The 61,695-nt window shown below is 35.9% G+C and overlaps 2 protein-coding genes and 3 pseudogenes across 2 annotated transcripts; 1 reads left to right on the top strand and 4 right to left on the bottom strand.

Moving 5' to 3' along the window:
• Positions 1-2,190: 2,190 nt before the first annotated feature.
• On the bottom strand, positions 2,191-5,195 carry LOC116131017 (annotated as a pseudogene).
• Positions 5,196-7,028: 1,833 nt separating this feature from the next.
• Positions 7,029-29,925, top strand: LOC116130964 (annotated as a pseudogene).
• On the bottom strand, positions 20,315-22,037 carry LOC116130935 (glucan endo-1,3-beta-glucosidase-like). The gene is made up of 2 exons (XM_031416618.1): positions 21,880-22,037; positions 20,315-21,322 (listed from the first exon to the last, which is right to left on the bottom strand). The coding sequence occupies exons 1-2, from the start codon at positions 21,971-21,973 to the stop codon at positions 20,376-20,378; spliced, it is 1,041 nt and encodes a 346-aa protein (XP_031272478.1). The 5' UTR covers positions 21,974-22,037; the 3' UTR covers positions 20,315-20,375.
• An 18,280-nt stretch (positions 29,926-48,205) lies between the features above and the next one.
• Positions 48,206-50,286, bottom strand: LOC116130981 (glucan endo-1,3-beta-glucosidase-like). Its single transcript, XM_031416647.1, has 2 exons — positions 49,950-50,286; positions 48,206-49,406 (listed from the first exon to the last, which is right to left on the bottom strand). The coding sequence occupies exons 1-2, from the start codon at positions 50,038-50,040 to the stop codon at positions 48,457-48,459; spliced, it is 1,041 nt and encodes a 346-aa protein (XP_031272507.1). The 5' UTR covers positions 50,041-50,286; the 3' UTR covers positions 48,206-48,456.
• A 1,935-nt stretch (positions 50,287-52,221) lies between these two features.
• LOC116131000 lies at positions 52,222-59,353 on the bottom strand (annotated as a pseudogene).
• Positions 59,354-61,695: the final 2,342 nt, after the last annotated feature.

Here is a 61,695-nt window from a genome sequence, read left to right on the forward strand (position 1 = left end):
GGTTTCCTCTAACCTAGCTAGTCTCCCTAGGGTGCACCAATCTTATTTAGTGGAATAAATAAATAATAATGGATCACTCTAGATGTGCATAGACCCCTTGAAAGCAGAATAAGATGACGAGGAAAGAATCTAATTCCCGTGGCTTCATATGGATAAATAGAAGTGGTGCCAAAAATTTAGAAGAATAATTAGTTGACAAGTGATGCCACAAGATAATAAGTTGGTGAGTGCAAAAGAGATATATTACTCTATGAGTAACCATAAAAGTAGATAAGAATGGTTAGCCCGAATATATGCCGGANTCTAAACCTCAAGCCCACAATAAAGGTATCAAATCTAGGGCCCAACATACTATTTCCTTAGGTATATCGAATATCCTGACTATCCTTCTGGCATATATTCGAGCTAACCATTCTTATCTACTTTTATGGTGACTCATAGAGTAATATATACATATACATATATGTATATGTATATATACATATATGTATATATGTATATATACATATATGTATATATGTATATATACATATACATATATGTATATGTATATATTACTCTATGAGTCACCATAAAAGTAGATAAGAATGGTTAGCTCGAATATATGCCAGAAGGATAGTCAGGATATTCGATATACCTAAGGAAATAGTATGTTGGGCCCTAGATTTGATACCTTTATTGTGGGCTTGAGGTTTAGAAGAAGCAGATATAACATTTGCTTCTATTTTGATTTAGATGAGGAGTTGCCTATATACCTCCTGCTGTATGTTGATGATATGTTGCTAATTAGCAGGTGATAAAGACACCAGAAAATCTACAACTGCCTACTATTTCACACTTGGAGGAAACTGCATAAGCTGGAAATCACAGTTGCAGCCTATTGTAGCACTCTCATCGACTGAAGTTGAGTACATGGCTATAGCAGATGTGTTTAAGGAGGCTGTTTGGTTGTAGGGAATGATGTCAGAGGCAAACTTTTTCAATGGGAAGGTCAAAATTTACTCAGACAGCCAGTGTACAATTCACGTGAGTAAAAATCCAGTCTATCACAAAAGGACCAAGCATCTAGATGTTCGTTTCCATTTTGTGAGAGATTTGGTTGCTTAAGGAGTTGTTGAATTGAAGAAAGTTGCCACTGAAGAAAATCCAATAGATATGGGCACAAAGATAATTGCTCCAGCAAAGTTCAGGCACTGCTTGAAGTTGCTATCAGTGGAGTGATCAGAAGTGCCAAAAAGCTATGAGGGATATGGCTTAGAGTAAGTTGTAGTACAGGAGTTCCAAGTTTTCAAGGTGGAGATTGTTGAAGTGAAGATTGAAACAGTGTCACTTCGGGGATTAATGGAACGCTGTCGTTTTGAGCTAATTTGTGTTGGATCCTGGTCGTTCATCCACAGCTGAAGTCCTTCAATTTGGTCAATGGTATATAAGCGCTTGAATAGTCAGATTTTGGTGCTCTGTGATTATTGTCTGTATTGAATAGAAATTGCTCTCTGTTAGGGTTTATTCGTGTGTGAGAAATCTTTGTAACTTGGGTTGTTTGAGTGATTAGGAATGTCATTCTGGGAGGTTACTCTTGCTCTCATTCTTAGGGTTTCCTGGTGAGATTCTCTAGGGTTAAGTGCTGAGAAGATTTCTTGTAAAGTGTGATCTTCGGTTGTAATTGATCTTGTTGGATCTTGATCTCAATAAGTAGTGCAGCAGGCTCTCCCATTTTCGGAGCTCAATGTGGATGTAGCTTCCAATTTGGATTAAGTGAACCATGATAATTATGGTGTTGTGATTGTTCTTGATTTGTTGTGTGTTTGAGTTTGATTGTTTGATTAATTCAATTGAGGTATAACACCTTTGTTATAGTACCTCCCATCAATATACTGACTAGTCTCTGATACAACAATGCTTTTTCAAAAACATATAGCATATATATACTTGTGTCATTTTTTTTTCATTCAAATTGATTAGACCAAGATTACTATTTTATGTTGGGTGAAGATCGGGGACTTGCTTGATAGATAATGTTGTACAACCCCTGCTTGTCAGCACATCTAAATAGATATTGTCTATTTTGTACCTAACTTATATGGATTTGCTTTTAAGCTTCACACAATTATTTTTCACCTTATTTAAAGAGACACAAAACTTATAAATTGACTCATCTCTTATTTTGCTAAAGATGTAGAATGCGGCAATTATTAATTAATAGCTTTATTTATCATATGAAATAATGAAAAGCCTTGAGTACATTATAAAATGGGAGCACAAGACACCCTTATTTAAACTTAAAGCCCATCAGAAACCTGTAGCAACTCTTTCAGGCAAAAGTTAATTGATACTTCTGCGCTTTACTTGGCGAGAAGATACCAAAATGCTGCTCAGTCCTAGCTGGTTTTAGGTTCTCATCAAACAGGGCAAACAAATATGTTTCAATAGCCTTTCCAGTCTTCCTGGGTGTCCCTGTGTTTCCATTCACATGACCAATCAAATTCCTATAGTAAGTTCCTACATTTTCCATAGTGGCTCCAGGATTTCCTTCTGATGGCCACCCACTTTCTGATATAACAATCTCCAAATTGGGGGCACCAGCCTTTTCCAAAGCGGCATACTGAGCATCTGTTAGCGCATCGAACAGATTCTTGTATTGATATTGATTATCTCTTACTACAACTTCTGGAGCCGTAAACAACGCGTAAGGCAGGCTGATTTGCGCGGTGTTTATTGATGTAGGCAAAATAAGGGTACACATTGACAAAGAGTGGAGCTCTATTTTGTGCCAGGAATTGAATTATGGGGGTGATGTAGGAGCTCGCTTCAGGACTGAAAGTTCCCGCGGACGGAGGCGAGGGATTGACTACCAAGGTAGTGTCGATTGAGGTTGAAACCTTGATCAGGCCTTGTAAATTCGTTGCAGCTATCACGCTGTAAACGTTTTTCATTGCGGGTAAAACAAACTTAGCTTCTGCATCAGCAGGGTGGATTTCATTTCCGTTTGCAATGTATCAGAATTTGACATCAGCAGAGTATGCCAGGACACTTTGTTGGACCCAATCTCCCGCTTTTGTAGAATCTGTGAGGTCCTGGAGTTTGTCTTTCGGGACGTCAAGGATGAGTTGAATGTTGGATCCCTTCAGGGCTTGGAGGGTTGCTTGATCCGTGTTAGGAAGTAATGAAATCTGACCGTTGATTGTAGATGATGTGTCAGGGAGTTAGTTTTATTTCTGTTACAGTGCACGTGCAAAATATATGCAGTGCGCATGTATATATAAAATGCTTTACGCATGTATCATGCGTAATCATCATCAATAATATAGATCTGAATTTTCTCTCTCTTTTGCTCTGTTTTTCCTGCGTTTTCTGTTAGTGTTCTGAGTTGGTATCAGAGTTGATACGATGGTAATGGTCTAGAGACACTGCCTTGTGTGTAATGAGGAGGAGGAGGAGTAGGAGCAAAAGTGTATTGTCCTTATGTTAAAGATGCAGATGATCTTATAAAACCAGGTGGATTAAAGTTGCCTCTGACATAAGAATTGTTGGAGTTGTCGACTACTTCAGCATTAATGGGTAACAGAGACGCACTCGGGGGTCCCACAAGTGGGTATGTATTCTCTTTATTTGGTGCTGCTGTTTGTTGGATGAGTAAGAGGCAAAGTATTGTGGCTTTGTCATCGACTGAGGCAGAGTACATGGCATTGACACATGCTGGCAAGGAAGCTATGTGGCTTCGAAGATCGAGTTTAGAGCTTGGTTTCAAGCTTGATGCTGTGAAGATTGGATGTGACAATCAAGGGGCTATTTACTTAGCCAAGAATCCTGCCTTTCATTTGTGATCAAAACATATTGACATACATATTACCATTTCATCAGGCAAAAGGTGGAGGAAAAATTGGTGTTGTTAGAGAAGGTTGATACATTTGTTAATGCTACAGATTTTCTTACCAAGGCTGTGAGCTTTGCAAAGTTTACATGGTGTGTTGATGAGGTAGGCCTTCGTTGTGTGAAGTTTTCGCCAAGTGGGAGAATGTTGGAGTTGTCGACTACTTCAGCATTAATGGGTAACGGAGACGCACTCGGGGGTCCTCGGGGGTCCCCGAGCCCGTAGGCGGTTTTGGGCTTTTCCATGTATAACCGCTGTAGGATTTCTTTTAAGTTATTAATTCCTTTTTGGGTTGGGCTTAGGAATAAGAATCCTTGTAAAACTAGGTTTAATCTCTTAAACCTAGTATATAAACATACTTTTCTCTTGTTATGGGTGTGAGAGTAATTCATTTATTGTAACATTCATTGTAAACGAGAGAGATGAGACATATTGCAATAATATTGACTCAGCTGGACGTAGCCCACATTGGGTGAACCAGGGTAAATCGCGAGTATTATTTTTCTTTGTTGACTGTTTGTTTTGTTTTACTATTATATTTTGTTCCTGTTGTTTTCTCTATTTCGTTCAAGAATTATGTCCAGTAAAATTTACATCAAACCGATGGATCGTAAATTCGCATCTGCCCAATGTTATGTGCTTTGTAGAGGCTCACAACGTCAGCTTGTGATGGCAAATTGTTACCATTTCTTCCATAGCATACGCCTATGGCACCTGCAAAAAAATTAGAAGTACTTTTGAGATTGTAGTGCTTTATGTGTAAATTCTCGAAGTGCTTTTGAACATGATGAAAACAATTGAGAGCCTTAACCTGTTAGTAGAAACTATTAACTAAATAAACAGAAATAATTACAGATCCTTGGCACAGATTCTAAAGACATCATATTGCTTTTATCTTTTGAAATCTCATAGTATTAACTAATTAATTAAATAACCAAGAATAATACTACACGTATAAATTTAGTATACAAACTCTTAATGTATAAACATGTAACACAAAACAATCTGTTCACTGAATATATATATCAAAGGTATAGTAATGTAATTTTTAAGACATCAAATACAATTAGTCAAAATCTTTTGAAAAGTCTCAGTATTAACTATTGAGAGTCTTTCTTGACGTGTATCTTTAAACACAAGTTAAAATAATCTCCAACAATTAAATTGAATAAAATGCTAATTTGTTAGAGAGAGAGAGAGAGAGAGAGAGAGAGAGAGAGAGAGAGAGACCTGATGCTCCTATATGGGACATCAAAAACCCAATGAGCAACAACATTGTAACCCTGAAAGATTTTTCACTTGCAGAATAAGAGGAGAAAGCCATGGATAAGAAAAATAAAATAAAAACCGAAGTTAATTCTTCTCTGGGCACAATCGTTTAGTTAAGCATCCACCTCTACATATAGCTGCTGGCAACAAGTCCTTCCCTTAGAAGAGATCCAATATTTCAAACCTCAGTCTTGACTAATCAGTTCCAGATATTTTGTCAATTACTCCATGGAATTTTATAGCACCAAGACTTTTCAAATTATATATTAAGTTGAATAAAGACAAGTCAAATTCAGTGAATCACATAATCTGTTATAATTGGTGGCAAAGTTATTTACAATTTTCCTTTGCATTTCTAGACTCTGAAGAAAAGTCTTTGGGCTGCCTGGTGGCTAACCTTCAAAATTAAGCATGAGCCAAACCTGAAAAACATGGACCAGAAGTTACAGGTTAAGGGTCCAGTTAAGGGCCAGGATTCATTGAGTTTTCCACAAGTTAGAGTTGACTGACCTGACTAATCTGGTTTCTCGTAAGTGTTCGACATTGCCACAAGGTCAAGTCCATATCTGGTCGGAAAAATTTTCATGTGTCACTTTCCTTGTTTCACTCATTTATTGGATGTATATTCTAACTCAGGGAAAATTCTTCTATCAGTTTTCTTCGATGAAGTTTTTGCAACTAAGAGTTCACATTAAGGAAATTATGTTAAGGAAATTATGCTAAGGTGTTATATATATATATTGTAATAGCACATGCTAATAGATCGACAAAATATTACATGTTTTGGATCCCACCTTAATTGATTTTCTTTAATTAAGCAAACGTCTTTCATATAAAACACGTGACTTAGTTATAAGGACCCAAGGTTTATAAATAGATCAAAGTTTTCATTTTCTAACGATGTGATGTGACAAAGATTCTCTTATATGCCTAAAAAATCAAGGCTGATGGGAGCTTACGTCAATAGGCGCCAATCAGAGTTCAGAAAGGCTTTGTGCCATCCAAGAGCTGCCACATCGTCCAAAGACAAAAAGACTATGGCTGTCATCAACTTGATAGATTCAGGTTTTGTCTATGAGTGGATGGGAGCTGCCCACTTGTCTAAGCCCTAGGCAGCTTGAGGACATCTCCTACGTTATTAGCCAATGGAAGGCAAGGAAAGACTTGCGTGATACCTGTCCACTTGCAGATTTGTAATCATTTTCTTGAATTCCTCTACTATAAATAGAGGGCTCCTCCTCTCATTTTCGGGATTCTGATAAGAAACCCACATTCTGATTGCAACCTTTATTCTCAGAGCATAGATAACCTATGATAAAGAGACTAACTTGATATTCTTTTTGAATAATCAGTCATTGTATCTCTGCTAGCTGTTCGCTATACGTGACCTCCTGTAATCTCTCATATATAAAGGAACAGTGGACGTAGGATTCGCTTTAAGCATCCGAACCACTTTAAAAATCATCTTCCATTTATTTATCGCATTTGTCATTCACGTGTAATTTCTAAGTCAGCTTAGCCCTTTGCATGTGCGAGTCGTTGGTGTCAAAATCCAGCATCAACAGTTTGGTGCTAGAAGGAGGGCCTGATTTAGTATCCGCTCTTCATCAAGAATCTTTGATCAATCAGTTTTACTCATGAATAAATGGCTCGTGGTTTTGAAACAGAGCGAACTAGCCTTAATAATGAGGAGATCCCCTAGGTATAAGATGATACTTCTTCCGAAATACCTCCCATTTCGCAAAGTACCGCGACAGACATTCCCTCGTGTTCACAGCTCGACCTCGCTGTGATGAGTTACCTAGAGAGATTCAATAATACTCTCCAAACGGTTAGCTGAAGGCTGTATCATTTGGATTAGGTTGTATCGCCCGATGTCGACAAGGCGATGCCGTTGCCAAAGACGCTTATAGGTCACGTTAAAGTGCAAACACAGGCGAAAGCCTATGCCATATGCATTATAAAGTGTAAAGACAAAGGAAAGCATGTGGCAGATAATAGGCCAAAGAGCTCAAAGGTACTAGCAAATACCATTCGTGAAGCGGGTAGAACACCTGTGGCTTTGGAACTTGGTGATATGTTGCATCATGAACTGTCCCATGCCACATCGCATGGGCACCTCTACAAGAGTGCAAGGTAGGGAGATTCCCATTATCGTCGACTTGATGGTTTCGACCATTATTGCGAGGGAAATACACACCATACACGGGTCGGTTCTAATCACCATGGAGGTCAGGATAGCTCCCCTGGCCATTCAGTGCCTACACATGACTCCAACCAACGTGTGTCAAGGCATGCCAGAGGCTCTGGCCTAGGGGAGGAAGAGTCCAACCTGCGGTCTTTCCTAAACTGCAATCGTGAGGGTCGAACCCACGTTGCGGAAAATGATCCCAAGTAGCTCTGCTTCCTCAGATTGAGGAGTTACAGCGAGCTCAGGAGTAGCTTAGAGCTCAACAAAATGAGCGCGAGCAAGTCACTGAGGCATCTCACTTTTCTCCATCAGTGTTGGCTACTCCTCTCTCGTCAAGATTTAGAATGCTCGATATGCGAGCATTCGATGGGAATTCTGATATGCAGGATCATCTTTATAAGTTTAACAACTTCATTGAGCTTCACCAAGTTTCTGGCTTGACTAAATGTCATTGTTTAGCAGTAACTCTAATTGCCCATGTCAAGCGTTGGTTTAGATCGTTTTCGCCAAGATCTATTAACTTATGACAGCAGATGAGTTCATTATTTTCGAGACACTTCCAGCTAATAGGAAGTTCTCAATGCCGTTGAGCTATTTGAAAACATACAACAGGAGAGGAATGAATCCCTCCAGTCCTATATTGACAGGTTCCCCAAGGAGCCGCATAAGGTGGCCAATACACCCGAAGAGTCAGTTAGGACTCTCATTATTGCGGGAGTTTGTCCACAAACCGACCTGTGAAAAAAAGGTACAATTTGAGGACGATATTTTCCTCACTCGCTTCTACATTCTTATCGAGAAGTACCTCTGAATTGAGGATTCTATGGCTACTTTAAATCGTCACGACCCCAATCTATCGACTAGTGCTTCTAACCAGGGGAAAGAAGGCCGGGGGAAGAGTAGTAGAAGAGCTGATCGCAGATGGGCCAATGACGATCAACGAAAGGGAAAGAAACAACAGTTTGAGCCCAAAAAATCTTATGCCAAGGTTCCTCATTGCGATCGTGACAAGAATCAATATACTCCATTGAATGCATCGGTATAAGCTATTCTGGATAAATCAAAAGAAGCTAATCTGCTCGGAGAGTCAGAGCCCATGAATAATCCCCTTTTAGCAAGGAACAACAAGAAATATTACCGTTATCATTAGGATAATGGGCACCATACCGATGAATGTTGGGCTCTTAAGCAGGCAATGGAAGACCTCATTAAAAAAGAATACTTTAAGGTGTATATTGATGGTCCAACTCATGTTCGGGAAAAGGATCATAGGGACAAGGGAAAGAAGCGTCGTGGTCACAAAGGTCTCCATCTTGTTGGGATCATATTTTGAGGACCATATCTCGAGGTGCTTAGGAAAAGTATGCTCGAGAAGCTTGTCATGACATCGTGAGTGTGATGAACATGACGTCGCGACCTACTAAGGTGTGCAGAGAAGAAGAGATTACATTCTCAGAGAAAGACGCGGTACGATTGCATCACCCCCATAAGGATGCACTCGTTATTGCGCCTGAAATAGGTCGGTGTGAAGTCCATAGGATATTGTGGACAATGGTAATGCTGTAATTGATATCAATTCAATCAATCTACCAAACCTAAAGTAAATTAAACGAATTAAATATCATATTCTATTAAAACAGAATAGCATAAATCAAATCCACAGAAAGGTAAGAAATAACATTGCTCTATCCATTAGACCATCGACATATGTTAGGAATTGAAATCCCCTTGAACTAAATTGAAAGAGTTTAGCCAAACATCGTAAATTCAGAATAACAAGTGTATTTGAATAATTCCCCTTGTGTGTGTGTTCCTTCTCTCATAAAAACCTAATGTTATATTCATAGCCCTAAAAACATGTGTATAGCCTCCATAAAAGGTTTACAACTCAAATTCCTAAATTGTAGATATTGAGTCCTACTCAAAATAGGATGACTAGTTTTCAGCTGGAATTTGTGAGCTGATTTCGGGTTAGAAAAAAACTGAATTCGGGCCTGGGCTCTTCATGAAAGTTGTAGCCCTACTTATAAGTTTCCAATGCATCTTCAAGCATCTCAATTGAACTTCTATAACTCAAGTTATAGCCCAATTACTTATCGGTGCCCAAGCTATAATAGGATTGGATCTTCTGACTTCGATGTAAACTTTGAATACCCAGATCTACTAGGATTAAAACACGTAAGCCCAATTTAGAAAGCTCAGGATGTCTAGTTAAATATCAAGAAGACCTCTTTCTTATTCTGGAACTCTAAGATTGTCAAAGTCTCCACTGAACCTTCAGAGGTCGAATCTGCCAATGTTTGAAAACTACACATTATGCTCCACTTTCATTCGCATGCCTCCATTCCTTTCCTAATTTAGAAAATACATTAATCAGCTCAATTAATCACAAAATATATCACAAAGATTAATGTAAAGGAATTGAAAATATCAGTTATTGAACACTTATCAGTGACTCTAAAACTAAGTGATGGAAAACTTATAAAACCCTAAACCCAGGTCAGGTATATCCCTGATCTGAAGAGGAACCTCGTATCTTTAGGGACCTTGGATGAGGATGGATGTTCCTATAGGGCTAGTAATGGTTGCTTGAATGTGTATAGAAATCAAAATCTTATTCTTAAAGGGGAAAAAAGAAATGGTCTTCATATCCTATGTGGAGATTTTTATCTTGAATGTTTCAATACTATATTGCTTTCAACTAATCTATTTATGACTGAAAAATGGCACCTGAGGATGGGACACATGAGTCAAAGAGGTATGAACATACTTAATAGCCAGGGGATGTTTGGTAGGGATACTGTCTCTAACTTAGAATTCTGTGAAAACTGTGTGTTAGGGAAATAGCATAGGCTAAGTTTCTCAAAGGGAACTTACCTAGCCACAAACTGCCTAGAATACCTACATTCTGGTCTTTGGGGACCTGAAAGAATATGATGAGAATCCAAGCCCATTGTGTTCTTTAAACATGCAAGATTGTATATTGAAGATTCAAGAAGCCCAAGCCTTACAAGGAGGACAACATTCGACCCAAGCACTCAAGGAAGCTCACAAACTTGTCCAAGATGCGTTAAGGGTCCAAGACATGGCACAAGCCCTTTTTTGTAGCCCAAGCCATGGAGATTGTAATACCCACATTTAGAAATATGTAAGGATTATTTTATAGTCATAGTAAATATATTTAACTAGTTTTATAGAGAAATTCCATAAAAGTTTCAATAGGGGCAAAATGGTCATTTCACATAGAATCATGTGTTCAAGTGATAAGTGAGTATGATAAATATAATGTATTAAGTGTGCTAGCCATGAGAATAGAGTGGCAGAATGACTATGGAAAATACACGTGATGTAAGGCCAAGATAAATACGTGTTTGTAAAGTAATAGGAAGAAATTAAAGAATAAGGGTAAAATTGTTAGGAAACGACCCGGTTGCGCAGCGGAAAACAAAAATAATTACAACCATGGATCGTTCCTTAGAACCCAAAATCAGGGCATAGAAAATTACAGTTTATATTTTATAAGAATCTGCAGAAAAATAAATCCAAAGGTTTAGATTCATACCCACGTTTGGAGGCTCCACCAATGCTGTCTCTGAATGTGTTTGCTACCGATCCGAGTATAGGATCGAACCAAGAAGTCCACACGAAGACAACCACCAAGAACCAAGGAGGGATTTGCTAGATTCTCCTTGGCCTGAAGAAATCAAGAAGAACAAAAGAAAAGTTTGATTTTCAATCAAACAGTGAAAGTGGCGTGGGAGAGTGTATAAGGGGCTGCTGTGTTTTCTTTTTCTATTTCAAAAGGCAAAATCAATTTATTTATAAAACACACAAACACTATTCTTTTTATAGGCAAACCAAGTTGCCCTATTCCCACATGGAATGGGCTTGGGCTCCAACCCAAACACCCCATGTTGCCAAACACTCCCAAATTGGATATTTTATTTATTTCATCATTATTTCAATTAAAAATCAATTAATATATATTTAATATATATATTAACATTTAACAATAATGATAATTTATTTGAATATGTGCGAACACACATTCAACCGTAATTTCACTTATTAAATTTTTTAACAAATTAAATAAAAGGCTACGACCTCAGCAAATTTAATTGTACTGTGAAATTACCAAAATACCCCTTCGCCCAAAAGACGAAAACGCCCTTCTTTCTTCTTGGCTCTTAAATTATCTTCTATGTATGTGACCCATAGACTCCTCATCATACCGGTAGTGTATAGTATCGCGATTAAAGCCAATTAATCGTCTCACTAATACACAGACCAAGATTGGCCCCTAGCAAGGCATCATGGCCACCCGATAGATTCTGATTCAGCAAAGTAGCTACCTGTCAACGATATGGTTACCGTACAATTCGATCCTTTCATCATACGTTATCTCGACGAGACGAAGGCATAGAAATAGTGTCAACCTTCGGTTACTCTTGATATTATATATTCAGTTTCTGGACCAATGACCCGTATTATAATCTGGATAGAGCAACAACTCAATCCCACTGTGGCCACAGTTTCAGTGTCATTGCCATATATTGAATTGCGTTGTGAGATAACTTCTCCCATACCCGGGAGTGATGAATCCATACACTTTTTGATATAGCCAATCACCACCGAACTGACAGCTCTAAATAGAACTGCGTTAGGCTAGTGTCAAACTGTACCAATTGGTGCACAAGGCGCTTCGGTGATCTCAAGTATAAGGATCACATGCACCACCATTCGTTAGAGGATTTGTTCCATAGATACTGGGGTTACCATCCATATGGAATCCTCTGGTGGGTCAGTCCAGTGAACTTGCTACGGTATATCCGCCTACAACAAGCACCCATGTGTTGCACCAGGTTGTCACCAAACAACCTTGACAAGTGAGATCAGTCACTACCTTTAGATAGGGTCGTTCAACACTATGATAGCCTTACCGTATTATCTGTGCCCTTACTTCAGAATAATACTGGGGCTACTGACATTTCTAGAATGGCCACCTTATGTGCTCATAGGGTTCTCACTATCAAGATTTGAAACACTTGATACCCTCGTCACAGTTCTACCATTCTAAGGACATATATCAATACATATTGCAATAATAATGATTTACGCGATATAGAATAAAATGCCTTTTATTATTGATTAATGAACATTATTACAAAGAGTCAATTCTACAATAATTGATTGGCTCTAGGGCATCTACTCTAACAATCTCCCACTTGCACTATAGCCAATCATTCATGTATTTAATACCAAATGATTTCAAGTGCCTTTCATGCTTCTGCTGCGACAGAGGCTTTGTCAGTGGATCTGCGAGATTGTCGTCAGTATGCACTTTACTAATCTGCACGTCTTTCCTCTCAACTATCTCTCTGATGAGATGGAATCGTCTGAGTATGTGTCTGGACTTCTGATGAGACCGTGGTTCCCTAGCTTGAGCAATTGCTCCATTGTTGTCACAATAGATGTCTATAGGATCAACAATCGTAGGAACCACACCAAGTTCAGTGACGAACTTCTTAATCCAGACTGCCTCCTTGGCCGCATCTGACAATGCAATATACTCAGCCTCCATTGTAGAGTCCGCTACAGTGCTTTGCTTGGAGCTCTTCCAGCTCACTGCACCGCCATTGAGACAAAATACAAACCCTGATTGCGATCGATAATCGTCTTTGTCCGTTTGGAAACTAGCATCACTGTATCCTCTTACAGTGAGCTCATCTTCCCCTCCATAAACCAAGAACATATCCTTAGTCCTCTTCAAGTACTTAAGAATATTCTTGACAGCCATCCAGTGACGCTCACCTGGATCCGATTGATATCTACTACAAGTGCTCAAAGCACATGAGACATCAATCCGAGTACATAGCATGGCATACATGATGGATCCAATTGCTGATGCATATGGGATCCTCTTCATCCTATCTCTCTCATCTTGTGTTTTAGGACACAATTCCTTAGAGAGATAAACACCATGTGACATCGGAAGAAATCCTTTCTTGGATTCTTCCATACTGAATCGTTTCAGTACTTTGTCAATATATGCACTCTGACTTAGGCCAAGCAACCTACGCGATCTATCACGATAGATCTTTATACCAAGGATGTAGGCTGCTTCCCCTAAGTCTTTCATGGAGAAGCACTTGGATAACCAAGTCTTTACCGACTGCAAGTTCGGTATATCATTCCCGATCAGAAGTATGTCATCGACATACAACACTAGGAATGCTACTGCGCTCCCACTCACTTTCTTGTAAACACAGGGCTCATCTTCGTTTTTGATAAAACCGAATTCTTTTACGGCCTCATCAAAACGAATGTTCCAGCTCCTTGAAGCTTGCTTGANTATTACAATATGCCATAATAAATTGTCAAGCTTGTATGCTTGAAATTAGAAAGATCATTCAAAGAATGGCTTGGCCAAATGAGGATATTGTTGTTTCTTGTTTTGAGATTAGTTATAAACAATATGTAATAAGTGATTTTATTGTAAAAAGAATAGAAAAGCTTTCCCAAGTATAGATATCAAAAGAAACATCAAAGAAATAGAAGTTTGGTTTATGTATTAAATACATGACCATTTTAGAAATTGATTGGTATGAGTATAGTTTTCATGCCTTATTATATATTACAAGCTATAGAATTGTGCTAGAAGATCTTGAGAATATGTTGTATTGGCCAAAAGTTTAGTTAAGAATGTTAGAAAGAAATTAGAATTTAGCCAAAGTATATATGTTGTGCTGTATGTTAGATTGTATTTACAATGATTAATATGGCAATATAGATTAATGTATGGAATGTAGCCAAAAGAAAAGAAGAAAGAAGGGCATGTATAACAAAGTTGATGATCATGTTAAGAGAATGCAAATTTATGACATTAAAATTTGTATTTAGAAAGTTGTACAAGACATGTTTGTAACATTAGAAAATATTAGAGAGAAGTTTAATGACATGGTTATGTGATATCTATATAAGTTTGAGAAAATCTAGTAGCATAATTGGGCAAGTTAGTAGACTTAATACCTAAGTTTTTGTATAGATTTTTATAGAAGAAATTAGATTGCCCAAAATGTAGAATTCATTCCCTAGTTGAATTGTGCCGTTTTAATATCTTACTAATAGAATTATAGAAGAGTAGAATTTGTGAGAGATAATGTAATTGTGTATGTGTACATTTTACATAGCATGATAGAATTGAAGAATTATAGAATTATGTAGAAATTATAGAATCGCATAAGCACACTCAATGCATAGAATTCAGAAATAAAGAATAAAATAGAAAATATTTAAGTTAAGTGTGTTACTAGAATAGAACTTTGGGCTTTCCAGAAAAATATAGAAATAAAAGCCTTGGAATTAATAGAATGCATGCTAGAGTCAGACACGTATTTTGGGATTATGCATAGACAACATATAAATACATGACATAGCATAGCATGTATTTCAGAAATTTTAAAATTATTGGAAAATGTCTAGCTAGTTATTTTTCAGATTTACAAAGCATGTTTTTAGAGGGCTGTTGCGATGGGGAACCTGTGAGCATTCGCTGCATTAGTTAATGGCGATAGAGACGCATAAGTTTCCCACATGCACGCCACCATCAATGAGCAACCTTAGAATAGAAAACATAATTGTACAGTCTACTAGAAGTGCATGTGGATGAGAACTGTACCTAGAAAGAATTTCAGAATATGCTCAAACGGCCAGGTTTCCAAATCCATGCCTCAGCCTAGTCCGATCGGCAAACCAGAACAGAATACAGAAAGAGAAAAAGAAAGAAAAATAGAATAACAAATAGAAAACAGAAAGAATTTCAGAGAGAAACGAAAAGAATTTCAAAAAGAATTAGAAAAGAATTTTCAGAAAGAATACAAACATGATCATTTGCATATGCATCAGACATTTTATGTGCATTGCATTTTATGCATTTATGCATAGATTAAAGAGTTTATTTTATTATTGTATGTCTGACTAGCCAAGAAAAGAAAATAGAAGCCCATGAAAATAGAGAAGAAAAGAAAATAGAAGCCTACAAGAATAGAAAAGAAATTAGAGATATACGAGAAAGGAACATAAATTAGATATATGCTAGAAAAGAATAGAAATTAGAAACATGACAAATAGCAACAAAACTTAGCGATTTGTTGAGTAGAGAAAGAAACAGAAAGATATAATCTAGCAGAGAAGAGAAATAAAATGATACAGAATAGCACAACACTAGAAAGTTTTAGAAAGATTTGAGAAAAATAGAAGACTGCTAAGTAGTACGCTTGAGAATAAAGAGAGAAAGCAAGCAGAAATTTAGAAGCAGTATAGCGAAAACGAGGACAGCGGAGTAAGAGCATAGTTAGATTTGATTTACTTATTGAGCATTTATAGCTCACCCCGTTGCTTTCTTTATTTTGCAGGTATTAGATTGTAGCGATTGAGAGACGTCAAGCTGGCGAGAGGGTTGCACACACTGTCTCAGTGAAGGAATTAATGTGGATTTATGTATGTATTTTTGGTAGTAATAATATTTAGAGAACATCTTCATTAGAAAATGATTCTTATTATTTTTATATATGTGAGAAATAGTCATTGTGTAATAATATTTTATAATTGGATTAAGGATAAATATTTTAGATGAACACCCTTTTTAAGCTAGCAATTCTCTGGATTCTCTCTATAAGATACTTAGTGAATACTTGCCTAGTGAGAGATTACAGAGATCAAGTAGGGAGAAGCTTAATTGGTCCAAGCCCAATGTGTGGATGCTATTTGATTCAATTTGGTGAAGGAAAATCAAGTAAATTGCAATTAGGAACATAAATCCATAATTTAAGGAGTGGTTGTCCTTTGCATTAAATGGTTATGGTTTGCCTTTTATAATTGAATGGTGGAGAATTAACCCTTAATATAGTTTGTGTAAGATTTTGAAACATTTGTTAGGACAATTCTCATGTTTTGTAAAGCCTATTTAAAGGCCACTCTTTCATAATATGAATTAGACAATGAATATTGCATGAATAGTGTTTTCTACGGAGATTTGTTTTTTCTCTTTGAATTCCTTTACCTAAGTTTCGGCCAAGCTTGGTGGTGGATTGATTTTTCAGGCTGGTGGAGCTCTTTTAGGCTTGAATGATCCTTGGCCATCTATCTTGTAAGTTATTTTCCCATTTGGTTACCATTCATCTCAATTTCGGGTTTGGCTTGTTTTGTTTGTGTTCCAATTTGTGTTGTGTATTTCCATTGGAATGAGTTAGTGTTGATTGAGAATAGATAAAAGGTGTTGTTCTAAAGTTGTCATAAGGGTTGTGTGTGCTTGTGGAGTGTTGGCCGGATTTGTGTTAGGGTGTTGCAAATGAATCATAGCTTAGGTTGATTTGAAATTGGTTGGAATAAGGTGATATATGAATTGAGGTTGCATGAATTAATATTAGAATTAGGTCCCATGGTGGAAACAGTTACTTCTTATCAATAGTTGATGACTACAGTAGGAAAGTTTGGATTTATCTCCTAAAAACCAAAGACCAAGCCTTAGCCAAGTTTAGAGAGTGGAAACTGTTAGTGAAAAACCAGTTAGATAGAAGGTGAAGGCCTTAAGAACAGATAATGGGCTAGAGTTTTACAATACTGAGTTTGACACATTCTGTAGAGAATAAGGAATCCTGAGGCATGTGACTATTGCTAGGACCCCTCAGCAGAATGGCGTGGCTGAGAGAATGAATGGAACCTTATTGGAAAAGGTTAGATGCCTATTGTTCACCTCAGGGCTACTAAACACTTTTTGGGGGGAAGCATTAGCCACAATAGCCTACTTAGTAAATAGAAGTCCATCAACTGCCATAAATGGTAAATGTCCTGAAGAAGTTTGGTTTGGGAGGAAGCCTTATTTAAGCCACCTAAGAATATTTGGGTGTGCTGCCTAGGTCCACTAAATGCATATTCCTAAGATACCAAGAAGGCACAAAAGGATACATGCTGTGGGATAGGGAAACTCCAGGGGTAAAAATCATAGTAAGCCAAGATGTGGTGTTTAATAAAGGGGTATTACCCTGAAAAGTTACTGCCATTGATCAAAGACCCCTTAGTAACCTTGAAACATCTCTTAATCCTATTGATTGTACACAAATTAAGGTGGAGCCTATGACATAACAACCAAATTCTCCCCAGCTAGACTTAGAACCACCACCAGAAGCTAAAACAGAACAATTTGGCCCTGACCAACCAAAAGAAGAAGTTGTAGAAGAAACTATAAAACCCCCACATGTTGACCTACAGCAGTACCAACTTGCAAGGATAGAACCAGGAGAGAGGTAAGGCCAACAACCTGATATTCATATGCAGATTTGATGTTTACTGCTTTGCTTACAAGTACAGAAGTTCAAAGGTCAGAACCTGACACATATGAAGCGGCCATGAAGTCTTAAGAAAGAGACAAGTGGAAAGCAGCAATGAGAGAGAAGATGCACTCCTTAGAGGTAAACAAAACCTGATCTTTGGTGCCTAAACCAAAAGACCACAAACTGATACTTATTCAAACTCAAAGATGACATTTCAGCCTTTGATTCCCCTAGGTATAAAGCTAGGCTAGTAGCCAAAGGCTATACCCAAAGAGAGGGAATAAACTTCAATGAAGTCTTTTCCATGGTAGTGAAATATAAAACTATCAGACTAATGCTTTCCATTGCTACACACCAAAACTTAGAATTAGAACAGTTAGATGTAGCCATTGCATTCTTACATGGCAATTTAGATGAGGAAATTTATATGTGCCAGCCTATAGGTTTTATAGATTATAGGCTACCAAATCATGTATGCCTATTACACAAATCCTTCTATGGCCTTAAATAGGTCCTTAGGCAATCGTACAAGAGATTTGATACCTTTATTGTGGGCTTGGGGTTTAGAAGAAGCATATATGACAACTGCTTCTATTTTGATTTAGATGAGGACCTGCCTATATACCTCTTGTTGTATGTTGATGATATGTTGCTAGTCAGTAGATCCAAGTCTAAAATACAAGAATTAAAGAAGAAATTAAGTTCTTAATTTGATATGAAGGACTTAGGAAATGCCAAGAAAATTTTAGGCATGGTTATAACTAAAGATAGGAGAAACTATGGGTTAAAAATTGATCAGAAATCGTATCTGAAAAAATTGATAATGAAGTTTGGAATGACTAAGTCAAAACCTGTCTTTATGCCCTTAGCAAACCATTTTATGCTTAATAAAACCTAGTGTCCTAAAACTGAAACTAAAATGATAAAGATGGATATTGTCCCATAAGCAAATGTAATTAGTTCTATACTGTATGTAGTGATAAGCAACAAGCCTGACCTATCATTTGCCATCTCAATGCTTTGCAAATTCATGTCCAACCATGGCAGTGAACATTGGATTGCCTTGAAATGGGTTCTTAGATACATTAACAGTTCTTTAAGTGTCGGATTAAAATACTGTAAAAGAGTTGCTACACTTGATCTTGTTGGTTTCGTAGATTCTAATTTTGCAGGTGATAAAGACACCATAAAATCTACAATTGCCTACTATTTCACCTTTGGAGGAAATTGCATAAGCTAGAAATCATAGTTGTAACCTGTTATAGCACTCTCATCGACTGAAGCTGAGTACATGGCTATAGCAGACGTGTTTAAGGAGGCTGTTTGGTTGTAGGGAATGATGTCAGAGGCAAACTTTTTTGATGGGAAGGTCACAATTTACTCAGACAGCCAGAGTGCAATTCACCTGAGTAAAAATCCAGTCTATTATGAAAGGACCAAGCATCTGGATGTTCGTTTCTATTTTGTGAGAGATTTGGTTGCTCAAGGAGTAGTTGAATTGAAGAAAGTTGCCACTAAAGAAAATACAGCAAATATGGGCACAAAGATAATCACTCCAGCAAAGTTTAGGCACTGCTTGAAGTTGCTATTAATGGAGTGATCAGAAGTGGCAAAGAGCTATCAGGGATATGGCTTAGAGTAAGCTACACTATAGGATTTTCAAGTCTTCAAGGTGGAGATTGTTGAAGTGAAGACTGAAATAGTGTCACTTTGGGGATTAATGGAACGCTGCCATTTTGAGCTAATTTGTGTTGGATCCTAGCCATTGATACAGCGACTGGAGTCCTTCAATTTGGTCAATGGTATATAAGCGCTTGAACAGTCAGATTTTGGTGCTCTACGATTATTGTCTCTATTGAATAGAAATTGCTCTCTGTTAGGGTTTATTCGTGTGTGAGAAATCTTTGTAACTTGGGTTGTTTGAGTGATTAGGATAGTTATTCTAGGAGGGTATTCTTGCTCTCATTCTTAGGGTTTCTTGGTGAGATTCTTTAGGGTTAAATTGTTGAGAAGATTTCTTGTAAATTGTAGGGAGTGTGATCTTCGATTGTAATTGATCTTGTTGGATCTTGATCTCTATAAGTAGTACAGTGGGCTCTCTCATTTCCAGAGCTCAACGTGGATGTAGCTTATCCAATTTGGATAAGTGAACCACGATAATTTTGGTGTTGTGATTTTTCTTGATTTGTTGTGTGTTTATGTTTGATTGTTTGATTAATTCGATTGAGGCATAACACCTTTGTTATAGTACCCCCCATCAATATACATACTAGTCTCTGATACAGCGATGCTTTGTCAAAAGCATATAGTATATATATATATATACTTGTGTCAATTTTTTTTTTTTTCATTCAAATTGATTAGACCAAGATTTCTATTTTATGTTGGGTGAGGATCGGGGACTTGCTTAATAGAAAATGTTGTACAGCCCTGGCTTGTCGGCACATCTAAATAGATATTATCTATTTTGTACCTAACTTATATGGATTTGCTTCTAAGCTTCACGCAATTATTTTTCACCTTATTTAAAGAGACACAAAACTTATAAATTGACTCATCTCTTATTTGGCTAAAGATGTAGAATGTGACAATTATTAATTAATAGCTTTATTTATCATATGAAATAATGAAAAGCCTTGAGTACATTATAAAATGGGAGCACAAGACACCCTTATTTAAACTTAAAGCCCATCAGAAACCTGTAGCAACTCTTTCAGGCAAAAGTTAGTTGATGCTTCTGCGCTTTACTTGGCGAGAAGACACCAAAATGCTGCTCAGTCCCTGCAGTTTTCTGGTGCTCATCAAACAGGGCAAACAAATATGTTTCAATAGCCTTTCCAGGCTTCCTGGGAGTCCCTGTGTTTCCATTCACATGACCAATCAAATTCCTGTAGTAAGTTCCTGCATTTTCCATAGTGGCTGCAGGATTTCCTTCTGATGGCCACCCACTTTCTGATATAACAATCTCCAAATTGGGGGCACCAGCCTTTTCCAAAGCGGCATAGTGAGCATCTGTTATCGCATCGAACAGATTCTTGTATTGATATTGATTATCTGTTACTACAACTCCTGGAGCCGTAAACAACGCGTAAGGCAGGCTGATTTGCGCGGTGTTACCGATGTAGGCAAAATAAGGGTACACTTTGACAAGGAGTGGAGCTCCATTTTGTGCCAGGAATTGAATTATGGGGGTGATGTAGGAGCTCGCTTCAGTACTGAAAGTTCCCGCGGACGGAGGCGAGGAATTGACTACCAAAGTAGTGTCGATTGAGGTTGAAACCTTGATCTGGCCTTGTAAATTTGCTGCAGCTATTGCATTGTGAACGTTCTGCATTGCAGGAAGAACATATTTAGCTTCTGCATCAGCAGGGTGGATTTCGTTTCCGACTGCAATGTATCGGAATTTGACATCAGCAGAGTAGGCCAGGACGTTTGTCTGGACCCAATCTCCAGCTTTTGCAGAATCTGTGAGGTCCTGGAGTTTGTCTTTCGGGACGTCGAGGATGAGTTGAATGTTGGATCCCTTCAGGGCCTGGAGGGTTGCTTGATCCGGATCGTAAATTCGCATTTGCCCAATGTTATTTGCTTTGTAGAGGCTCACAACGTCAGCTTGTGATGGCAAATTGTTACCATTTCTTCCATAGCATACCCCTATGGCGCCTGCAAAAAAAAAATTAGAAGTACTTTTGAAATTGTAGTGCTTTATATGTAAAATCTCGAAGTGCTTTTGAACATGAAGAAAACAATTGAGAGCCTTAACCTGTTAGTAAAAACTATTAGACTAAATAAACAGAAATAATACTACATATGTAGATTTCGAGTACAGATCCTTATGCACAAATTCTAAAGACATCATATTGCTTTTATCTTTTGAAATCCCATAGTATTAACTAATTAATTAAATAATCAAGAATAATACTACACGTATAAATTTAGTATACAAACTCTTAATGTATAATGACGTAACGCAAAACAACCTGTTAAATAAATATGTTAGAAGGGGAAATTTTTTGTGTCAAACTTTAATAAAAGGTATAGTAATGTAGTTTTTAAGACATCAAATACAATTAGTCAAATCTTTTGAAAAGTCTCAGTAACATGCATCCTTGAAGCACACGTTAAAATAATCTCCAACGATTAAATTAGATAAAGTGCTATAGTATAATTTGTGTGTGTGAGAGAGAGCGAGAGAGAGAGAGAGAGAGAGAGAGAGAGACCTGATGCTCCTATATAGGACATCAACAACCCAAGGAGCAACAACATTGTAACCCTGAAAGGTTTTTCACTTGCGGAATAAGAGAAGAAAGCCATGGATCAGAAAAATAAAATAAAAACCAAAGTTAATTCTTCTCTGGGGCACAATCTTTTAGCTAAGCATCCACCTCTATATATAGAGATGGAGGCAGCAAGTATTTTAAACCTCAGTCTTGACTAATCAGTTCCAGATCTTTTGTCAATTACTCCATGGAATTTTATGACACCAAGACTTTTCAAATGATATATTAAGATGAATAAAGACTAGTCAACTTCAGTGAATCACATAATCTGCCATAATTGGTGGCAAAGTTCTTTACAATTCTCCTTTTGCATTTCTAGACCCTGAAGAAAAGTCTTTGGCCGCCTGGTGGCTAACCTTCAAAATTAAGCATGAGCCAAACCTGAAAAACATGGACCAGAAGTTACAGGTTAAGGGTCCAGTTAAGGGACAGGATTCATTAAGTTTTCCACAAGTTCGAGTTGACTGACCTGGCAAAGTTACAGGTTAAGGGTCCAGTTAAGGGCCAATCAGGTTTCTCAGAAGTATCCGAGATTGCCACAAGGTCAAGCCCATATCTAGTTTGAAAAATTTTCATTTGTCACTTTCCTTGTTTCACCCATTTATTGGATGTATATTCTTACTTGGAAAATTCTTCTATCAGTTTTCTTTGATGAAGATTTTTGCAACTAAGAGTTCACATTAAGTAAATTATGTTAAGGAAATTATGCAAGGTGTTGTATATATATATATATATATATATAACACATGCTACTCGATCGAGAATATACGAAAATATTATCTGATTTGGATCCCATCTTAATTGATTTTCTTTATTTAAACAAACATCTTTCATTTAAAACACGACTTAATTATGAGGAGTCACGGTTTGTAAACTGATCAAAGTTTTCGCTCTCTAACGATGTGTGATGTGACAGGGATTCTCCTCTCAGGAGTCACAGTTCCGTGAAAACTTTTGGCACCCTTTGGTGATGCAAAATGCTGTTATTTTTAGCTAATCTTCTTTGCCTGTTCATCAAGGGAAAAAACAATACTGGACAACATATATTTTGGCTTATTGCTGCCAAGAAACTCATAAAATAAGGCATCAGCTTGACTAATCTTAACTTGCTTCCACTCAACAATACTTATGTGGCGAAATGAGCCTCGTAGAATAGTAGTCCTTGATGTTGATAGATAATCACAGTCCAAGGAGAATAATTGGTATTGAAAATTTTATTTATTTAACTCTTTTTTACAGATATTTTTGACATTGTATACAAGATTTTCTTGGAAGTAATTGACTAATAGGCTCATAAGAGCAATAAATCAAACAAGAAAACTGTTGAGACTTGATTTTGACACCAACAACTCTACATATTTAAAGTGTTAAGAAAGCATACGTGATATGATTATGAGAGTTGATTATGATGCAATGGTAATATATGTTTGAAGAAACATAAATAAAAGATTGACAAAAGAGATTTTTATAGTGGCTCGGATGGTTGAAGCAAATCTTACGTCAATTGCTATTTTATTATTTTCCGACTATTTTTCTGGTATCGCCTATAAGGTGTACAAAGATGGAATAATGCTTTTTTTTTTTTTTTTTTTTTTTTTTTATAGAGAAAAATAATGGTTGAAGCTCGAATGTATGTCCAGCTCTCATATGCTAAGCCTCCTCTTTTATGAAGAGAGTTGTCCATTTATACCTTTAAGCTCAATGTAATGAGTGTTTTTGTTAGTTATTTTGACTCTCATTCATTCTAATCCTTTATTTTGATAAAATTGGGACAGGTGTTATGTAATATCTTTTTGAGACGGTTTGAGTTTTGACACTTAATATCATTTTGTCTTTGGTGGCTTGCTAAACTTTGATTGATGAGACTGATAGCTCAATTGATGGTTTTGATGTTAGTATTTTATGCATAACAAATACGTTATCAATATTGCATTTCGAGGATGGTTTTGATGTCAGTGTTTTGACAATTAAATGATTATCCATTAAGATTGGCACAAGGTCAAAGTTCATATTCCAGTTGGAAAATTTTTATGTTTGACTTTCCTTGTTTCACTCATTTATTGGATGCATATTCAGACCGGAGGAAATGATTCTTATAAACTAAAACTTCAAATTTTAGTTTTACCATGTTAACTATCCGTAGAAGCAAGCTCGGATTAGAAACTGCAGCTCGCGCTCAACCTTATAATTTTTGGGGAACGAAAAACAGTGACTTTGATCATGCAGATGCCCATAAAAGGGTTTAAACCCTAAACCATGTTGGAGCAAACCACAGGCCTCACCATCCAACCCAGCCCTCCAGGGTTCCATAATATAGTGTTGTAACGGGTATTTAAATAATATAGTGTTGAATAGCTGCCTGATTCCAAGGTTTAAGTTATTGGGTAAATTAATAAAGAGATCGATATTAATACTTAAAATTTACACGAAATTCACTGCTAGTCCTGCAAAATCAAAATAAATCAATATACCATTTACCAGCATAAGAATATGTCTGTAATCTAAATGAGAAGCAAAACTAAAATATTCAAAATAATCAATACATCAACAAAATAATAGTCTGTTCAACTGCCAAAAAAAAAAAAAAAAAACAACATAAATCAGTAATAATTTCCATCACTCAAACCTTGGTATCTGTACGAGGCAAATAATTTTTTTTTATTTGCCAATAGACAGACATCCATTATTATATTTTTAAAAATTTATGGATGGGGGTCCATTCGAGATAGACGCCCATCCATAGGAAATAGACTCCCGTCCATATATTATGGACAAGAGTCCATTGTTATTTTTGTACGAGATTGGTAGACGGTTGTCCATTTGTGATGAATATGGACGGTCGTCCATAATTGTTGGATGACTATTTATTCACGGAAAACGTGTTTTGTCTCCAATGTGGTTGCGTCTGATTAGATGTCACGCCCTTCGGTACAAAAATTCGGTGTAAAAAATCGGTGTTTATAACATTATTGTATAAATATTTAGGGTATAAACCCAAATAAAACTGTGTTGAGATGGGCCGGATCCTCTGGCTCAGGACTAAGCCTCAACCCTTTGAGGTTGAAGGGTCCATTAGAGGCCCCTATTTTTTCTTTTCCTTTTATCATTATTACATTTTAAAAGTGAAACAAACCATATTAATATGAAATTTCCTTAAGAACCTCTTGCAAGAAAACCATAAAAAAATAAAAGAAAATTTTAGCAAGAGCAAAATAAATTAAGAAAAGCTTAAAGGAAGGACAGAAACAAAACCTTTTTGAAAAACTTATTCCATTAATTGAAAGAGAAAATCTTAAAAAGAACTTAAAAAATTTAGCTTAAAGTTGGATTTTAACATAACTTTACGTGGAATGATTTCAAACACATTCGACGATTTCAAACACATTCGACAATTGTTAGGTATACTATATACGAACTGTTTAAGTTTAGTTGAACACGGGATATCTCATGTCAAACAAATAAAGGCTACATTCAAAAATGAATTTTTAACTAAATTATAACAAAAAGAAAAAAAAATATTTAACATAAAAATACGTCTATTTACACTAATTTCCTTTAATTTACAGCTATTTTTCAATGGCACAAAATCAGCCACGTCACCAGAGACTTCATTGGGCCACGTCATCACCACTATAAACCGTTAATTAGATAAGAAAATTTTGCAAGGCATAGAAGAACACTGAGCTCACAGCCATGGCGCCAGCTCCTCTTAATTTGAATTCTACCTCAGTAATGGCCTGTGCCAGCGTCAAAGAGACCTTAATCGACAGACCTCAACTCCAGGAGAAGACGCGTTTTGGTTTTGGGAGGCATGGCCGCGTTGGAGGTTCCACTGCCGTTGCTCTCTCCAAGCTCTCGCCTCAACTCCAGATCGTTTTTGGCTGTCGTAACAGGTGAAATTAAGACCACCCTTTTCTTTTCTGTGTTTGGTTTCCCAGAAAATGGAAGAAAGATTGGAAATTGATGAAGTTTAGAGCTTGTAGGACGTGTTCCGTGTTCGTGTTGCTGTTTTGTTTAGGTTTAAATGTATTTTGTGAGTGTCAAAATTTAAATTTTTTATTTTATTTTTAAAAGAATTGAATTGAGAAAGAGAAACATGTTGTTAATTGAGATGGCAGCTGAAGGATTTTGTGTTATGGCAGGGAAAAAGGTGCTGCAATGGTGGATAAATTGGGGAAGAATTCTGAGCTTGCTGAAGTTAACATTGATAATGTGGATTCATTGGAAACTGCTTTAAGAGGTGCAAAGTCCTTCTCTTTCGCTCAGGCCGACGTTTCCATTTTTTAAAAATCAGACTTCAAAATTTTTCTGAAATGAGTTTGTTAAAATACAAAAATTTGTGAATTCCTATCAGTTCCTTATGCAAATGAGTTCAATAACAATTTATATATTAAAGATCTCTTTCAGAAGGAAGTTGAGGTTTGGATACTAAAAATGTGTTGACAGTCACAGAATTGCAATGTTCTGGAAGCTGCTATAGAGACCAAGGTGAGGAAAGGTAATTATTATGTGAAATTTTCTTTTCTTTTATGTTTTCTCTCTCTCATCTATGTGATAATAATTAGCATGTTTACCGACTCTACAATTTAACCAAGATGTTGTCTCATGAAGTGTTTGTTCTATCTCCCAACAGACGGCATATTTGGACGTTTGTGATGATACCAGCTATGCATTGCGTGCGAAATCCTTGAAGGATAGAGCAATAGCTGCAAATGTTCCAGCAATAACTACTGGCAGAATCTATCCCGGAGTGAGCAATGGTGCTACTATGAATATTTTTGTTCTGCACTGTGCACATCTGGCTATATAAATCTAAGGAAAAATTAGAATAGAAGTAACCAAAATGGAAGGGAAAAAGATTCATTATTGTAATATGTAAACTCCACAGAATCATTGCCATAAAGTAAATATTATCTATGTTGGTAATCTTACCTGGCTTTTTGAGATTCTTACTCACATATATAAGTGCTACACCTTTCATGGCAGTGATGGCTGCACAGCTAGTTTGTGCTGTGAGAGATGAAAGCAAGGGAGAGCCAGAGAGGCTAAGGTGATTATACCTGCCAATTGTTTATCCACTCTCCAGTATCACTCCCCTTGCTGAATTAGTTTCAACTAATGATTGACATTTTATAGTTTATTCTGATTTTTTGCATTTCTTTTTTATAATTTTGTGAACCCCATCAACAAAAATGTTGAGAATATTCGTAATTATCTTTCTTTTTTTCATTTTTAGTTAAATGAACCTGCTTTAAGACCTTTTAGTCAAATCTATTTCAAACTCCAGGTCTAGTAACCATAAAACCTATAAGTTTACACTTCTGAATCTTATTTAAACTCCAACAACTAAGGATTGCAATCAACTTATGAATTTCCTCTTAGGAATATTTTAATATTTGTCGGGAAAGGTTGTTTGGGGATGGAGTGGAGGAATTCAATAAAGGAGTGAGGTTTGAGCAATAATCATCATGTCATATGAATATAAGATAACTAAGTGAGCAGTAAACGCCCTATGGAGTAGAAAAACTGAAGGATTTATATACAAGGAGTTGGCTCGTTGCCCATTAGTTCAAGCTTTTGGGTTCAAGCTAGTTTCATAATCATGCATACAAGCTTTGGGAGCCAAAACCAAAGGAGTATCCATGCATTTCCCTCACAAAACTTATAGATAGCTTGCTTTCCTCCCGTCTTTGTCCTTGTATATATGATGTATGTGCAAATATGCTCTTCTCAGATTCAGCTATTATACAGCAGGCACCGGTGGTGCTGGTCCTACAATGTTAGCTACTAGTTTTTAACTTCTTGGAGAGGAAGTTGTTGCATATAGTAAAGGTCAGTTTCAAGGGCATGTTGTGAATTATCTATGCTCACTTGTTCTACTTATATGATATCTAACCATGATGGTGCAATATCCAAGCAGGAGAAAAGGTCAAACTGAAGCCGTATAGTGGAATGATCAATGTTGATTTCGGAAAATGAATTGGAAGAAAAGATGTCTTTCTATTGTAAGTTCAAAGGAAAGAAGTTGATTTCAAAACTAGTGGGAAAGATTTCTCTAATGATTTGAGAAACTTTACAGTTTTCATAAATTTATGTGAGGCTTTTAACCAATTTCAAAACCAGCGCGACTTTTTTTTATATTAGCAAAATTCAGGGTAAGTCAAGCAATATTCCTCACAGTATGGATAATTTTTTTTTTTTTTTAAATACCATGATAAATTCTCATGGCTAAATTAGCATAGAGAACTGATAAATATATAACAGTTACTACTCTCATGTGAAGAATAGATTGATATAAGAGACCTAAATGTATTGATTCACCAATTATGTTCCTTAAAGTATATAAAATGTCAGAGAGTTGATAGATTGCTTATTGTATTGAGCTGGATTAAAATAAAATTGGTGGTTTTCCATCCCTGAGTCAACCTTTACTATAAGAATTCATGCAATTGCTAGTGCGTAGCTTTTGATGAATGTCATTTACATTTAGCCATTTGTTTTGGTGTAGCCACTTGATTGAAAAATTGTGGATCGTGAAATTGCTTTATTTCCTGCAACAGTTAAATTCAACTGAATCATTTATTTTCAGGAATTTACCAGAGGTGTGAAGTGCTCATGAAATCCTAGGAGTACCAACTGTCAGTGCTCGATTGGGAACCGCACCATTCTTCTGGAATTTGGGAATGGTTGCCATGACAAAGCTTCTTTCTCCTGTATGCAGTTACTTTACCCAGAGCTTGAATTGGCAGATTATTAGATTTTTCAAGTGGCTTGTTATTGAGTTATATGTTATTATAATGCCCATATATTATGGAAGCTGCTGGGGAAGCATAACTAGTGGTCATATCATATGTAATGTTCTGAGCATCATTTAATGATTTGGTGATTGATTAATTCCTAAAAAAATTTAAATTACAACTGACACATGCACTTTTAATAGATAAAAATCTTCTGTAACTTATTCCATGTAACTGTTCCTATCAGGAACTTGGTAGCAAAATCTAAGAAACAAATGCTGCATCGATTATTGATTTGATCAAGCATCTGTTTAAATGAGTAGCTGTTTGTTTAGCTCCTCTGGATAAGAACTTTAGTTTTGGTTCAATATTTCTGGAGTATCTGAGAGACCGAAACAAAGTCCAACAGTTGGTTCAGTTGTTTGACCTGTAGTCCGAGTATTCGATGGGATCGCTGGAGAACATGTATCCATGAGGGTGAGATTACAATATTAACTGGTGAGATTACAATATTAACTTACTTTTATTATTATTATTATTCTCTAATTTTCTTGAAATGAAAATACGATATCCACTCAGGGTTCAGTGTAATACAAGTCCCTTTGCTAATTCTTCTTTTTACTGGCAGATTGACTTGGAATGCTCAGATGGACGCGATATACTTGGTATATTTAGTCACAGGAGGCTTTTTGGGTAAGCTGTTTCGTCTTCATTTCTACAATTCATATTCAGTAGAGCTCTTCCCTCAAAATCAATAAATTATATTGTGTGCTATACTAGTTCATAAGTTACGGATAGATTCTGGAAGACATTATAGGATGTTTTAAGCAAGATGTTTACATTTGTTTCAGACCCGTGGGAACTGCTACAGCTGCTTTTACCCTTGCGCTTCTTGAGGGAGTCACACAGCCAGGGGTTTGGTTTCCAGAAGAGGTATGCACAATGGCATGAAAACTTTACCGTCAGAAATGTTAATTTTAAATTTTATGATAATTTATAAAAAAAAAATTTCTTCAGCCTGAAGGTATTGCAATCGAGGCAAGGGAAGTTCTGCTTGAGCGTGCTGCGCAAGGAACAATAAACTTCGTAATGAACAAGTAATGCTTCTTCTCCTGTTGTTGAACTCTTTGTTCATCTATTTACCTATTTTCTTGTTGGTTTTAATTGTCACTTGTTTTCTTCTCCCAATAGGCCACCATGGATTGTGGAAACAGAACTGAAAGAGCTCAGATTAGGAATATACCTATAATAATGCGGAAAAACAAACTCAAATTATAGATCAATATTCTTCTTCAGCATCTTCACCATACTGTGAAGGTAGAACTTCCAGGCATAAATTGTCACATCTAGTTATTCATGTTTCTTGATGATTCGGTGTCTTTTGATTCAGCTAATATCTGAAGTTCTACATCTCAGGTATTGGAAATTATTGATTGTCGAAAGCAATACCTATGTTGCGGGAAGATCAGTCTCACAGATAATTAGTTTAGAAGAAAAAGCAAGTGAAATATTGTAACTATTGACCAACTACCCTCTTGGAGTAATCTACATTTTTCTTATAATGCTTTGAGCAAAGATGTTTCAAAAATCATAAATTATCATCTTGAGTTTACATCAATTTCACGGTCGCATTTTGGACCATTTCAGGATCTAACTAGCAGAATTTTCTGGCACTCTAGCAGGAAATTCTGCAGAACTTGTATAACTGCAACCTTGCCCAGAAAATTTCCTTCAGGCACAAATTGATTTTGGCAAGTCAACCTTCGCTTCGACTTTCAAGCAGCAGCTCGTCCAATTCTACATAAGAATTTAATAATAATAATTTTTGGTTGCTTTTCTATTTTCAAGATTCATTTGTCAAAACCCAAAGACACATTTAAATTGTTTTATTTTATTTATCAGATAATTTTATAATCTATTTTAATTTGATTATAAAATTATTTAAAGAAAATATTTTATCCACTATATATATTAATACATCTTTCTGTTATTTTCAAATAAGTCTATTTTTCTTTCATATATTGTTTTCGGAAAATGATGTTGCACACATTCACAAATCTCAAAAATACAATTTTTTTTTTTTTAAAAAAAAAAAATTTTTTGAGTGCATTTTGAAAACAAAATACCAAAAAATTACCGAACCCTTCTTATTTCTACGAAATAATTTTTTAAAGTCAAAACTTCACACACAAAATATATATATATATATATTCAATGCACTTGAAAAAAATTCAAGAAAAAATCTTTTGCGTATCCTTGCATGTAAGCATGTAAGAGATGGAGTACAAATTAACATAACCTAACTGAAACCAAAGTACAAATAGAGCACAATTTTCAAATAAAAAAAAACCCACCTTTAAGTAATCTGGTCAGATGATAGAGACTTTTAGGTGTATTACTCAAGAGGTTTTGAATTCAATTCCCCTCAATTGCTAATAGGAGTGACTACTGGAGGATTTTATCCGATCTTTAACTTCAAAGTCTCAAGAGATTATATGAAAACTTCAAGACCCCAAGAAATTTGTCGAGATACGTGCAAATTGGCCCAAACACTTCTGTTTAAAAAAAAAAAAAAAAAAGGTATAAATAGAAATAAATAAAATTAACAGAGGAAGCTAGCACAACTCAAGTGATGATTATGAAGATGAAGGTTCTTGGAAATTAAAAGTTTTGAATGGAATTAAGTTTGCAGATTTGCAGTAGGATCATGATTGCCACACTATCTCTTCAAATATTAATTCTTGCCAGCCCCAGCCAGCTATGTTTTTGATACAACCCATAAAAGCTACTGACATTTCTTGATTTAAACAAGTTATGATTATTCTTTGAATATATTTCATTCATTTTCTGATCTTATATTTAATAAACATGATCAAACATTGCATTTCATTTTCTTTCAAAGTAAACATGATCATAGATTATGTATTAGATGTGTGTTTCTTTTCTTATGCATTTCTTGGTCACGAACTTGAAACTCAAGTGCATGCTTAAATAAACATGTGTTCACTGAAATGAGATTCCTCAAGTTAACGTGTGTTCTTAGAATTTATACGTGTTATTGTGTTTTATTTTAAATGAATCTGACTTGATTTGGTAACTATAGTTTACCGTTTAAAGTTGAATAAAAATAATTTACATTCTTTGACAATTTACAAGAATTATTCTTTTAACACGTGTGCTTGATTAGGATACGCATTAGTGTGTTACATATTCCTCAAATCTGAAATGATTTGATGAGAAATGATTTAATTTATATGTATCTTTAGAACGCACACTAACTACAAGAACAAGATCTTACCATCTAAATATGAATAAAAATAATTTATAATCTTTGACAGGTTATCTATAAGAACTATTTTTAACATACATGTTTAGAATACGCGTTAACGTGTTACATGTTAACTAGATCTAAGCTTGTTTGATGAGAAATATTAACCCTACATTACATATATAGAGGTATGTAAAAGTCGCATTTCCTTATAAAAACTCAAAACCTAAGTGCATATTTACATAAACACATTCATTGAAACGAAGCTTATTAACATGTGCTTTTAGAATATATTTGCGTAAACCATTGTTTTCAACACATAAGTGGCAAGAACTAGGGATGAAGCCAAGAAACTTATTCTAGAGGGTCGAAATGTAACATTTAATGAATAAGGGGGTCAGAGTTAGGAAGTTACATTTATGGGTGATATAGTTTAAGCTCAAAACCTGAGGAGGCCCAAAGGATAATTGAATTTATGAGGACTAAATTAACAGTTTACTATGTAAAGTTATGAAATATTTTGTAGCCCTCACTGGGCATGGGGCCATGGCCACCCAAAGGAAAACTATCTACCTAGTAATAATACTATACCAACAACCATTTCTCATAAATTTTCTCTCACAACCCTGACGTGACAGTTCATAATTGGTCAATTCACAATAGGTCCTACTAATTAATTGCGAGCTGATCAATTGCAACCTGCCACATCTAGGTTGTGAGAGAAAGTTTGTGAGAAAAGATTGTTGGTGTTGTATTACTCATCTACTTAGTATAGGCCTTTTTGGAGTCCTTGTAATAACAATATTAATCAAGTTCTTATACAATAAGAACTTGCATTATCAACCTTGGTTATAGTACCTCGATCAGTTCGCCAACTAGTCTCCAATACAATGATCGATCTCCAGATTGGACACACTAGCTTTATCAAGAGCAGGGACGGAGACACCAAGGGGTCAGTGGGGGCTCATAGAAAACGTTGTTAATATCCTTCTAATTGTATTCTTAAGAATAAAAACCTTTTAGTTTATTTCATGAAGAAGTCTCAATTCATATAACCACCACTTCTCTTTTTCTCTCATACCTTCACAATATTTTAAACTTTTTTATTTTCATTTGTACTTGTGATTGCATATAGACTATAGAGTACATAAGCAAAATAACCAATAGAGTTAGTAGATGTTAAGAGTTAAAAGTTGGATGACAATTAATTTATATTATTTTCAACATGTAAGAGGCAAGAACCAGGGGTGGAGTCAAGCAACTTATTCTGGGGATTCAAAGAATGAGGAGGTTAGAGAATTAGCAAGTTAGATTAATGGATATAAATTTTGAAATATTTATAACCCTGGAAAAATCTGTCGGTAGCTACTATTCCTTAAAATAAATAATAATAAACTCAAATTTAATTTAATTTAACATGGCAAACAAATAACAAGTATATATCTAGCGTGGCTAGGCCTCTTTGGAGTCCTTGTAATAACGATAGTAATCAAGTCCTTATACAATAAGAACTTGCCTTATTAACCTTTTGTTGAAGTGAAGACTGAAACAGTGTCACTTTGGGGATTAAGGAACATTGCCATTTTGAGCTAATTTGTGTTGGATCCTAGTCGTTGATCCAACGCTAAAGTCCTTCAATTTGGTCAACGCTATATGAGTGCTTGAATAGTCAGATTTTGGTGCTCTGTGATTATTATCTCTATTGAATATAAATTGCTCTCTATTAGGGTTTATTTGTGTGTGAGAAATCTTTGTAACTTGGGTTGTTTGAGTGATTACGATAGTCATTCTAGGAGGGTATTGTTGCTTTCATTCTTAGGGTTTCCTGGTGAGATTCCCTATGGTTAAGTTGCTGAGAAGATTTCTTGTAAACTGTAGAGAGTGTGATCTTCGGTTGTAATTGATCTTGTTGGATCTTGATCTCAATAAATAGTGCAGCGGGCTTACCCATTTCCGGAGCTTAACGTGGATATAGCTTATCCAATTTGGATAAGTGAACCACAGTAATTTTGGTGTTGTGATTGTTCTTAATTTGTTGTGTGTTTGTGTTTGATTAATTTGATTGACGTATAATAGTGGTATCAGAGCCTAAAGGCGTTAGGATTGATTGATTCGTTGAATCATAGATTGATCTAGGGTTTTCTGGAAATTCTAGGGTTTGTCAAAATTTGGGACTTTTCAAATTGAGTCATTCCTTAGTGATCTAGAGTTCCCGGATTAAACATTCAAGGTGTTAAATCATCGATTTGAGAGGTTCCTTGAAGATTTGGGGTTTTTTTTGTAAACTCATAGGAATCTTTTCATTGCTACTATCTAGGGTTTCAATTACGGCTTCTTGAAACAAAGACAATTCCTAAACACAACACAAATGCTTACACGATGACCACCATGCGATTGGAAATCACATAATACAACGGAAAGATAGATTTCGACAATTGGAAGAAGAAGATGAAAGTGCTTCTCTCCGACAACAAGGTGGGGATTACACTAGAAAAGGATGCGATGAAGTGGCTAGAGGAGAAATTGAAGAAGAAGGATTAGATTAATGAGGTGGCATAGAATCTCATCGTGATGAACCTGTCAGACAATGTTCTACAGAAGGTAGATGGGCTAGAAACTCCTCTAGCCCTATGAGGTAAACTCAAAACCTTGTATGCATTACAATTAGCATCAAACTTGCATTCTTGAATGGTGCCTTATTTTCTTACAAAATGGATAGTGCTAGGTCTATTGAGGATAACTTAGATGAATTTTTAAGGATGACCTTGATCCTTAAAGGAGCTTACCAAGAAGTAGGGGACATTAATTTACCAGTGATCTTACTGAATTCTTTAACTGATGAATACCTAGTAGTAAAGAATGCCTTAGCATGGACTTAATAATAGCAAGACTTAAAGCTAGGGAACTAGAACTGAAAGTCTAAAAGAGGTCAGGTAACAGTCTGTTTGTAAGAAGTAGGCCTGAATCCAGCCAAACAGGAAAGAGTAACCAGTATCATCAGGGGTCTAGGAACAAGAAGAAGGGGAAGGGTAATAACAAACCTAAAACAGAGACAGGAAATTGTTTTTCTATAATAAAATAGGGCACATAAAGAAAACTGTTTTGAATGGATAAGGAAACAAAAACAGGGAAACACTAACAGCAACCTAGCCTCTATTAAGAAACAATTGGATGAGCCTGAAGTCCTTATAGTGTCAACATCTGACAGTGCTAAGGAATGGATCCTCGACTCAGGCAGCTCTTTCCATATGAGCCCAAATAAGAACTGGTTTAAGGAACTAGAAACACATGAAAATGAGGCTGTCTTTATGGAAAACAATCAGGCTTGTAGTGTTAAGGGAATAGGTAGTGTGATTGACAGTGTGTCGTCAACACTACAAAATTAATAAACCTTACTTCTAATTATTAATCAATAGATAGCGCGAGTAAGGGTCGATCCCATAGGGAAGTGGTTGAATCTAAATTCCAATTGTTTAAAAATAAATCCTAGATAACCAAATTGACCTAAATAACAAAAATATAAACCGAGGGTTTGTAAAATCAAGGAAACTAATTAATTACCAAAACAAAATTATGAATGAAAATCAATATAAAAACAACTTCAGTTCTCGATTCAATCTCATCCTCACAATCAATGTATATTCTCAATTGCAACGCAATCCTACCCTTTCATGGAAGTATCAACCCTAGGTAGTAACAAGCTCTACTACCTGAAATTCCCCTTAATTCTGACTAATGAAACATGCTATTCAATGGTCTTTAACCATTAGACAATGTAGAAGAAGCTCTCTAGATTTAATGTAATGGTTGCTTTAAGTTCCAATGAAATAGGTTAATCTAAGCAACAATCTCACAAGCTCGGATTATCTAACTTAATTTTTTTTTTTGTTTTGTTCAAGTAATAAAATAGAAAGTTTGTCCACAATCTTTTATTACTAATTGTTACTGTGTGATTAGGAATAGATCAATTACGTAATACAATTCTAATTCTAGCAATCGATATCAATTCAATCAATCTACCAAACCTGAAGTAAATTAAACGAATCAAATATCACATTCTATTAAAATAGAATAACATAAATCAAATCCATAGAAAGGTAAGAAATAACATTACTTTATCAATTAGACCATTGACATGTGTTAGGAATTGAAATCCCCTTGAACTAAATTGAAAGAGTTTAGCCAAACATTGTAAATTCATAATAACAAGTGTTTTTGAATAAATCCCCTTGTGTGTGTATTCTCTCTCCCATAAAAACCTAATGTTATATTTATAGCCCCTTCAAATAACCCTAAAAACGTGTGTACAGCCTCCCAGAAGGTTTACAACTCAAATTCCTAAATTGTAGACATTGAGTTCTACTTAAAACAGGATGGCTAATTTTTTGCTAGAATTTGTGAGCTGATTTTGGGTCAGAAAACAACTGAATTCGGGCCTTATCTCTTCATCAAAATTGTAGCCTTGGTTATAAGCTTTCTAAAGAATCTTTAGACTTCTCAATTGGACTTCTATAACTCAAGTTATAGCCCAATTACTGACTAAAGCCTAAGCTATAATGAGATTGGATCTTCTGACTTCAATGTAAACTTTGAATACCCAAATGTACTAGGATTAAAACACGTAAAACCAATTTGGAAAGCTTAGGATGTCTACTTCAAATATCAAGAAGACTCTTTCTTATTCTGGAACTCTAAGATTGTCATAATCTCCATTGAACCTTCAGAGGTCGAATTTGCCAATGTTTGAAAACTGCACATTATGCTCCACTTTCATTCGCATGCCTCCATTCCTTTCCTAATTCAGAAAATACATTAATCAGCGTAATCAATCACAAAATATATCACAAAGATTAATGTAAAGGAATTGAAAATATCAATTATTGAACACTTATTAGTGACTCTAAAACTAAGTGATGGAAAACTTATAAAACTGACCAAGGTCAGGTATATACTTGATCTAAAAAGGAACCTTATATAGGGACCCTGGATGAGGCTGGATGTTCCTATAGGGCTAATAATGGTTGCTTGAATGTGTATAGAAATCAAAATCTTGTTCTTAAAGGGGAAAAAGAAATGGTGTTTATATCTTATGTGGAAATTTTTATCCTGAATGTTTCAATATTGTATTGCTTTCAACTAATCTATCTGTGACTGAAAAATGGCACCTAAGGATGGGACATATGAGTCAAAAAGGTATGAACATACTTAATAGCCAGGGGATGTTTGGTAGGGATACTGTCTCTAACTTAGAATTCTGTGAAAACTGGGTGTTAGGGAAACGACACATGTTGAGTTTCTCAAAGGGAACTTACCTTGTCACAAACTGCCTAGAATACCTACATTGTGGTCTTTGGGGACCTGAAAGAATCAGGTCCCATGGTGGAAACAGTTACTTCTTGTCAATAGTTGATGACTACAGAAGGAAAGTTTGGATTTATCTCCTAAAAACCAAAGACCAAGCCTTAGCCAAGTTTAGAGAGTGGAAACTGTTAGTGAAAAACTAGTTAGATAGGAAGGGTGAAGACCTTAAGAACATATAATGGGCTAGAGTTTTGCAATACTGAGTTTGACACATTCTATAGAGAAGAAGGTATCCTAAGGCATATGACTGTTGCTAGGACCCTTCAGTAGAATGGGTTGGCTAAGAGAATGAATTGGACCTTATTGGAAAAGGTTAGGTGCCTACTGTTCACCTTAAGGCTACTAAACACTTTTTTGGGAGAAGCATTAGTCACAACAACCTATTAGTAAATAGAAGTCCATCAACTGCCATAAATGGTAAATGTCCTGAACAAGTTTGGTTTGGGAGGAAGCCTGACTTAAGCCACCTAAGAATATTTGGGTGTGCTACCTATGCACACATTGTGGGTGGGTGGGTGGGTGGGTGGGAGGGAGAGGGAACTAGGGCCTAGGTTCCCCAAATGCATATTCCTAGGATACCAAGAAGGCACAAAAGGATATAGGCTGTAGGATAGGGAAACTCTAGGGGTAAAAATCATAGTAAGCCAAGATGTGGTGTATAATAAAGGGGTATTCCCTTGTAAAGTTACTGCCATTGATCAAAGACCCCTTAGTAACCCTGAAACATCTCATAATCTTACTAATTGTACACAAATTAAGGTGGAGCCTATGACACAGCAACCAAATTCTGCCCAACCAAACTTAGAGCCACCACCAAAAGCTGAAGCAGAAAAAATTGGCCTTGACCAATAAAAAGAAGAAGTTGTAGAAGAAACAATAGAACCCCCAACCTGTTGACCTACAACAGTACCAACTTGCAAGGGACAGAACCAGGAGAGAGGTAAGGCCACCAGCCCGATATTCATATGCAGATATGATATTTACTACTTTGCTTACATGTACTATAATACCCACATTAAGAAATATGGTAGGGATTATTTTATAATCATAGTGAATATATTTAACTAGTTTTATAGAGGAATTCCATAAAAGTTTCAATAGGGGCAAAATGGTCATTTCACACATAATCACTTGTTCAAGTGAAAAGTGAGTATGATAAATATAATGTATTAAGTGTGCTAGCCATGAGAATAGAGTGGTAGAAATATTATGGAAAATACATGTGGTGTGATGCCGAGATAAATACGTGTTTGTAAAGTAATAGAAAGAAATTAAAGAATAAAGGTAAAATGGTCTTTGCACTCACAACTAGATGAAAGAGTGGGGAGTGAAAATGACCAAGAGCATGTGTTAAATCCATTGAAAGTGAGGGTATATCGGTAAATGCATGTATGACATAATTGGAATGACCATAAAAGTGCAAGGGCAAAATGGGATATATATGTATTTATATTAGTTATAAGGCTTCAATTGACAAACCCTAGCCATTCTCATCGCTTGGGCACGCCACCTTCTTCCCCCATTTCTCGTCCATTTCTTCAAAGTCTTCCAAGAGAATTACATGAGGATTCATGCTAAGTGAATATATGTTCGTTTTGTGGTTTTCTAAGGTAAGAATTTTAGCAAAAGTTTGTGATTTGTGTTTTATAAGTATGAGTTCTCATGAATTTATGTGTTTTTAGCATGAATCAATGGAGAAAGTGAGCAAAGGAAGCAAAGAAAAGGATTCTTGCAAGAAAAAGGTAAGTAAACCTAATCTAGGCTTTAATTTGAGTAGTTAATGTGTAAGTTGATTCTTGAGTGTTTGTGTATGGTGTATGATAAGAAGTATTGGCTGTTTAGATGCTTGTTTGATGGAGAATAATGTGTAGAAATTCAGCCAAGATGAGTAGTTATGTAGATGTGATGTTTTGGTTGAACTTTGGATGAAATTTTAATGAGTTGATGTTGGAATTTGGAATTGTTGAATCCGGCCAGATTTAAAGTTAAGTTTGGTGAGTTTTTGCTCCAATTTTGGTGGATTTGAAGAGACGCGGAAGTGTGGCCAACCAAGTATTTGCATGTGCATGTGAATTGTTTGATGAAAATTCAAAGAGAAATGCATGCATGAGTTTGTTAAATCTTGTTGAAGAAATTGTTTGGGAAAGGAAAGAATTGGAGTTGAAAAGTTATCTTAGACTTAACCAAGTGTATGTTTTAGTATTCAAGAGTGCATTTTGTTATGCCAAAATTTAGAATAACACTTGGTTATGTTAGTTCAATGAAATGAATGGCCTTTAGTGCAGGGTTCAAGTTGCTTGAACTTTTAGCATTAGTTAGAATGGCATATTGCATTTAGTCATTGAATTATGAGTTTTGAAACTTATGACTTTAGAAAAATTATGGCAAGAATTGCTTATTAAATTGTTGCAATAGTGTAGTATTGATGATAGTAAAAGATAGGTGATTATATTATAAATTGTCAAGCTTGTATGCTTGAAATTAGAAAGATCATTCAAATAAGTTTTTTCTTGTTTTGAGATTAGTTACAAATAACATGTAACAACTGATTTTATTGTATAAAGAATAGAAAAGCTTTCACAAGTATAAATATCAAAGAAACATCAAAGAAATAGAAGTTTAGTTTATATATTAAATACATGACCATTTTAGAAATTGATTGGTATGAGCATAGTTTTCATGCCTTATTATATATTACAAGCTATGGAATTGTGCTAGAAGATCTTGAGAATATGTTGTATTGGCCAAAAGTTTAGTTAAGAATGTTAGAAAGAAATTAGAATTTAGCCAAAGTATATATGTTGTGCCATATATTAGATTGAATTTACAATGATTAATATGATGATATAGATTAATGTATAGAATGTAACCAAAAGAAAAGAAGAAAGAAGGGCATGTATAAAACGTTGATGGTCATGTTAAGAGAATGAAAATTTATGGCATTAAGATTTGTATTTAGAAAGTTATACAATGCATGTTTGTTACATTAGAAAAATATTAGAGAGTTGTTTAATGACATGGTTATGTGATTTATAAGTTTGAGAAAATCTAGTAGTATAATTGGGCAATTTAGTAGACTTAATACCTAAGCTATGGCATAGTTTTTATATAAGAAATTAGATTGCCCAAAATGTAGAATTCATTCCCTAGTTGAATTGTGTTGTTTTAATATCTCACTAATAGAATTATAAAAGAGTAGAATTTGTGAGAGATAATGTACTTATGTATGTGTACATTTTACATAACATGATAGAATTAAATAATTACAAAATTATGCAGAAATTATAGAATCGCGTACGTACACACGATGCATAGAATTCAGAAATAAAGAATAAAATAGAAAATGTTTAATTTAAGCGTGTTACTAGAATAGAACTTTAGGCTTTCCAAAAAAGTATAGAAATAAAAGCCTTAGAATTAATAGAATACATGCCAGAGTCAGACATGTATTTTGGGATCATGCATACATAGCATATAAATGCATGACATAGCATAACATATATTTCAGAAAATTTAAAATTATTGGAAAATGTCTAGCTAGTTATTTTGCAGATTTACAGAGCATGTTTTCAGAGAGCTGTTGCGATGGGGAACCTGTGAGCATTCGATGTGTTAGCTAGTGGCGACATAGATGCAGAAGTTTCCCATATGCACGTTGCCATCAGTGAGTAGCCTCAGAATAGAAAACAGAATTGTACAGTATGCCAGAAGTGCATGTGGATGAGGACTGTACCTGGAAAGAATTTCAGAATACACTCACATGGCTAGGGTTCCAAATCCATGCCTCAGTCTAGTCCGATTGGCAAACCAGAACATAATACAGAAAGAATTTTAGAAAGAAAGAAAAATAGAATAAGAAATAGAATACAAAAAGAACTTCAGAAAGAAAGAAAATAGAAAAGAAATAGAATACATAAAGAATTTCAGAAAGAAAGAAAAATAGAATAAGAAATAGAAAACAGAAAGAATTTCAGAAAGAAAGGAAAAGGATTAGAATAGAATTTTCAGAAAGAATACAAACATGATCATTTGCATATGCATCAAACATTTTATGTGCATTGCATCTTATGCATTTATGCATAGATTAAACAATTTATTTTATTATTGCGTGTCTGACTAGTCAAGAAAATAAAATAGAAGCCCATGAAAATAGAGAAGAAAAGAGAATAGAAGCCTATGAGAATAGAAAAGAAATTAGAGATATACAGGAAAAAAATAGAAATTAGATACATGCTAGAAAAGAACAGAAATTAGAAACATGACAAATAGCAAGAAAACTAAGTGATTTGTTGAGTAGAGAAAGAAATAGAAAGTTATAATCTAGTGGAGAAGAGAAATAAAATGATAAAGAATAGCACAACATTAGAAGGATTTAGAAAGATTTGAGAAAAATAGAAGACTGCTATGTAGTACGCCTAAAATAAAGAGAGAAAGCAAGTAGAAATTTAGAAACAGTACAGCAAAAATGGAGGCGGCGGAGTAAAAGCATAGTTAGAATTTGGTTTACTTACTGAGCATTTATAGCTCACCCCGTTGCTTTCCTTATTTTTGCAGGTATTAGATTGTAATGGTTGGGAGACGTCAAGCTGGTGAGAGGATTGCACACACTGTCTCAGTGAAGAAATTTAATATGGATTTATATATGTGAGAAATAATCTTTGTGTAATAGTATGTTATAATTGGATTAAGGATAAAAATTTTAGACGAACACCCTTTTTAAACTAGCAATTCGCTGGATTCTCTCAATAGGATACTCAGTGAATACTTGCCTAGTGAGACATTACATTTTTGGTTTCAGAGCAAGATTTTGGAGACCTTAAGATGTTTTCTGAAAGAAAGTTAGATTAGAAGCTGGTTAAGAAAAGTGACAATGTGCCTCTCAAGCCACAATGACGTGCTCCGTAAGCTGACCGCTGTAATTAATTTTCTTTTTACTTGCATGGGTTGATTGTTATTGATGATTAATAGTAGTTATGTTATTTGATCCAATAGTAAGAATCAGTAGAGAATGTGGGTGAGATGCCTAATCCTGCCAGGGTTTGTACACACGGGTTTAGACAAAGCAGGGTTGCAGTCTCATATATTTAGTAGCGGGAGAGTAAGCCTCTAAGTTACCAAGATCAGTTTTGAATCCAATGACTGCAAACCCATTGGGAAGTTAACCCTAGAAAGAAAAAACTTGAAGGTAAGTGGGCGCAAGGCTTGCATACTGGTTCAGAGAGAATGGTAGCCTATTAGAGATGTGGTACAGTAAGAGACTCATACTTGAGAATGGTACCGTGCCAGCCACTAACATTAGTTACAAATCTGTGGGGTTCTAGAGAGCTATGATTAGTTAACCAATCTGGATAAAGTTGTTAAAATAGGGAGAGGTAAGTATGAATCTAGTTATATTAAGTATCCCCAATTAAGAGGATTATTTTGAGCATAAATTTCCTAGGGAGACATAAAGTAGAGAATGAGTACCATTAGAGAAGAGTGAGATTCAATTTAGATGACTATGATAAGTTCAGTTTTAGAAAAGGGCTATCAGTTAGTGTGATGATCAGTAATATGAGGGCTAGGAAGCAATTGAGAAAAAGATGTATGGAGTACTTTTGCCTAGATGGTACATAGTAGGGTAGTTCCCAATCTAGAGATCAAAGATGTGTTAGTAGTCCGGAAGTTTTCAGACATGTTCTCAGATAAGTTATCAAGGTTTGTTTCCACAGAGAGAGATAGAGTTTAGCAGTAAATTGGCACCTGGGATAGCACCAATTCCTAAGGCTCCGTACTGAGTGGCCCCATTAGAACTCTAGAAATTAAAGGAGTATTTCTAATAATCTTCTAAGCAAGGGTTTCCTCTAACCCAGCCAGTCTCCATGGGGTGCACCAATCTTATTTAGTGGAATAAATAAATAATGATGGATCACTCCAGATATGTATAGACCCCCCCGAAAGCAGAATAAGATGACGAGGAAAAAATCTAATTCCCGTGGCTTCATATGGACAAATAGAAGTGGTGCCAAAAAGTTAGAAGAATAATTAGTTGACAAGTGATGCCACAAGATAATAAGTTGGCGAGTGCAGAAGATATGTATATTACTCTATGAGTGACGATAAAAGTAGATAAGAATGGTTAGCTCGAATATATGCCAGAAGGATAGTCAGGATATCTGATATACCCAAGGAAATAGTATGTTGAGCCCCAGATTTGATACCTTTATTGTGGTCTTAGGGTTTAGAAGAAGTAGATATAACATTTGCTTTCATTTTGATTTAGATGACGACCTGCCTATATACCTCCCGCTGTATGTTGATGATATGTTGCTAATTACTAGGTGATAAAGACACCAGAAAATCAAAAACTACCTACTATTTCATGCTTGGAGGAAACTGCATAAGCTGGAAATCACAGTTGCAGCCTGTTGTAGCACTCTTATCGACTGAAGCTGAGTACATAGCTATAGCGGATGTGTTTAAGGAAACTATTTGGCTGTAGGGAATGATGTCAGAGGCAAACTTTTTGGATGAGAAGGTCACAATTTACTCAGACAGCCAGAGTACAATTCATCTGAGTTACATAAAACAGAAACAGAAATGAGATTTCTAGTTGCTTTGGCAAAATACAAAGTTCTATACAAATACAAAATGTGTCCTGATGGCAATGTCAAATGGAAAGTCCCTACTGCCTCGGCCGTAACTTTTGCTCCATTTGCCATTTTCAAAATTACTTCACCTTTTAACAATGCAGAACTATTCCACAGTGCCTGCAATGAAACACAAATTTGAGATGTAGCAGCTGAATCTAATATTCAGGAATGATCATTTGAACTAACATTTAATTCAAATTCTATAACATAAGAATGGAACATACCTGCTGGAGCTTTCTTCAAGGTCTTCAGATAAAGAGGACAATTCCTCTTCCAATGCCCATCTTTCTTGCAGTGGAAACACTGGCCTTTATCATTGACCTTTTCTTTGCCTTTCTTAGTCTTAGAAGCATCCTTCTTAAAAGGCCTTTTCTATGGTCCAACTTTTGGACCTTTCTTTTGCTTCCATTGCTTCTTCTTAGTCTTACTAGAAGAAGCTGCAAAAAATCCTATTGCCCCTTTTCCTTTCTTCCCTATTTATAGAACTGTTGAATCTCATTCTATAGTTCTGCAAGAGTGCGCTCAAACCTATTGAGATTATAATTTGTGATGAAAGGCTTGAAACTTGGTGGAAGGGATTGTAGAATCAAATTCACCCCAAGACTGTATGGCATCACAATCTTAAGTGTATGCAATTGCCCTATAATATTACTCATTTTCATAACATGATCATCTAGGCCAACTCCCTCCCTAAGCCTCATTGTGAATAGTGTCAAACACAATTCGTATTGTTTCACCACTGAGTTCTCACCATACAACTCTTGTAAATGGATAATTATCTCATTCGTACTTTCCATCTTTTCATGCTCAACCTGGAGCTCAGCATTCATTGATGCTAGCATATAGGTTCCATCTCATAAGTCATCCTCCTGCCACGTATCGAAAACTTTCTTTTCTTGCGGTGTGGCATCAGGAGACAAAGAAAGTGGAAGGGTGCTTCCAAGACATACCCGGCTTATTCGGAATTAAGAATAATTCTTAAATTCCTTAACCAATTATTAAAATTAGGTCCAATCAGCGTGTTGTTATCGAGAATCCTCAAAAGCAAGTTATTGCTCATTTTCGTTAACTAAATACCACAAAATACCGAAATAGACTGCAAGGAAAAATATAAGTTTTATTAGTGTCTTGTAAATTCAAACCCTTTAATGCTAATCTTATTAGCTCCTACTATTTTATTCAAATCCCATACTCCCCTAAATGATGATTTGGAAATTTCGTTGGAATAAATTTCTAGTGAGAAATCAAATTCTTATTAAATTTAATTAAACCTCATATAATAGAAATCTTGGTTAATTAAATTTAACAAGTAGGAAACTATATCCTTTTATATCACTATATAAGGTATGATTCACTCCTTGCCTCTAGTTTTGGATACCTCACATAATAGAAATCTTGGTACCCTAGACTAGTTAAATCCAACCCCTTACGCTTTCTTAAAATAGAATTCACATTATACCCTCACATAATAGAAATCTTGGGTATTATGAAAATTTCTATCCAAGAACTAAGACAATTAATTCCATGTCATAAAATTAGCATCTCTCACATAATAGAAATCTTGGAATCTCTAATTTTATGCCAAAGAATTAATTGGCCCATAATGTTTTACATTTATCACATACATTAATTCAAATGCATCCATATAAATATAAAACATGGTGGGATGATCATGGGGTTTTGGAAAATACATCCTAATTAGGTAAACTATTCACCTAATTCTATTACTCCTTGCAGATCTTTATCCGGTGATTGATCGGATCTCCATCCTCCGTCCGGTCGTACGATTACATAAACCAATTTAGGACACTCAGGCTCGAATAACAAACTAATAACAAAATTAGTTATTATTACAAGCTATTGAAAGAATATTACATGCCCAAATATCAAATATTTTTGGGAAAAATAAATATACACCCATGATCATCCCCTAATTAATATTCATCCATCACATTAATAAATATTAATTCAATCAAGGGTATATAAATAAATATTTATGCAAGTTGCAATATTTATAAATAAAGGACTTCATGCAATAAATGTATAAAATATGTCATGATTAAACCAAGGGTACATGCATAATTTCATCACCATAATATTTATAAAAAATATTATATTATCCATGACATTAAAAAATCTCTCACATCACATTCAATCAAATAAAATTAAAAAATGCAAATCTATGCATCATGCACCGATTTTTGCTCAAAGATGAATCAACCAACTTGCATTCACAATACAATCTAAGTTAAATACATTTATAGACTATCGTATCACATATAACACTTTCAAATATGCATTTAAAATTTATTATTCATTTGAATCAATTTTGATCGAATTCATCCCTTCTCAAAATCATCAAATTTGCATCAAATATGCTTATATTACACATGCATGTATCATATGAATGAGACATATTCATATTTAACAAAAATGCATCAAGATGCAATAAATCAAACATGCATGTTACATATGACCTCAAGAACAAGAAAATTTGTATTCTAAATATCAAAATTTCATAGAAGCATGTTAATGAGCATGAATATCACATATCCATCATCATTTGTATTCAAAATACACAATAACTTCAACATGCATCTAAAGCAAAAACATATTTATGTCCATTTTTGACCAAAAATGCTACATGCATGCATGAATTTAAACATGCTCTGATACCATTGTTGGGATTCATGCATTTTGGACATTGAAATGGAGAGAAAATGATGATCAAGATGATGGACATAAGGTAGAAAACAAACCATTATAATATTAACATATTAATGTAAGAAAATGATAGAAAATTACCAACTTTTTTTTCTTTTAAAAGCTTGATGTTTAAATTTGGAGTCTAGATTCTTCAAAAGAGAATGAAGAAACTCAAAATGAAGTCCACCCAAGCCAAAGATGAGAGAGCCGAGAGAGTGAGAGAGAAAGTGAGAGATTGCTTTTTGTTTGAATTGATTCAATTGAATTAAAATAGTATAAAACTTAATTTATATACCATGGGCACAAAGTATAATTTTAAATTATTTTGGGAAGGCCTCAAACAATTTAAAATTAACTTGAGAATAAACATTTATGTCAAGTCCTTGGTTTTATGGTTAATTCATAATTAGACCAAATTTTAATTTCATCAAATATTCTAACCCTTTAGAATAAAACCAATGTACTTTTGCCCCCATCATTGAATCCAATTCAATAATAATATTTAATAAATCCTTATTACCCTTCGTTAGTGCTAGCTATCCATGGATAATCATTTCTCACCAATACATTAATTCGGATGCAACTGTTTACGTCCGAACATCATTAATCTAATTAATGATACGTATTATTCTCTCTCCTTCAGCTTGGTTTTATGTGTGACCATTTTGGTTCACTGTGATTTAGTCATGGGCCCAATATCTGATTTTAATATGCTTCGTTATAATTCTTTATAATCGAAACTCCCACTGATTATGGTAGACGTCTAACAATGTTCTATAACCCCTAAACCACAATGAAGTGTAAATTCCAATGAATCTATTCTGATCGTAGGTACTGTGTAGTCAAATCTCTCTGTTATCTAATCCCAATTAAGAATGCTTCATGGTATGTCAAAACCTTTAACTTAATCTTTAATCGAATTGTCAATCGATACAATGGAACTCGTCAACATGAAACTATTTTTCATCTGACATTTATTATACTTTGGCCAGAGATTTCCCTTTTCCAATGTTTATTGACATTCGTTTGGAAACTCGAGATTGGACTATTTTGAGTTAATAGATCCCATCTTGACCATCACTTGTCTTCGCACATGAATAACATATGACCAAACCGGCTTATTACATAAGACATGATTAGTCTCATGCTTATATACCATATGAACCATATGCATCCTATGTCAAATCCAACCGTGATGTCTCAGGTCTAAGGATCAGTGGTATACTAGCATGATCCTACGATGCACCATTGACCATATCCATGTGATTCATTGTAATTGGTTGTATTTGATAAACAGTTCACTGACCGTTTATTCATGCTAATGCCTTAGTGATATACCTCTTATAATTACCCACACTAATATCATCACATGATATTTAATGGAGACATTCAGCATGCCTACTATGCAATGTTATTACCCAATTAACATTATTTGCGTAGGGAATTCTTTGATGATTTGATCTTCTAAAAATCCGTGTCAGCCGGACATTTCACATGCAATATTAAATATAATATAATATAAATGAAGCAGAAAATCAACACGTGAAATAAAAACACTTTCTTTTATTCATAATACATTTTCAAGATATAATGTCCTGAAACTGACAACACGATTGGTTCCTAGGGCATACACTAACAGTGTGATCTTCGGTTGTAATTGATCTTGTTGGATCTTGATCTCAATAAGTAGTGCAGCAGGCTCTCCCATTCCTAGAGCTCAGAAATAATGAAAAGCCTTGAGTAAATTATAAAATGGGAGCACAAGACACCCTTATTTAAACTTAAAGCCCATCAGAAACCTGTAGCAACTCTTTCAGGCAAAAGTTAGTTGATACTTCTGCTCTTTACTTGGCGAGAAGACACCAAAATGCTGCTCAGTCCCTGCAGCTTTCAGGTTCTCATCAAACATGGCAAACAAATATGTTTCAATAGCCTTTCCAGGCTTCCTGGGAGTCCCTGTGTTTCCATTCACATGACCAATCAAATTCCTGTAGTAAGTTCCTGCATTTTCCACAGTGGCTGCAGGATTTCCTTCTGATGGCCACCCACTTTCTGATATAACAATCTCCAAATTGGGGGCACCAGCCTTTTCCAAAGCGGCATAGTGAGCATCTGTTATCGCATCGAACAGGTTCTTGTATTGATATTGATTATCTGTTACTACAACTTCTGGAGCAGTAAACAACGCGTAAGGCAGGCTGATTTGCGCGGAGGGATCGATGTAGGCAAAATAAGGGTACACATTGACAAGGAGTGGAGCTCCATTTTGTGCCAGGAATTGAATTATGGGGGTGATGTAGGAGCTCGCTTCAGGACTGAAAGTTCCCGCGGACGGAGGATAGGGATTGACTACCAAGCTAGTGTCGATTGAGGTTGAAACCTTGATCTGGCCTTGTAAATTTGCTGCAGCTATTGCATTGTGAACGTTCTGCATTGCAGGAAGAACAGATTTAGCTTCTGCATCAGCAGGGTGGATTTCGTTTCCGACTGCAATGTATCGGAATTTGACATCAGCAGAGTAGGCCAGGACGTTTTGTTGGACCCAATCTCCCGCTTTTGCAGAATCTGTGAGTTCCAGGAGTTTGTCTTTCGGGACGTCGAGGATGAGTTGAATGTTGGATCCCTTCAGGGCCTGGAGAGTTGCTTGATCCGGATCGTAAATTCGCATCTGCCCAATGTTATTTGCTTTGTAGAGGCTCACAACGTCAGCTTGTGATGGCAAATTGTCACCATTTCTTCCATAGCATACGCCAACGGCGCCTGCAAAAAATTTAGAAGTACTTTTGAGATTGTAGTGCTTTATATGTAAAATCTCGAAGTGCTTTTGAACATGATGAAAACAATTGAGAGCCTTAACCTGTTAGTAAAAACTATTAACTAAATAAACAGAAATAATACTACATATATAGATTTCGTGTACAGATCCTTATGTACAAATTCTAAAAGACTTCATATTGCTTTTATCTTTTGAAATCTCATAGTATTAACTAATTAATTAAATAATCAAGAACAATGTACTACACGTTTAAATTTAGTATGTATAAACACGTAACACAAAACAACCTGTTCACTGAATATATATATCAAAGGGGGAAATTATCGTGTCAAACTTTAATAAAAGGTATAGTAATGTAATTTTTAAGACATCAAATACAATTAGTCAAAATCTTTTGAAAAGTCTCAGTATTAACTTGAGAGTTTTTCTTAACATGTATACTTAAAACACAAGTTAAAATAATCTCCGACAATTAAGTCGAATAAAATGCTAAAGTATAATTGTTAGAGAGAGAGAGAGAGAGAGAGCTGATGCTCCTATATGTGACATCAACAACCCAAGGAGCAACAACATTGTAACCCTGAAAGGTTTTTCACTTGCGGAATAAGAGGAGAAAGCCATGGATCAGAAAAATAAAATAAAAACCAAAGTTAATTCTTCTCTGGGGCACAATCTTTTAGCTAACTGACCATCCACCTCTATGTACAGAGATGGAGGGAACAAGTCCTTCCACTGGAAGAGATCCAATATTTTAAACCTCAGTCTTGACTAATCAGTTCCAGATCTTTTGTCAATTACTCCATGGAATTCTATGACACCAAGACTTTTCAAATGATATATTAAGATGAATAAAGACTAGTCAAATTCAGTGAATCACATAATCTGCCATAATTGGTGGCAAAGTTCTTTACAATTCTCCTTTTGCATTTATAGACCCGGAAGAAAAGTCTTCGGCCGCCTGGTGGGTAACCTTCAAAATTAAGCATGGGCCAAACCTGAAAAACATGGACCAGAAGTTACAGGTTAAGGGTCCAGTTAAGGGACAGGATTCATTAAGTTTTCCACAAGTTAGAGTTGACTGACCTGGCTAAGTTACAGGTTAAGGGTCCAGTTAAGGGCCAGGATTCATTGAGTTTTCCACAAGTTAGAGTTGACTGACGTGGCTAATCAGGTTTCTCAGAAGTTTCCGGATTGCCACAAGGTCAAGCCCATATCTAGTTTGAAAAATTTTCATTTGTCACTTTCCTTGTTTCACTCATTTATTGGATGTATATTCTTACTTAGAAAATTCTTCTATCAGTTTTCTTTGATGAAAATTTTTGCAAGTAAGAGTTCACATTAAGTAAATTATGTTAAGGAAATTATGCAAGGTGTTGTATATATATATATATATAACACTCGATCAAGAAAATATTATCTGATTTGAATCCCACCTTAATTGATTTTCTTTATTTAAGCAAACATCTTTCATTTAAAACATGACTTAATTATGAGGACCCACGGTTTGTAAACTGATCAAAGTTTTCACTATCTAACGATGTGATGTGACAGGGATTTTCCTCTCAGGAGTCACAGTTCCGTGAAAACTTTTGGCACCCTTTGGTGATGCAAAATGCTGTTATTTTTAGCCAATCTTCTTTGCCTGTTCATCAAGGAAAAAAAACGATACTGGACAACATATATTTTGGCTTATTGCTACCAAGAAACTCATAAAATAAGGCATCAGCTTGACTAAATCTTAACTTGCTTCCACTCAACAATACTTATGTGGCGAAATGAGCCTCGTAGAATAGTAGTCTTTGATGATGATAGATAATCACAGTCCAAGGAGAATAATTGGTATTGAAAATTTTATTTATTTAACTCTTTTTTACAGATATTTTTGACATTGTATACAAGATTTTCTTGGAAGTAATTGACTAATAGGCTCATAAGAGCAATAAATCAAACAAGAAAACTATTGATGCTTGATTTTAACACCAACAACTTCGCACATTTAAAGTGTTAAGAAATTATACGTGACATGATTATAAGAGTTGATTATGATGCATAGTGATATATGTTTGAAGAAATATAAATAAAAGATTGAAAAGAGAGATTTTTATATTGATTCGGATGGTTGAAGCAAATCCTACGTCCATTGCTATTTTATTATTTTTTGATTATTTTTCTAGTATCGTCTATAAAGCGTACAAAGATGGAGTAATGCTTTCTTTACAGAGAAAAATAATGGTTGAAGCTCGGATGTATGCTCAGCTCTCATATGCTAAGCATCCTCTTCCATGAAGAGAGCTGCCCATTTATACCTTTGAGCTTAATGTAATGAGCATTTTTGCAAGTTGTCTTGACACGTAAAGAGCTCTTATTCATCCTTATCCTTGATTTTGATAAAATTGGGACAAGTGTTATATAATATCTTTTTGAGATGGTTTGAGATTTCACAGGTAATATCATTTTGTCTTTGGTGGCTTGCTAAACTTTGATTGATCGGACTGATAGCTCATTGTGGTTTTGACGTCAGTATTTTATCCATAACAAAAACGTTATCAATATTGCATTTCGAGGTGTAAGATTCATTATCTCTTGTTGAACTGAATGCTTGCTTTTGTTAAAGTTTTAATTCAACAAATACATTTTATTTTTAAGATGAATTTTGTTTTGTTTTCTGCTTCTCAAAGACTGAGCTAGATCGAAAGAAATCTGGATTTGATTTTCTCCAGAGCCCTGAGCAACAATTTGACATAAAATTATGTTGAGATTGTATTTAATTGCTTTATTTATTATAAACAAAGCCTTGGCCCTTGAGTACATTAACAAATGGGCACAAGGGCACTCTTATTTTTAAACTTGTAGCAAATCTTTCAACCAAAAGTTAGTTGATACTTCTGCTGCTTACTAGGCGAGAACACTCCAAAATGCTGCTCAGTCCCTGCAGGTTTTTGGTTCTCATCAAACATTGCAAACAAATATGTTTCAATAGCCTTTCCAGGCTTTCTGGGAGTCCCCGTGGTTCCCTTCACATGATTTATCAAATTCCTGTAATAAGTTTCTGCATTGTTCACAGTCACTGCAAGATTTCCTGCTGAAGGCCACCCACTTTCAGATATAACAATCTGCAATTTGGGTGCACCAGCCTTTTCCAAAGCCGCATAGAGAGAATCCAACATTGCATCAAACAGATTTCTTTATTGATATTGCCTATCCTGAACTACAACTCCTGGAGCAGTAAACAAGGCATATGGCAACTTGATTTGCGCTGTGTTACCGGTGTAGGAAAAATAAGGGTAGACATTGGCAAGAAGTGGAGCTCCATTTTTCGCCAGGAATTGAATTATAGGGGTGATGTAGGAGCTCGCTTGAGTACTGAAAGTTCCCTCGGACGGAGGCGAGGATTTGCCCAATAAGGTAGTGTCGATTGCAGTTGAAACCTTGATCTGGCCTTGTAAATTCGCTACAGCTATCGCGCTGTAAACGTTTTTTATTGCGGGTAAAACAAACTTTGCTTCTGCATCAGCAGGGTGGATTTCGTTTCCGACTGCAATGTATCGAAATTTGACACCAGGAGAGTAAGCCACGACGTTTTTCTGGACCCAATCTTTTGCTTTTGCAGCATCTATCAGGCTCTGAAGAGTGGTTTTAGGGACGTCGAGGATGATATCTGTTATAACCGAAACTTAATACTGATCTATACACCAACACAAAACAATCACACCAAGAAACAAGAAAACACCACAAGATCAAACACACAGACAAGCCACGATTTACCGTGGTTCACTTATCCTTTTATGGATAAGCTACATTCATGTTGAGCTCAAGAACGGAATGAGCTCGCTGCACTTCAATTATTAGAAACAGTCAAGATTACACAGATTCGACACTCACCAGATCTACCCGATTACAACAGCAACCAGCCTTACAAGATACTCTTTCAATATCCCTAACCCAAGAGAACAACGCTCTCACCTGAATGATTAAACCCCCTAATCACTCGACTGATTTAACTCACAATCTAGAAGAAATAATCTCAACCCTAACATAGAGAAGTGCAAACCCAGAATACCCTAACGTGTATCTCTCTCTCACCAAATCTGAACGAAAGTGTGTTTATATATGATTTGACTTCGTGGTTGATCATGGCCGTTAGATCTGGAGTGCATCCTGTGGTCTGAATTTGTCCCAGTTAATATGCCTAAAACGATGTCGTATTATTGTTACTCAAAACGACGCTGTTTCAGGCTTCCATATTCAACAATCTCCACCTTGGAAGCATTGGAAACAGACTCTTTGTGCAGCTTGCCTAGTCCCATTCTGTCATAGCTCTTTATCACTCAAGACTACTTGATATACAGCAAGTTCAAGCAGTGCTTGAACTTAGCTGGAGTGATAATTTTGGTGCCCATATCTGCTGGATTCTCTTCTGTGGGTACCTTCTTAAGTTCAATGATTCCATTTGCAACTTGGTCCCTCACGAAGTGATAGCGGACATCCATGTGTTTAGTTCTTTCGTGATACACTGGATTTTTGCTTAGGTGGATCGCATTCTGACTGTCTGAATACACTGTCACCTTTCCACCAATTAGTTTTACTTTTGTCAGAATTCCTTTCAGCCATAAGGCTTCTTTAACTGCGTCAGTTACTGCAATGTACTCTGATTTTGTTGAAGACAATACTACAATAGGCTGCAACTGTGATTTCCAGCTTATACAATTTCCACCCAGTGTGAAGTAATATGCAGTTGTTGATTTTCTGGAATCCTTATCACCTGCAAAATCAGCATCTACAAAGCCAACCAGATCAAGTGCAGTATTTCTTTTACAGTATCCAAGCCCAACACAAACAGTACTGTTTATATATTTTAGCATCCATTTTAGAGCAGTCCAATGTTCCATACCAGGATTGGACATATAACTGCTTAACATGGAAATGGCAAAGGCTAGGTCTGGCCTAGTACTAATCATGGCATACATCAGTGACCCCACAACATTTGCATAAGGGACAGACTCCATTTTCAACAGCTCTGACTCAGTTTTAGGGCATTGAGACTTACTAAGAATAAACTGACTAGTTAGGGGCATTGAGACCAGTTTGGTACCAGCCATGCCAAACTTTGTGACTAGTTTGAGTAAGTAAGATTGCTGCTGCAGTCTAAGTTCACACCTCTTTCTATCTCTGTTTATTTCCATGCCTAAATTTTTTTTAGCATTCCCTAGGTTTTTCATGCTGAATTCAGTGTTTAGTCTTTTCTTCAATTCACTGATCAGGGTTTTTGACTTACTGATCAATAGCATGTCATCCACATATAAAAGAAAGTAAATAGGCAGATTATTATCCATTTTAAAATAGAAACAACTATCATATTGGCTTCTAGTGAATCCTATACCTATTATAAAGGTGTCAAACCTTTTGTACCATTGCCTAGGGGACTGTTTTAACCCATATAGGGATCTTTTTAGAAGGCAAGCATGTCAAGAATTTAGGGTCAGTAAACCCCATAGGTTGACTTATTAGATTTTTTCTTCTAGTGTCTATGAAGAATGCAGTGGTGACATCCAACTGCTCTAGTTCTAAGTCTTGATAGCAACTATAGACAGCATTACATAATTGTTTTGTATTTTACCAAGGGAGAAGACTTCATTAAAGTCTATCCCCTCCCTTTGGGTAAAACCCTTAGCCACAGTCTGGCTTTGTACCTGGGTGGGTCAGCTATGGAAATGCCCTCTTTAAGTTTAAACAACCACTTACATTGGGTCATTTCTGATTACTTGGTTTTGGAAACAGTGTCCAGGTTTCATTTACCTTTAAAGATTGCATTTCCTCCTACATAGCAGTTTTCCATTTGTCCCTATCCTTGGATTCCATTGCCTCTTGATATGTATCAGGTTTAGACCTAAGCACTTCAGTCCCTGCAAGTAGAGCAGTGTAAATCAGTTCTGCATATGAGTACCTTGAGGGTGGTTTTACCTTCCTTCTGGTTCTATCTCTGGCCAGTTGGTGTTTGTAGTTTATTTTGCTGTGGTTCTGGGAACTCTTTGCTTCCTCATCTTCAGCTGGTCAGGTTCTCAGGTGCAATTTCAGTTTCAGGCTGCTGGTGTATTTGAGCTTGTGCTGAGGTGAGTTTAATTGAGGGTTGTGTGCTCCACCTCAATGTGAGTGGTATTGGTTGTCTAGTAGTTCTTCTGTGCTTTTGGTTGTTCCTTCATCAGGGTTAGTGCCTTTGCATGGGAAACTCCCTCATTAACACAACATCCCTGCTCACTAAGATCCTGACCCTTGGTGACTCTCTGTCCCACAGCCTAATCCCTTTGTGCCCTCAGGATATCCAAGGAACACACACCTGGTTGATCTTGGCTCTAGTTTTCCCCCCACTGTGTGAGCATATGCAGCACAGCCAAACACTCTTAGGTGCCCTAGTTCTGGTCTTCTCCCAGACCATCTTTCTTCTGGACTGATAAGACTTAGTGTTGTGGAAGGACTCCTATTAACAAATAGGCAGCTGTGAGAGTGCTTCTCCCCAGAAAGTTTTTGGTAGGTTTGAAATGATCAAGAGGCATCTTACTTTGTCTAGAGTGTTATGTTCATCCTCCGCCACCCCATTTTGCTGAGGGGTATTTCTCACTGTCTTATGCCTCAGGATCCCCTGTTCACTGCAAAACTTATCAAACTCCAGATTACAGAACAAGCCCATTGTCAGTGCTAAGGGCTTTTACCTTTCTACTAGACTGGTTTTCAACAAGGTTTTCCAATCTTTAAACTTTGCTAGGGCTTGATCTTTTGACCTAAGTAAGAATACCCAGACCTTCCTACTGTAGTCATCTACTATTAAGAGGAAATAGCGTTTCCACCATGAGATTTAACCTTTTCTAGCCCCATAAATCAGAATGTAGGTAATCCAAACAGTTGTTTGCTAGGTGAACTCTCTTAGGAAAACTATTTAGTGCTGTTTACCAAGTACACAATTTTCACAGAATTCTAGACTTGTAACAGTATCTTTCCCAAATTATCCTAGCCTGTTCGTACATCCATTCCTTTCTGACTCATATGACCTAATCTTAAGTGCCACCTTTCTGTTATGATAAATTTGGAGACCCAAGTGTTGTGCTATTGCAGTCAGAATAAAAACTACCACAAAGTACATATAGACCATTTTTTTTCTCCTATCACACAAGATCTCATTTTTTTAGACATTCAACCACCCAGTTAGCCTTATAGTGCATGCTTCATCTGGGTGCCTAATGATATGAGGTTTCTCTTTAAGTCAGGTATATATCTGACTTTGATCAACCTTATTAGTTTTCCCCCACTTAACCTAAGGGTAATACAGCCAATCCCCTTAACCCTACATGCTTGGTTGTTCCCCATGTACACAGTCTCATGATCAGACTCCTCAAGTCTTGGAACCAACTCCTATAGGGCTCATATGGAAAGTACAACCTGAATCTAACACCCATTCTTTTGCAGTGTCAGATATTGACATTGTTATGACTTCTGGTTTATCTATTTGGTTACTAGTGGTGCTAGGTTGCTCTCTATGTTACCTAGTTTCTGTTTTTTTTCCAATCAAACAATTTTTCTTTAGGTGGCCTGTCTTATTACGTAGTAACATTTCCTGGTTTCTGCTCTGGCTTTGTTGTTCCCCTTCCATCTTCTTATTCTTACCCCCCTGATTTGCTGAAATCCTTTACTAGACTGAGCAGATTCTATTTACCCTTCACAAATAGAGTGCTATTGTTTCTTAGAGTTTTAAGCTCTAATTCTCTAGCCTTAAGACCCGCAACTATCAATCAACACGGGTACAGTACCGGAGTACTGAAGGGCATTCTTGACTACTTGTAGTCTTCAGTTAGGGAATTTAATAATCATGGCAAGAACTAGTTGCCCTAGTTCTTGGTCTGTGCCCTTTAAGATTAGATTCATCTTAAGGAATTCACTAAGTTTTCCTCTATGGACTTCGAATTATCCATCTTATAGAGAATAAGGCTCCCTTTAGAAAGCCAATTCGGTGCAGACTGAAGGCATATAGAGATTCTAATTACCCCATAAACCAGAGGAGTTTCAAATCCATCTACCTTCCGAAGGACACTGTCTAAAAGATCATCACGATAGGTTATAGCTTCTTCGTCAATCTCTTCCTTCTTCTCCAGTTTCTCTCTGACCATTTCTTGGGCTCCTTTTCCAGTGCAATTGCAACCTTGTTGTGTGAGAGAGAGAGCTTCATCTTCTTTTCCAGCTCCCGAAGTCGATCTTCCATCGTATTGGGAGATCTCCATTCGGGTGGTGTCATTTTTTTGTAATGGCGGAAAGGAAAGTCTAAGGTGTACATGGCGGTGTTACACCAGAAGTTGCCAATTACTGCTAGGCAGTTTTTAAGGCGGTCACTGGTTTTCAACCAATAAACCTTACACTTTATCAAGATTTGACTCTGTAGAACCAATTCTGACTCAAAGAAATAATCAATTCAAAAAAAACCCCAATTCACGAAACCCTAATTTTGTGAAACCCAAATTTTTGTTTCTTTAACAAAATTCCCAAATTCACAAAACCCTAATTCGTTTAAAGAACTTCTTATACCGAAACAATGACAGAGAAGGTGAGTCTAAGGCGTACGAGGCGTTGTTACACCAGAAGTTGCCTTACTGCTAGACAGTTTTAAGGCGGTCACTGGTCTTCCAGCCAATATACCCTTACACTCGATCAAGATTCGACTCTCTAGAATAATTTGGAGACTCACAGGAATTGATTTGAAAAACCCCAATTTCTCAGAAGAACCCTAATTTTTTTACGAAACCCTAATTTGTAAAAATGAATTCACTTTCAAGAAATGGCTCTGATACACTGTTAAACCGAAACTTATACTGATCTATACACCAACACAAAACAATCACACCAAGAAACAAGAAAACACCACAAGATCAAACACACAGACAGCCACGATTACCGTGGTTCACTTATCCTTTATAGATAAGTTACATCCATGTTGAGCTCAAGAACGGAATGACTTGCTACACTTCGATTATTAGAAATAGTCAGATTACACAGATTCGACACTCACCAGATCTACCACGTACAACAGCAACCAGCCTTACAAGATACTCTCTGAATATCCCTAACCCGAGAGAACAACACTATCACCTGAAGATTAAACCCCTTAATCACTCGACTGATTAACTCACAATCTGAAAATAATCTAACCCTAACACAGAGAAGTGCAAACCCAGAAACCCTAACGTTATCTCTCTCTCACCAAATCTGAACGAAAGTGTGTTTATATATGATTGACTTCGTGGTTGATCCTGGCTGTTAGATCTGGAGTGCATCCTGTGGTCTGAATTTGTCCCAGTTAATATGCCTAAAACGATGCCGTATTATTGTTACTCAAAAGACGCTGTTTCAGGCTTCCATTTAACAATATCAATGTGGATCCTTTCAGGGCCTGAGGGTTGCTTATCTGGATCATAAATTCTCATCTTCCCAATCTTGTTTGCTTTGAAGAGACTCACAACTTGAGCCTGTGATGGACATTGTTAGCATTTTCCATAGCATACGCCTACAGCACTTGCAAAAGAATTTCAAAGTGCTTTTGAGTTTGTAATGCTATTTATAAAAATCTAGAAGTGCATTTGACATTCAAAACAGTTGACAAAATTGTGTTATAGTAAAAACTAACTAAAATATACATGAATAATACTACATATATAAGCTTTATAAACAAACTAAATGGACGATTAAATACACGTGTAAACACCATGTTAAATAATCCCGTACAATTAAATACAGATAATGTTATAATATTGGTGAGGGAGAGAGATTAGAAGGACCTGATACTCCTATATGAGACATCAATAATCCGAAAAGCAACAACATTGCAACACCGAAAGGATTTTTTTCATTTGCAGAATAAGAGAAAGCCATGAATCAGACTAATAAGAACCAAACTTAATTTATTAGAAGGACCTGATACTCCTATATATAGATTGAAGAGATAAATTATTTTAAACCTTAGCCTTGACTAATGAGCTACAAAATTATTTCCTGGTCAATTACTCAACTGAAATTTATGATCACAACAAGACTTTTCAAAAGATATATTAATATGAATAAAGCCAAGACCTTGAGGGATAAACATTAATACTCAGGGGCGTTTAGTTCAGGAATGTTAGATTATTGGGAATGTTGAATTACTAGAAAGATAGATTACCTTGAAGATTACTGGAAATCTTTAAGAAACTGTGTTTGGTTTGTTGGTGGGTATATTATATTAATATGTTTGGTTACCGGGAATAAATTGGTGGGTATGCTATTTAAATTACTAAATTGTCCCTTTTTTAAATATTAATATAATATTATTTTTATTATTAATTTTTGAATAATTTTATTTAGCCCCCAATATTTCAGATTTAGCTAAAACATCCAGGCTTATATAAAACTTTAATTTATGATGAAATCACCCCCACCTCCTACCGCCACCGCAAACCACTGTCGGCAGTCTCTGAAAGTCCCCGTGAGTAGCTTACCATGCCAAGAGGCTCCGATATGGCAGTTTCTGGCCATATTTATAGCCGAAAATGGCCATATCAGGCCAGATCTGGGCAGAATAGATCTGGCAATTTTCGGCCAAATCTGGCCTGATATGGCTATTTTAGACCATCAATATGGCCGAAAATGGCCATATCGAAGCCTCCCGAAGCCTTCCACCCAATCTCATTCTTTTTTAGGGACTTCGACCACTTTCCCATGGTAGTCCGTGGTGGTTGGCCTACTATTGGCGGTGGTGGCTGGGTGGCAATGGTGGTGGTGGTTGGGTGACAGTGGTGGTTTGTAAATTGTTTTAAATATAAAGGCATTATTATCCAAAATTTTAATTAAACAAGGGTAAAATTGAAATAGGATATTAATGTAAATTTATTTTAAAATAGGGGCATTATTGTCCAAAACTTTTATTAATAAGGGATAAAATTGTAACAAAAAAAGATAAACCTGGTAATCTTAGAATATCTAAGAAAATGGAGGTAATTAGATTACCTCCAATATTACCACTAGTAACCACTATTGGTATCTGAAGATTACCGATATATTATATTACTTGACAACCAAACATGGTAATCAAGTAATATAAGATGACTTAACCTCCAGTAATTTCACATAACCCTTACCAAACGCCCCATCAGGATTCGACAGCTAATCAAATTCAGTGAATCAAGTAATCTGCCATAATTAGTGGTAAAGTTTTTTAGAATTTCCCTTTGAATTTCTGGACGATGAAGAAAAGTCTTTGGCTGATCTTGTGTGTCCGGTGTCAGTTCAGGATAAGCTTCCTGGTGCCTAACCTTAAAAATTAAAAATGATCCAAACCTGAAAAACAAGGACCAAAATTTACTGGCTGAGGGTTATGGGTTCTACCAGGAGCAAGCACGACAAGAAAAATGTTATGTACCGATAACATCTGTTTCGACGCCATGAATGTCATCAGAATATTTCATATATACCTCGCTGAAAATGCAACGAGTCTCGGTGAAAGTTGTGCCATTTTAGAGCTCTATTACAATATGTTTTAAATGATTATCAAATATGGGTCTTATAGATATGAATAATGCTACGGACATCGATAATTTACACTGAATTTTTACACCGATGTACGTGACATCCATTAATCTGAATGAATTCTTACATCGATATTTTATGGACGGTCGTGCATTACAAATGGACGACTATCCATTAATCTAAACAAATTCTTATATAGAAATAATAATGTGGACAAGAGTCCATTTCCTATAGATGGGCGTCCACCTCGAATGGATGCTCATTCATAATTTAAATTATAAAAGAACAAGGGTGGACGTTGGTCCATATTATATGGACATGTGTCCATTTTCAATAATAATAATAATACCATACTAAAAAGTGTATGAGTTTTTTTTGGTCTCCGATATGGGGAAATACAAAGCTTTAGACTTTAGAAGTCAAAAAATGCTTTTGTTTTACACGAAATTCACTGCTGGCCCTACAAAATCAAAATAAATCAATATACCATTTACCAACATAAGAATATGTCTGTAGTCTAAATGAGAAGCAAAACTAAAGTATTCAAAATAATCAATACACCAACAAAATAATAGTCTGTTCAACTGCCAAAAATCCAAAAGAACAACATAAATCAGTAATAATTTCCATCACTTAAACCTTGGTATCTGTACAAGGCAAATAAAATTTTTTATTTACCAATGGACATTCATCCATATTCAATGGACACCCGTCCATATCAGACGGACATCTATTATT

The sequence above is a fragment of the Pistacia vera genome, unplaced genomic scaffold, assembly GCF_008641045.1.
Source record: "Pistacia vera cultivar Batoury unplaced genomic scaffold, PisVer_v2 Contig227, whole genome shotgun sequence".
Taxonomy (NCBI): domain Eukaryota; kingdom Viridiplantae; phylum Streptophyta; class Magnoliopsida; order Sapindales; family Anacardiaceae; genus Pistacia; species Pistacia vera.

What these genes read in the sequence shown, in the direction of transcription:
- LOC116130935 (XM_031416618.1), bottom strand. Translation starts at nt 21,973, where the DNA reads ATGGCTTTCTTCTCTTATTCCGCAAGTGAAAAACCTTTCAGGGTTACA. An exon ending in GTCCTATATAGGAGCATCAG is followed by an intron (nt 21,323 to 21,879) that starts GTCTCTCTCTCT and finishes TTTTTTTTGCAG; the next exon opens with GCGCCATAGGGGTATGCTAT.
- LOC116130981 (XM_031416647.1), bottom strand. Translation starts at nt 50,040, where the DNA reads ATGGCTTTCTCCTCTTATTCCGCAAGTGAAAAACCTTTCAGGGTTACA. An exon ending in GATGTCACATATAGGAGCAT is followed by an intron (nt 49,407 to 49,949) that starts CAGCTCTCTCTC and finishes CTAAATTTTTTG; the next exon opens with CAGGCGCCGTTGGCGTATGC.